At 45.1% G+C, this 60,948-nt stretch overlaps 1 protein-coding gene across 1 annotated transcript; it reads left to right on the forward strand.

Annotated features, from left to right (window-relative positions):
• The first annotated feature begins 28,522 nt into the window (after positions 1–28,522).
• On the forward strand, positions 28,523–59,569 carry CCDC80 (coiled-coil domain containing 80). Its single transcript, XM_065573704.1, has 8 exons — positions 28,523–29,243; positions 29,626–31,550; positions 38,676–38,832; positions 45,514–45,650; positions 46,285–46,433; positions 51,959–52,062; positions 57,381–57,461; positions 59,051–59,569. Exons 2-8 carry the CDS (start codon positions 29,637–29,639, stop codon positions 59,395–59,397), a joined length of 2,889 nt encoding a protein of 962 aa, XP_065429776.1. The 5' UTR covers positions 28,523–29,243; positions 29,626–29,636; the 3' UTR covers positions 59,398–59,569.
• Positions 59,570–60,948: the final 1,379 nt, after the last annotated feature.

A 60,948-nucleotide genomic window follows, 5' to 3' on the forward strand; every position in this document is an offset into this window, starting at 1 on the left:
GATAGAGGAAAGAATGAGTCTACAGCTTGTTTATTATTTGACTTCGCTTGACCCTCTACTGTGGGAAGTAAGGAAGGGTAATTGTTGAAAATAGGCTGTGATCCAAACTGTGCTGTTCAGGAACAGGAAAATGGACAGCCAGCCATATGCACAAACAGATGGCTCATTCTTCTAATTCGTTACATTGACCACACTGCTCCCAACCCCCAGCCACCCTGCTCATTTCAGACTATTGTTTGAATGACCCAACTTGTCTTCAACTCTCCCTTGATGTCCCTAAGTTTTCTCTCTCATCTCAGGGACCCAGCGCCTGATTCACCATTGCCCTGCCCCCTCTGTAGCCATTGACACCAGCAAAGAGTGGGTGTAAAACACTACTAGATCGGGGAGAAAGCCTTAGCTAGTGTAAAGCAGCTTAGCTCCATCAACTTCAACAAAGATGTGCTGATTTAGACCCGCTGAGGATCTGGTCCCAGAACTGCACCATTCCACACCCACTTTGCACTTAGTTTGTACTGGTGTGGCTACCAGCGGTGAAAGGCAATGGTGAATAGCATCCCCAGTTTCAGCTCCCTCTTCTTATCTAGCACCAACTGGCAGCCTCCTGGATGTCCCTTCATACTGTCTCACAGTTGTGATGCAAGATCCTTCTCCTCTGCAGCTCCTGCCATCTGCAGCGACCGCTGTGTATCTCTCTGCCTCATCAGATCCTTGTTTAAAATCTCTTCTGAAGTCTTTGACCATGCTTCAGCTTCTATCTCTGCTTTTATTTCACTCCATGGTAGCATCTGAAGATACAGTTTGTAGGAAAGAAAACAGGAAATGGCATGGTAGGCTTCCTTTTTGTGGTTCAGCCATCATTCTGATTCTGTCTGCACTGTATGCACGCACACCAAAAAAGCAATCAGGTCTTTCAAAAAATACCATAAGATACAGACCTGCCCTTTTGGCAACTTTTTGTTTTAAGCATTTGCAGATGGAAAACGTGGACATCCGCTGCATATTCTTTTCCCCAATCTGAAATCTTACATGAGAGAGGGATTGCAGTAGAATTTCTAGAAAAGAAGAGGCTGCTCAAAGCCTTTTATGCAAGGCGCCGAGTTGCAAGTGGTCCTAAACCCCTTGGGTTCACACATAGAACTGAGACACTGGAGAAGAAATACGGCACTGGGTAGCTGAGGTGAATTAAATGAATGATGTTGCAACGTTGTCTACTTTATCTTCAAGAAAAATAGGTTCATGTGTTAAACAGCTTTTGAATGATGTCTAAAACATGTGTGGTGATTTAGGGCAGATCAAAAGTGATTGATGATTTCAATGAGCAGCAGCAAATTACAGTTCCTACCCACACCCACCATCTTCCGCTAACGTGCCTCTGCCTGGGCCTAGAGGGACTAACTCTCTGACTGAGGGGGGATAACACTTACACACCATACAGGGCAGAGGGTGTTAGGACAGAGTGAAATGCTTTGAAATCCTCAGGTACAAGTGCTATGGAAGTGAAAAGTATTACTATAATTATTATCTCATTTGTTAATTTCCCACTCATCCCCATTTCTCCTTGGCCCACTTAGTCCTTGTCCCCTCTGGCCAATTGGTAACACTTTTGATGGTGCTGTTTGCGAGGTGGACCCCCGTCCTCCACCCATCTATACCTGCAATCTAGATCTATCTTTCTTTTTAGGTGCTGTGAAGGAGTTCCACTCACTGCAGGGGCTCCTCCTTGTGGCTGGGTCTGGGAATTAGCTTTCACCCCCTCTGGTCCCGCCTTCCATCAGTAGCTCACACTCTGGCCCTCTCTATCTCCGTGACTTGGGGTGCTCCCTCTTCATGACTCAGCCCTGGGCCAGGTCACTGTGGGTATATGCACAGTGCAATTAGACACCCATGAATGGCCTGTGCCAGCTGACGGGCTCACAGGGCCCAGCCGGTGGGGCTATTTAATCACAGTGTAGACTTCCGAGCTTGGCCTGGAGCCCGGGTTCTAGGACCCTGCAAAATGGTCTGCAGCCCTGCGCTGGAAGTCTACACTGAAATTAAGCAACCGAGCCCTAAGCAGCTGGCATGGGCAAGTCATGGGTTTTTAATTGCAGGGTAGACAAACCCAACATAGTCTCCCCTTGTGAGGTAACTAAGTCTCCCTGGACAAGCTGTCCATATGCCATCTCAGGAAGTCCTCTGTTACCGCTCCAAGTCCTGTGCCGCTTTGCCAGGCTGGCAGGGGAACCCAGGCCCTCCTGCTACTGTGGGTTCCAGCCCAGGGATCCTGTGACTAGCAAGCTAGGTCTGCTCAGTCTAAGCCCCCCTGGGCTCCTTCCTATCTACCTCTAGCACCTTGCCTATCTCTGGGCTTACCACCAGAGCCTCCACCACCCCCATGTAGCTATTTCAGCCTTCTCAAATTCCCTGGTCCAGGGCAGGAACCAGGGCTTACTCCCCACCGGATCTCCTCCTTGACTCTGAGTCTGGCCAACTCCCCTGCCCACTAGAGACTGAGTGCAGAACTCCTCCCTGCAGCCCCTTCCTACTCTCACGCCCTGGCTTTATACTCCTAGCCCAGTTCTTCCCCCAGCTGGGCTTCATCTGCAATTATTGCATAGCAGTTCCTGGTTTCCCCTCCAGGGGCAGCATCTAAGGTTAATTGGCCCCTTCTGGCCCACATTAACCTGCTCAGGGCTTGCATGGGGTGGACACTTCATCACAGGACCCTACATTATAGTACTTAAGCACCAACTGGACATTAGCAAGTGGCCTGAGATCAGTTCATTTCACACAGGTCACCAGCTGGCATCTGGTTGAAAGCTGAGCTGGGGCAGCATTGAAAGGAGGGCTTGGGAATGGGATTCAGAAGCTGAGCTATCCAATCCCCACAGAATACGTGGCAAATTTAGATGTGAGCCCAAACCAAAATCCTGGATGTGAACACACCCAACGGTTGGGAAAGTTCAGATCCAGATCCTGGGATGGTGAGTCAGGCCCGTCTCTAACTACAGTGTATGTTTTTATTCACTTACTTTCACAATCGCTTGTGGTCAGGAAGTAGGTCATATCCTGTAGGAACAGGAGGAAGAAACCCGGCTTTGTGCATGAACCGCTAAGAACGGAAGTTTAATGACAATGGCTTATGGCTCTTCCTCATTAGTTTACAAGGGTATGTTGGATAGGGCCCAGCAGGTGGTATGGTGGCCAGAAGTCTTATGCTTATGAAAAGCCTGAGGCCTTCTTCAATGGGTTTTGTCCTGGATGGTTTGGGCCCAAAGCAGCAGTAACAAAATGCTCTTCACGTGGTAATTCCAACCACATGCACATCAGCAGTTAGCTGGAAACTTTGTGAAGGAGCCTGTTCACATGAGATTTCCAGCTCAAATTTAGACCAATGAGGTTAAAAAATAAAAAAGCACTCGAACTTTGGGATACAGCCAAATGAACCTCCAGAACTTTTGAAGTTCACCTGTCACTGACTGACCATTCCCTTGCAGCCATTGAATTGACTACTCTCATGACTAGAAACAGGGCCAAGTTCTGAGGTGAGTTTAAGTGAGTCTATGCTGGTCCCATTTGCACCTCCTTCCAGACACTCACCTGGTAAATTATTCCAGTTCAGACTCAGAGGATCAGCTCCTGAAATGATGTATAAGGGAATATAAGTTACCTGTCAATAAGTGAGTGCTAATTGAAGTTGGTGTAATTTACATGCCAAGGATACAAAAGAAGGTATAAATTACACCATCTTAGACTCATTCCTACATTTGGCTCGTAGTGCTTAAATGGAGACCAAGGGGGCAAAAGCCTGCATCTCCAGGAGGAAGAAGTGAGCTTCACCCACAATGAAGTACTGCAATACAGAAATATAACAGATAGCTACAAGATACCTGCTGCTATTCCTCTACTCATATGCACCATAACAGCAGATAACCACCATCCTTTTCCATGTGGGGGCCATCATGTTCACCTTGGACTTTCTCTTCATCCACCCTTTGCTCATCTTAAAAAAAGTCATGTAAATGTCTCCCCATTCTCCTCCTGGAGCTTCCCCACCCTCTGGGCCTGAATGTTTCATCTTAGAAAAACAAGACTACGGAGTTGGAAATTACAAGTGGGAGAATAACCTGAAGAAAGGTAGTAGTAATAATAACGCTTTTCACTTCCACAGCTCTTTGCATCTGGGGCTATAAAGGTACTTTACACACCCCTACCGCCCTGGGCCCTGTATGGCAGGTATGTGTTATCCCATTTCACATGAGTCACAGAGAACTTAGGTGACTTGTCCACTGTCACACAATGAACCAATGGCATAGAAAGAAAAAAAACAGACATCTCCTGACACCCAGACTTCTGCTTTAAACCACTAGGCCATGCTACTGTCCACTAAGATGGAATCTATTGCAACCTGTGTCCCACAATTCTCCATGTAGTAAGAGGAGGCCCTGAGATATAAACCTTGGTATCAGAGGCCTGGTATGAGGCCTAAGGCCTGAACTAAAGTAATGGTCAAGACTTTGCTAACATAAAGCAAAGTTAAGCTGTGAGCCAGAGGCAGGCCCTGCTCACAGAAGCTGGCAAGGAAAGGGCTGATGCTGCAAAAAGAGACATATCTAAAAGGTACTGGACACCAGATATCAGAACATTCGCATACTTGTACATTCCACACACAACAAGGAACAGGCTGACCCATCCCAATGACAGGGCTAAAAGGGGAATATGATGGATAGTGCTGTTTTGTTCAAACCAACATGTACAAGGTGAGAGGCGGCACGTTGCTGCGTAGAGCGGTTGCACCTCAATACGTCAGGAGTGATGTATAACTTGTTTGTATCTGTTATAAGAATGCATCCCTGAGTGGATGTCTTTGTCCGGCCACGGGGGCAGTGGAAAGTCCCACCACTGAGCTGGGTCCTTGCCAAGAGGCACTTTCTTGTAGTATGCCCTGAGTTAGGCTAAGAAACCTACAGGGAACTGCAATTGTGTCCAAGGTTGCAATAAACCTAGTCGACGTGACTTTGCATCTTACTAGACTCTGTGGTTATTGGGGGTTCTCTTCGGGTCTGCTGTGTCAGCTATTTGTGCAAAGCTGGGGCAGCACACAGAGGAAACAGACGCATGCAGCCGAGTGATATCAACATAGGAGAAAGCAGAGCACCACACCGGTAGCATCTGACAACACTCCAGACTATGTGTGACTGGTGTGAGATAACCACGTGTTCCAAATAAAGGGAGGCTATTGCGATAAGGCTCATTTTCAGACAATTTCCTTAATTAGATTTTTAACATTCGTTCAATGTTAATAATTTAAGTAGTTATTTGAAACAGAGATAGGGAAGTTTACTTTTAAAAAAAGGGTATTAGAACAACAGTGTCCCAGGGAAGGTTTCAAAAGGAAAGAAAAGTGGCTTTGTGGTAAAAGCAGGGACTCAGGAGACCCATGTTCAGTCCCTGGCTCTGCCACAAACTTCCTGTGTGACCTTAGGCAAGTTGTTTAGTCTCTCTGTGCCTCAGTTCCCCATGTGGATAATGCTGCTTCCTTAGTAGGCAGCCAGTTTAAAACAAATAAAAGGAAGTATTTTTTCACACAATGCACAGTCCACCTGTGGAACTCCTTGCCAGAGGATGTTGTGAAGGCCAAGACTATAACAGGGTTCAAAAAAGAACTAGATAAGTTCATGGAGTCTAGGTCCATCAATGGCTCTTAGCCAGGATGGGCAGGGATGATGTCCCTAGCCTCTGGTTGCCAGAAGCTGGGAATGAGCGACAGGAGATGGATCACTTGATGATTACCTGTTCTGTTCATTCCCTCTGGGGCACCTGGCACTGGCCACTGTTGGAAAACAAGATACTGGGCTAGATGGACCTTTGGTCTGACCCAGTATGGCTGTTCTTATGTTCTTATGTTCATTCATCAAATTTGTTTGTTTATGGTGTTGGTCACTCATCTTTGACCACTAAACTAGATCAGACAGTTGTGCTTTCTGGTTTTCATGCACTACTACAGTGTTGGTGTCTTTGGATTTCCAGTGAGATACAGGAGAATGTTTAAATCCAAATTACTTGTAATCAAATAAATAAATCATATAAATCTGAATAAAAGAAATACAGCAACACGTACATTTCACACAACTCTGAAGAAGTGTGTCTTTTACAGCATACATACAACTACCTGATTTTGGCTAAATCCTGCAGTCTTTACTCGGGAGAAGCAGTGGGACCTACTCTTTGGAGCACAGAACTGAGAGCCAGACACATAGGGTGAGATCCTGGCCTTAGTAAGTCAGTGACAGTTTTGCCACTGACTTCAGTGGAGCCAGGAACTGTTCCAGTTCTGCCATAGTGAAATTGAGATCGCGCCATTGAAATCATTGGAGCTATGTCAATTTACATCTGCTGAGGATCTTCCATCTGCTCTGTGCCCACGGACAAGTCACTCAACCTCTCTCTTCCTGAATTTCTGCCATCTGTAAAATGGGACTACTACTACTCTGCAAAATACTTTGAGATGTACAGAAGAAAAACACTAATAAAAGTGCAAATGATGATTAATTACAATACTGAAAAGCTCACTTTGGGTTCAAGGACTCCAGGATTTGGGCCCTGATGCAATGCCCATTGAAGTCAATGGGAGTTTTTCCACTGACTTCAGTGGACTTTGGATCAGTCCCAAGATCTCTGTAGCAGAATGTGTTAGCAAGTGTTTTCCACTTATGTCACTTGCAGATCACTTAACCCCACCTGGAGTTTGATTGGCCTCACTATATCAGTGCCTTTGAGCCTCAGAATAGAGGGACTCGAACATCAGAGAAAGATGATCGATGAAAGTCTCACCAGCTGGCGGGGACCAAGAAATACAAGAATGGAGTGAGTGAGTGCCTCACTTCAGACACTTGAGTTAAGTAATGTGTTACAGCGCTACTGTAAATAGGATTCAGTGGAGGGGATGCTGGCTGGAAGCTACAATGAGGCCATAAAGCCATGATGTTGAAAAAACAACTTGTCTGGGTCATGTAAAGCAATCTGCAAAGTGATCCAACATCTGAGATTCCTAAACTTTTCACCTAGGCTAGGTATCAAACCAACAGAAAGGCTTGATCTTCTATCAGCCATCAGGCTTTACTAGATGCTTCCACTTCTTCAACAGCCATCATCCTGAAGGAGCGAAAGCGAAGAGGCTTTCAGATGTCTCCTATGCCATATCACTCATGATCTGAACTAAAGGGTGTACAGATAAGTAGGGTGGCCAGATAGAGCTGAGAAGAGAATCCAGGAGTCCTGACTCCTAGTCCAAATCCTCAAACACTAGTCCAAGAACTACTGGAATGCCAGAAATGAAAGATGCCCTTGTGGTTAAAACACTGGACTGAGACTCAGGAGATCTAACTTCAGTTCTCAGTTCTGCCAGACTCCTGTGTGATCTTGGGCAAGTCACTTACTCACATTGCTCCTCAGTTTTTTCATCTGCAAAATGGGAATAATATTTCCTTCCTCCCATTCTTGCCTGTTTAAATTGTAAACTCTTTGACTGACAGACACAGTAAGAGACTGTCCCTGACCCAATCTCTAGCTATCAGAGATCAGGAGCATGTGGGGGACAGATTATCCCACATCAGACTAATGCAGGTATCTTACACCTTCTTCTGAAGCATCTGGTGCTGGCCACTGTCAAAGACAGGATACTGGATTAGATGGATCTCAGCTCTGATCCATTATAGCAATTCCTATGTCCCTAAATTAAACCCTTTTTGTAGAAATTTTTGGATTAAAAATGCCTTATATCAATTTATCTTAAAATAACCAATTTAAAATGCTCCCCATAAGGGAGATGCATGGATTTAACTAAATCAGTTTCCCAACTCATTTAGTTAAACTGGTGCATAAAATGCATGTGGACAAGGCCTCAGTTTGACAAAAGTGTTCCCTGAAGCTGCATCCCGTGGCTTTGTGTGAAATGCTTTTTCATGCTCCTTACTGTGCCTTCACTTGGATCTGAGAAAGTATAGGGGTTCTTGTCCTGTGAAAGAATTGATAGGATCAAAGATGGAGCAATTACTTCCTCCAAGTGCATTGGATTTGCAAGAAAACCCAATTCAAAAATTGTATTAATTTTTAAGCAGTGCTTCAGACTGGGAAATATTAAGTGCAGGACAGGATCAATGATAAGGACATTCATAGCTGAACCGAAAAGCCACCTCGATCAGCACTGGTTCCGTTTTGGCAGCTTTCTTGGTATTGACATATTTTTAGGATGGAAGAGCAATGAATTAAAAAGCATGTTTACCAAGGAATGCTGCTACATTGCCAGTGATTACATGGGCATCGCTTATTAACTTTCTAACTAGGATGAACAACTTGTCTAATCATGAGCTTCATTTCCTGTAAATGCCACAACGTCTAGCAGAGAGCAGAATGTAAACTGGGAGCATTCTCAGATGTCTTCAAGTGCCCAGAATGTCTGGACAGAGAATACCACACTGACGGATACATCAGGAATTCTCATCATCCATCCACCAAAAATATTCCATTGGCCTTAACAGATAAACAAAGACTATGATAATATGGAAAAGATGAGTTAATGACAAGGTAGAACAATGTACATTCAGGCTGAGTCAAATCCATGATTGTAATTGAATAGCCAGATAAAGTATAGATATGAGTTGATCCAGGTGATTTAAATCAAGCTGTAAAATTTGAACAGTATCCAGGGAAAACTGTTGAAGTGGCAACTACATTCTCCTAAGTAAAAACATATTTGGTATCAGTTGTGGGACAAGCACTTTGGCAGGTAAAGTTAGATGAGTCAGGCTTCAAGGTAGTACTGTAGTTATTAATTATTATTTATTTGCATTGCTGTGATATCTAGGCCCCATTGTGCTATGTGCTGTACCAACACAGAACAAAAAGACAATCCCTGACCTGCCCCCAGGGAGCCTGGTTACATATTCGGCTTGCTAGCCTGTTCTAAAATCTGTACTGTCACATCTTCACTACTATTGTTACTCATGCTAGCTTGATTAAGCTGGTGCAAGTATGCCAGCCTGCTCTGCAATCAGACCTTCGCTTGAAGTGCAGACATATCCCAAGTGTGAAATGAGAGACCACTGCTAGTTATAACAATCTGTCAGGAGAGCACACGCAAACAGACAATTGGGTAATTGAAAGGTAATGAAAGGTAATGCTTGTGATACACCATTTGGAAGTTATATAGGTCAGATTCTCTACTGCCTTGTACTCTGTGTGGTTGGTGTAACATGTTACCAGATCCGAGTGGTAGTGTCTTGGACCCACCTTGCAGAAGTGTAAATAACCCTGCAAGGTGCAAGGCAGGCTTGACAGCATTGCCTGAACCTACCCTGCTGGTATAAGCATAGAAGTGGCTCTTACTAGCTTTGAAGCTTGCCCTCTGCTCTCCCCATCGCCTTCTCAGTGTGTTCTTAGTGCTTCACTCTCTTTGTTTTTCCGTTTCACATGTGGCTTCCTGCCAGTTTTGCTGAACTCTGCAAACCGTCCCTGACATCAGCTTTCCATAGTCATTGTTCCTCTGTGTAGTGCTCTCAGCTAAATGGGAGCAGGTTATTTTGGGACTGACCTTTGCTGTCTCTTCTATAAGAAATCTAGCAGCTAATGTTGTATTTATTCTGTTGGGAAGAGAGGCCTGCATGAATGGGAGGCCTAGCAATGGTTGCTCAGAAAAACACAAACTAGATGGTGGGAGACCCAGTAACAGTGGCAGAAATAATATATTTTTAGAAATAATTGTATATAAAATGGAACGAAATATGTAATTTCCTAAGGTTGACTGTTTTTATTAACTGGAGACTTTGTGCATTCGTAAACCATTCACATTAAAATTAGAAAAGAAGGAAATTATGTTATATCCTTAGGGCTGTATTTCAACAGATAGTGGTCAAGAATGCATGCAAATCCCTCTGTACATTTGCAGAATTCCTATTGAGGCTTTTTGTTGCCTTCTGCATAGCTCTTTGAAAATGCATTTTATTTTGGTTGCCAGAAGAATCATTCAAAGTGAAATCCACTTTTAAGGCTGCCGGTGTGGAATAGTGTCTGGTGGCCAGAGCACAGGAATGGGACTGGAAATCCTGGGTTCTAGTCCCACAAAGGTAATAGAAAGAGACACAGATCAAGCCACTGAATGTCTCTGTGCTCCCCTCTCTCTATTGGTAAACTACAGGTAATGGGGCTTGTCGTGAGGTATAAATTGTATTTGAGATTTCTGATGGACAATGTCATGATGTGGCTAAGTATTATCATTGCTGGGATGTGCTAGTGATGGATGAATTTATGGTTTCTTGTAGGTAAAATAGAAAAACAAGGTTTATGGTCCCAAACTGCTAATAATATAGGCCATATTCTGCCCTGAATAGAGCAGGTCAAAAAATGTCAAATTTAGAAAAATGTTGACCAAAAACCGAATACATTTTTTACAAAAATTTTCCATGAAAAAAACCCCTGTTGTTCGATCAGCTCTAGTCATGGCCACTGGGAATTTCCAAAAATCCGAACACTGCACTGAATGCACTAAACAGGGGCTGAGTCCTTTGAAGGTCCAATCCTGCAATTTACAGTGTGTGGGCAGACCCCTGCATTGGCATGTAGCCCCACTGACAGGCTCTGCATGGGCACAGCAGTTCAGTCGTTAACGGCAAAATCAGGTCCAACGCTCGCGTGTGCAAAGCTACACATGCATCCACACATCCTGTTCATAGACAGGTAAATAACTGAAGGTCCCATCCTACAGTCCTAAGTAATTCCATTGATTTCAGTGGAATACTTCAGTTAGCAAGGCCTAAGGGTTTGTGGGATCCTGGTATTAGAGTCATTTACTGTACTGATATTTTCATAGATTAGATTAATAGATGTTTAGGCCAGAAGACACCATTCTGATCATCTGACCTCTTGCACAATATAGGCCACAGAACCTCACCCAGTAATCTCTGCATCAAGCCCATCACTTCTGTTTGAGCCAGAGCACCATCTTTTAGAAAGCCGTTCTGTCTCAATATAAAGAATGCTGGTGATGGAGAATCCATCTGGTCTGAATGCGCTAACTTGTTGTGGGGGCTCCAGTCATTTGGAGTGAGAGGTTGTAGGGCACATCCTTCCCTCAGATGAGCACATGCAGCTTTTGTTGGAGTCAACCCCTTGGGTGGAGCTGATGGGAGAACATATCCCTTAATAATTATGTCCCACAGCTGAAGAACCAATTTGTGACTGGAATTTGGAAAAGCCAGGTCTGTTTCAGATTAAGGGAATGTTTTCAGCATTTATGCTTGATGCTGTCTTAAAAGAACCACAACAACAAATGTTTGCTCTGTAAAATACCCCGAGTCTTTTGGAAGGGGCAGTGGGGGATGGGATGACCACTATATCCATGCAAAATAAATCTTGTGTCCAGGATACAAAAGACAATAGAGAAGTGGGGAAATAGAGTAGAATATGCAAGGGATGGGAGTTAAGTTACAATCTTGCCGCAGGATACGAAGGGCTTTGTAGCTGTCGCTGCTCAGAAATACTACATTTTTTTCAGACATGCGGTTTTCGTTAGCTTTGTTTTAAAAAAATGTACAACTCCAGAAAAAAAAAGTGTCAGTGCTAGAAAATGAAAAGTTTAAAGAACAATAGTTCAAAACTCCCAAATATTAAAAAACCAAAAGGCCTGGTGTATCTGATTTGTGTCTGGCAGGGCAGCTAGAAATAGGAGGAGGAACAATTGGCTTTTCTGTCGGTCTACCTCACCCCCGATCCCTTTTATTCCCCAGTGGTTTATGTAACTCAGATGTTTGTTTTGCATGAGGCTTGTCAAATGGCAGCAGTATCTCTGAGCAACTGTTTAAGTAGGCCCTTATTTTAACATGGCTTTGGGTAGGGAAGGTTTTTTATTATTATTTTAAAAATGTTATAATTTTTTCAGTGGAAGCTTATTTTAATTTTACCGTAAAGGGAGAATATTGATATAATTGATACCCTAACCTTTGTTGGGGATCCAAATAGAAATATTTTCATGTTATTTTACTGTCAATGAAATACTTTTTAAAAAAATGTGAACATTCCCCTATAGTATTGAAATCTCAAACAGGGAGAGGGGTTAATCATGGAAGTCAGATATTGAAACTGCCAGGAAATGGATAAGGAAATTGACCAGCCTAATTTCACTGTAGAATCTAAGTGAAGAACAAAAAAATTGAACAAACGGCATAGATAGTATAAAGTAAATTATGGACCAAATTCTCCTCTCATGTTCATTGGTGTAACTGTCAATGCAGCTGAATCTGTGCATGTGAGAGGAGAATTTTTGTTGCATATCTGTTTGCAGTTCGATTTAATGTGATGTAATAGTTATTGGGAAGGCTTTGAAAGTTGGATTTTGATAGGCATCCACATGTGTCACTAGATGGCGTTGCAAAACAGTTATGTTTCGGTTTAATGAAAATGTAACCTTTGGTAACAAGTTACAGTTGTTATATATTATACTATGTCAAGCTTTTGTCCACCCATGTCAAGAATCGGGGTAGCCGTATTAGTCTGTATCCACAAAAACAACAAGGAGCCCGGTGGCACCTTAAAGACTAACAGATTTATTTGGGCATAAACTTTCGTGGGTAAAAAACCTCACTTCTTCAGATGCAACCACTCACGTTCACTCAAACTGGTTAGAGTTCAAGCTTTCTACCTTTTTAAAAAAAGATTATTTAACTTAAGTATAAATGGACTTGAGAGCATTTTCTGTTGAATTTGATGGAAGAAGACATGGTAGAAACTCAGCCAAAGGATAAATGAACTAGAAAGGATTATTCACAAGCTAAACAGAGTAGCTGAGAATCCTCCTATTTGTATTTGACATTATAAATATTTGGCTGGAATGTGTGCTCGGAGAATAGATGAATTCTGGAACTGGAGGATTCTATACACAAAAGGCCTGATATTCTTTTAGTCCAAGGCCACTCATAAGAACATAAGAACATAAGAACGGCCGTACCGGAACAGACCAAAGGTCCACCTAGCCCAATATTCTGTCTACCGACAGTGGCCAATGCCAGGTGCCCCAGAGGGAGTGGACCAACAGGCAATGATCAAGTGATCTCTCTCCTGCCATCCATCTCCATCCTCTGACAAACAGAGGCTAGGGACACCATTCCTTACCCATCCTGACTAATAGCCATTAATGGACTTAACCACCATGAATTTATCCAGTTCTCTTTTAAATGCTGTTATAGTCCTAGCCTTCACAACCTCCTGAGGTAAGGAGTTCCACAAGTTGACTGTGCACTGCGTGAAGAAGAACTTCCTTGTATTTGTTTTAAACCTGCTGCCTATTAATTTCATTTGGTGACCCCTAGTTCTTGTATTATGGGAATAAGTAAATAACTTTTCCTTATCCACTTTCTCCACATCACTCATGATTTTATATACCTCTATCATATCCCCCCTTAGTCTCCTCTTTTCCAAGCTGAAGAGTCCTAGCCTCTTTAATCTCTCCTCATATGGGACCCGTTCCAAACCCCTAATCATTTTAGTTGCCCTTTTCTGAACCTTTTTGAGTACCAGTATATCATTTTTTAGATGAGGAGACCACATCTGTACGCAGTATTCGAGATGTGGGCATGCCATCGATTTATATAAGGGCAATAATATATTCTCAGTCTTATTCTCTATCCCCTTTTTAATGATCCCTAACATCCTGTTTGCTTTTTTGACCGCCTCTGCACACTGCGCGGACATCTTCAGAGAACTATCCACGATGACTCCAAGATCTTTTTCCTAACTTGTTGTAGCTAAATTAGCCCCCATCATATTGTATGTATAGTTGGGGTTATTTTTTTCCAGTGTGCATTACTTTACATTTATCCACATTAAATTTCATTTGCCATTTTGTTGCCCAATCACTTAGTTTTGTGAGATCTTTTTGAAGTTCATCACAGTCTGCTTTGGTCTTAACTATCTTGAGCAGTTTAGTATCATCTGCAAACTTTGCCACCTCACGGTTTACCCCTTTCTCCAGATCATTTATAAATAAGTTGAATAGGATTGGTCCGAGCACTGACCCTTGGGGAACACCACTAGTTACCCCTCTCCATTCTGAGAATTTACCATTAATTCCTACCCTTTGTTCCCAGTCTTTTAACCAGTTCTCAATCCATGAAAGGACCTTCCCTTTTATCCCATGACAACTTAATTTACATAAGAGCCTTTGGTGAGGGACCTTGTCAAAGGCTTTCTGGAAATCTAAGTACACTATGTCCACTGGATCCCCCTTGTCCACATGTTTGTTGACCCCTTCAAAGAGCTCTAATAGATTAGTAAGTAAGACACGATTTCCCTTTACAGAAACCATGTTGACTATTGCTCAACAGTTTATATTTTTCTATGTGTCTGACAATTTTATTCTTAACTATTGTTTCGACTAATTTGCCCGGTACCGATGTTAGACTTACCGGTCTGGCAGTGTGAAATTGCATTAAGGTGGGAACCTTCATCTAAATGAGAATTGGGGAAATGTCTCGAGGTTGTATCCACACTTAGGTTTTATATTTCAGATTATGGCCGTGATTTGGCAAGGTATTCTGGCATGTGCCTAACTTATAGCACCTGATTAGTCCTGTTGGTCCCAGCTGGGGTCTATGTTAGTGCAGTTACACTCACGGTGATTTTGTAAAAACAGATCCCATGTTTATCATGTCTCAATGACTCCAGATCAAAATGTGCTCATTTTAAAAGTAAAAAGCTGTTTTTCTAACTGCCAGCCCTGCAACATCACCCTGGGATCTGAGAGTCAAGCTGGTGTCCTTCCATCTCACACAGTACCAACAACAGAACTACAGACCCTGTAGGCCAGATTTGGCTCTACCTTATAACTACCAATTGTCTTCTGAGTCTGTCTGATGCTGTGATGCCTCATGGGAAACAATGAGGTTGGCAGATAAAATGGTTTTTGGGGAGGGAGGACATTTCAAGATTGCATTAGTAGTTTAGTTAACAAATCAGTTCATGATGCATGAGTGAAAGTAGAATCCAGCTCTATCTCTTGGGGTTGTGCTAACTCTGTGGGGCAACCAGGAGGAAAGAATAATGTATTTTAGTCATGACAATCAGCAGCTCTAACTCTGATTCTTAAAGGGAGCAGATCTCTTGAGTAGAAAAGGGATCATATTTTACTTAGAGTAGAAACACACTTTCAACAGCGTGGGTCTCTCTATTTTCATTTCTTCCTTCTAAGCTCTGTAGGGAATGTCTGTATTTGATACTTCAAGGAATGAAATAAGAGAATCATGGATGTTACAGATGGAAAAGGCCTGTTAGGTCATCAAGTCCACATTCCCCCACCAATACGATATCCTCTAGTGCTCTGCCCAGTCCATTTTTAAATGATTCAGACAAAAGGAATTCCATCATTTCCCTTGGGATGCTTCTGCGCAGGTTTAATACATCTCATTCCTAGGAAAGATCTCAGAATAGTCAGCCTAAATTTATCTTTGTTCAATCTGATCCCATTACCCCTTAAAATTCCTATAAAAATTCCTCTACCTCTTTGGCTTTGAGTCTACATTTCCCTCTTAGTTGTCTTTTGCCCAAGCTAAATGTATTTAGTTCCTTTAATCTCTCTTCATAAATCATTCCCCAAGCTCCTTAATCATTTGTGTTGCTCTTCTCAAAATAAGTGAAATCCATCTCTATAAATAGCTCAGGTTGTCTTCCAACCTGCTGTTATTTTTTCCATTCCCATCAGTTCTTATCATTTTATAGCCCACTCTCTGCTGTACATGATGGTATGCAGATATTAGTCATACAAACGTTAGACATTTTTGGCCACTACTGTACCAATTAAGTAATACTTCTTTAACATCAAACTTTGAGAACTACCCTTAAAGAAAAATAAGCAATGGAGGGTTTGCTCTCTCTCTCTCTCTCTCTCTCTCTCTCTCTCTCTCTCTCCCTCATTTTATTCCTTTTTGTTGTTGACTTCTGACCAAACCTTTGTGCTTTCTCCCATGCTACCCCACACACTTGGGTGGTACTCCCTGTAAAACATCCACAAAGATACCTCATTATCCTCCTTCAAATTGCTTCTTAAAACTCTCCTTTCCAGTGATGCCCCAAAAAGCTTGTCAACATCAGGCCACTGGTGTGCTGAGACCGCTGCCTATCACATTGGCCATATTGTCTCATTGTTTCCTTGCATTCCCCTGTCTGTCTGTATCCACCTGTTGTCCCTTGTCTTATACTTCCATGCAAGCTTTTTGATTTGTGTTTGTACACCAAGCACAATGAGCTCCTCGATACCACCACAATACAATTCTTATTCTTATTATATTAAGTAAAAAATCAACCTCCATTTAAAAACACCCAGATCCTTAATAAGTAACATGAGGTTATATCAGAAATGGTGATGTACTTCCAGTGGCTGGATTTAGGGCTAGCAAAGACCAGATCAATAGACACTGAACTAGGAAGAGGCCTGAGGATATAATAGGACATGTTATCAAGAACTGACAAGAAAGAACCAGATTCATGATACAGAGACCACAATTAAGATCCATTAATGTGCATCCCTGCACCTGTGCAGCGTCCCATTGATATCAGTGAGACTCTATATGGCCACAGGTATCTGCACTAGAGATCCCAGTTCAGGATCAGAATGTAAGTTTGTTCCCCTTGTTAACATGTAATCTATGTTGTGTTTGTGTTTTCTGGATAAGGTTTTGATATTGTTGAGGGGGACAAAGAAACTGAGTGTCAGGACTCCTAAATGATGTTCCCAACTCTGTTCTAGACTTGCTGCATGGCCTGAGATAGAGCCATTTGTCCTTTATGTGACTTAGTTTCCCTATCTGTATAAAGGGTGTTTCATCTTTAGAACTTGTTTTGGAAGCTATTAAAAATAACGAAGAAAAACTGGTCACACTTTAAGGCTCCATTTATAAATGGTTGATAAACAATTAATAGCACATGCGTAAAAGACATTATAGATAGTTATAGGCTTGGTTGTAAGTAACCTAGGGAACTATTGGCCTCTATAACATGTATGAAAATTGAGTAACCATTTATTTACCCTTTATGAACTATTTATAAATGGAATCTTCACATAAAGTGTGACTGACAAATGTATATACTCTTTCAGAGAAAGAGGAAGGCTGGTTTTGTGGTTAAGGCACTAGACTATGCTATAGACCTAGCTCTGCCACAGACATCCTGTGTGATATTGGGCAAGTTGTTTAATTCTGCTGTGTCTCAGTCCTGCATCTGTAAAAAGGGAACGAGGGTATTTCATTTCTCCCACCCTTTGTCTGTCTTGTCTGTTTAGACTGTTAGTTCTTTGCAACAGCGACTTGTCTCTTGCTAGATGCATGAACAGTGCTTAGCACAATAGATGTAGCCTCTCCATGCTATTGGAATACAAATAATAATAGAATAGAGAGATTTGTAGATCATTTTCAAGGTTAACAACATACATTAACTAATGGATATGAAATTGTTAATCTGAAGTAGAAAGTCTTCAATCTATTGCAATCTATTATGAACGGATTTACACTTTTAGCTAGAAGAACTGTGTTTTCAGAGAACGGATCTTGAATTAAAACCATACTTGATAAAATATTTGATTTTATATTTGCTCCTCCAAAACAAGTGAGAAAAATGTCATATTACAAATAAATAAAAATAAACTGTGTCCTCAGCATGGGAAGCAATCTCATACCTTCAATATTTTCTTTAGCTTGATTGCAGTGGATCTGACCCTTAAGATGGTTAAAAGAAATATTTAAGATATCATTTCCTTTTTTTGCCAGATGTAGCTCATGTACCACCAGTTAGGAGGTGGAGAATGGAGTCGCTGGAAAATAAATTCAAGGAGATTGATATTTGGGCATTTGTTTTGGATCATGCAAAGTTACGATGGATTTCCAAGAGTTTTGGAAGGCGTATTTATTCTCATGCTTCAGGGTATAAACCAAACTGTGTAACTAATGGGGGTGTTTGCAAGGAACATTCCCTGTGTGCAGGTTATTCCATAACTGCCTCCTGTAGGGCTTTGTGACCCGTCCTCTGAAGGTATATATACACTGCAATAAAAGACCCATGGCCTGGCCATGGCTGGCCTGCGTCACCTGACTTGAGCTTGCAGAGTTTGGGGTGCGGAGTTATAAAATTGCAATATAGATGTTCAGGCTTGGGCCAAAACCCTAGCTCTGAGACCCTGCAAGGTGGGAGGGTCTTGGAACCCAGGCTCCAGCCAGAAGCCAAATGTCTACACTGCTATTTTTCGCTGTGCACCCCAAGCCCTGCAAGCCCGAGTCAGCTGACCCAGACTTTGAGACTCAGTGCCAGGAGTTTTTTATCATAGTGTAGACATGCCCTGAGCCATCTGATATTGGCCACTGTTAGAGATAGGATACCAAATAAGATGAACTACTAGTCTAATCCAGTTCCGATGATGGCACACATATTGGGCCAAATTGACAAGTGATGCATCTAATGGTATAAGATAGACTTCCTTAGCTTAACAACCACCATTAGACACCCACAAGACTTAACATGCCCAAATTCTGTCATTTTGCTCAATGATTATGCTCTCCCATATTCTCTGATGCTTCAGTATAACTTATTCTCTCTGGACAGAGGTCTGCAGTCCACTCTCTTTCCTTAAATATCCTATTTCGTAGTTGACTAAGTTGTACCTACCGAGGCTGGATTTGGACTCATCTCCTGTTGACTCCCTAAGAAAAGCAGCATTAACAGCTCTGGTATTTTGTGTGGTAAAAGTTCCACAGCTACTGGAAAAATCCCAGCTCACCTCCCCTTAGTGGTTGAAAGCAGAATCTTACTATAATAGTGATGAGAAAAGTAACACCATCCAGACATGAAAACTTGGATCAATTATTTCACCTGGGATCTCTTACATAATATCTTAACTCTGTCTCTCTATCTTACTTCTCTCTTTTTTTCTTCTTTCCCATTTTCTTTAATGTTTGGAAAAATATAGTCCCTCTAAAGTGTTAATCTTAATTATATAATATTATGTATACACACAAGGTGAAATCCTAATCCTAACCCTATTGACATCAATAGGACCAGGATTTCAATCTCTCTCCATATGATATGATTGTTCAACCATGAAGATAAGCGAGCAAAATCACTATTGGTAATATTCATCTTTAACATACATTTATTTGAAAAAAATCTGTCTACAAAACTTTGTAAAGTTTATGTTGCTTATTGTTATTAGAATGAATTCTCAGTGAGATTTTTATCTTTGAGGAAGTCGTGTCTTGCGGTTAAGACACAGGCTGAGATCTCAGACAATTTGAGTTCAGTTACCAGTCCTGCTACAGACTTCCTCTCACTGACACTCTGTGGGCCTCAGTTTGACCAAAAGAGCAATTTATTATCTGCATGTAATCCTATTTCCTACTCCCACTCCTCAGATCTGTAGATGATAACACTGGCTAAAGTTTCAAGCCTTAAATTGACAAGGAGATAGGGATTTGCTTAGTTCTCATTCAGCTTAGGCATCAATTCAGCAAAGCTTGTAAATATATGCTTGACTGTAAGTCAATGGAACTTGAGTGCTTTGCTGAATCAGGACGCTAAAAGGGTTTGAATGTTGTCCATGGACCAGTAGTGAATCTTGAGGCGAGCATGTGTGTGTAATATCTTTGTATACAAGTAATACTTTACATATTTCACCATCAAAGCCCTCTATGAACATTATAATGAATTCCCAGTCAAAAAAAAATTACTAACATGTAATTAAAGTGGAGGATGGGTAAATAAGGGAAGCACATTCAAAGAATGTTGTTGTTTGAAAAATTCAGACATTAGAATGCCCAAACATTAGATGTTGAGGCAAAATTTTAAAAAAATAATAGTTTGGGTACTATAGAAATTCACATATTAAAGTACCTCAACCCTCTTAGATTGTGTCCCTCATGAATAGCTTGTCTTGAGGGGCAGGGAGAAGGATGTGTGATCCTGAGACCTGCTGGTTAGACACACTGGACTTGGACTCAGGAAATCAGGGTCTGTTCTGAGCTCTGCCACTGGCCTGATGGGTGATCTTGAGCAAGTCACTTTGCCTCTTTGTGCCTCAGTTTCCCCAGTGGTAAAATAGAGATGATGATACCACCCACCTTTGTAAACCCTTTGAGCTCTCCTGGTCAAAAGCACTAGGAACTATTATTATCTCCACATGCTCCCAAAGTATTTTCCGTAGCTGATACGTACAGAAATAGCTTCAGCCATATCTGAGAGGTGGTGTGTGACAGCTGATTAACAGCTCACATCAGCACTACTCAGTCATAGCCAAACCAGCATATAGCCAAGACACTGGGGCTAATCCCCTCTATTCCTGTGAAGAATATCATGGGAGCTTTAAACAAGGGTTGGGGCCAACCTGATTTGCTGTGCCTAAATTTGAACCAAGTTTAAATAGCATAGGTCAAGCAGTTTGACTCAGATAATGTTGGGTTTGAGTTCTGTTTAGGAGAGACTGAAAAACGGAGCAGAGAGAGAAGAACCAATGGAAAAAAACCTGGGGGAAAAATAAATACAAAGAAAAAGCAGGCACTACATCTGGGGCACCTTCTCATGCCAGCCTTGCTTTGGAAGACTCTTTAGTCCCTAATACATAACACAGGCAATCCTCTATCTTGAAATACCCATTTTTTGATCAACCAAACCACGCTTTTAAAAATCCCAAACCAACATGGATTTAAATTACAGGCCAAAGAAGGTTGACAAACTGGAACTGTTGACACGAGGCCTGGTAACCCAAAATAGCTTGCAGAGTTTGCTGAATCTCAAACTCTGTGGTATCAGCATCTTTAATGAGCACAAGGGTTCATCTGCTGTGGCTTACATCTCTGGGAAAAGAAGGAACCTCCAGCAGCACTCCTGTCACCCTGGGATACATGGTGAGGCACAGAAATAGTAATCAAGATTATTGTGAGTGAGGATCAACCATTTGTGACTCAGTGGGCTAAATTTGTCTCTTATTTACCCTGGTGGAATTCCATTGAAATTGCTCGCCCAGAGTAGCTGAGAGGAGACTTTTGCCTGTTACATGAATGAGGTTTTTGTGTTGTGTTTATTTCACTTCCTAGTGTAGTAACCCATGACTTCATACACTGAGACACCACAGCCGTCAGTGGTGACCAATCCCAGGAGCTTAGCACCAAGAATTCAAGCTCCTGCCATTTGAGCTAAAAGGAATTGCTTCAGCTGTGTGCAACTGCTGTGCTCTGGCCTGGAACTTTCAGTCTAAGTCCATTTTGTATTACAAAGTGACTGGAGATGACCAGCAGAGAATTTCCCTTGTGTAAGAGAACTCTCTGCTAAGAGAAAACTGGCATGGCATAGTCACCTCCTGCATCAGTTACTGCCCCCTCGCCCTCCGCCAGAGGAAGGGGAGGGAGAGAGCATGCTGGGGAAAGGGAAGGGCATGGAGCTCCTTTGCAGCTCTGCACTGGGGCCATCAGTTAGGGTGACCAGAGAGCAAATGTGAAAAATCGGGACGGGGTGGAGGGTAATAGGCACCTATATAAGAAAAAGCCCTGAATATCGGGACTGTCCCTATAAAATCGGGACATCTGGTCACCCTACCATCAGTCAGCTGCAACTAACTCCTCCCACTGCACAAGCAGACATACTTGAGAAATCTGGCTCATTATTGTCACTGGGGTGAGCCACTTGAGGGAGACATGATCCCATTCACTCAGCCAGTGTATTACACTGCTTTAAAAAGGATACCCACCCGCATTTTATGGGTTTCGGGGACATTTCTCAGCTGTAATACCTTGAGGGATGCAAACAATAGGACTTCTCAATGAGGCTATACTTGGTGTAATTGAGATAATTTGGCCCTATATTCGTATTTGGAGTATCCTAAATGGTAAGACTAGGAAGGGCCAGATTTTTTCCTGATTGATGAATGTTATTTGTTCAGAGCTGTGTAAAGAGGAAAAAGCCATTTCCAGTGCACAACAACAACTTTTTTGGTCCAGCAAACTTAGGAACAATATTACATATTCATAAGTGCCCGTAAATGGTGATCTTTGTATTCATTAACTGTCTACATGTACTCGCATACATTCAGCTTTATCTTTTTTATAGATAATTCCAACCGCACTAGTCAATATGGGGTAGAAGTTATATCAGTGCTGGCCAGACTATGTTTTGATCTCCCTGGCTGATGACTCCATTCCAGATATTAGCCAGACCCAGAACAAGAGATGTGTCCATGTGACAGCTTCACTCTCAAGGAAGTGTTGTAAACCTGACAGGGTGAGGTGCTGAGTTCAGGGACAGCACCAACACAGGCCCAAAAAAATACCCAAACACTGAAATCTCACTGCATCCAAATTAAAGCCTGGAGCTTTTGGCTACAACATTGCCAAGACGTGGATTATTTTTTCTAAAAAAAAAGATGTTGGCATCAATGCCATCAGTTTTTATGCTAAGTTCCCCATGGACTTCAGGGGAGAGTTTGACTTAACAACTGAAGGCCCAGCACAGACCATTGTATTTATCAAAGATTCTTTTTTTGTTTTAATGTCAAACTAGCCATGCAATATTTTCTTTGTCATATCATGTTAGAATCATAGAAGATCAGGGTTGGATGAGACCTCAGGAGGTCATTTAGTCCAATCCCCTGCTCAAAGCAGGACCAAAACCAACTAAATCATCCCAGCCAGGGCTTTGTCAAGCCTGACCTTAAAAACCTCCAAGGATGGAGATTTCACCACCTCCGTAGGTAACCCCTTTCAGTGCTTCACCACCCTCCTAGTGAAATAGTGTTTCCTAACATCCAACCTAGACCTCCCCCACTGCAACTTGAGACCATTGCTCCTTGTTCTATTATCTGCCACCACTGAGAACAGCCGAGCTCCATCCTCTTTGGAACCCCCCTTCAGGTAGTTGAAGGCTGCTATCAAATCCCCTCTCACTCTTCTCTTCTGCAGACTTAACAAGCCCAGTTCCCTCAGCCTCTCCTCGTAAGTCATGTGCCCCAGCCCCCTGATCATTTTAGTTGCCCTCCGCTGGACTCTCTCCAATTTGTCCACATTCTTTCTGTAGTGGGGGGCCCAAAACTGGACACAATACTCCAGCTGTGACCTCACCAGTGCTGAATAGAGGGGAATAATCACTTCCCTTGATCTGCTGGCCATGCTCCTACTAATGCAGCCCAATATGCCATTAGCTTTCTTGGCAACAACTTGAAACCAGGGTTTTTAATTCAGGCATTTTAATTCAGGCATAAAGCATAGCAAAATTATTATTATTCTGCAACCGATCTGAACTCACCCTTTGTGGAGATGATCTGCATTTTTTGAATTTGTCAAATATTGTAAGTGTTATAGATAGGGTAATTGCATGCTGCCTTCCTAAAATTGCCCACTGTAGTTCAAGTGGATAAAGCATTAATTTCCCTGAATCTTTGTGCAGAGTTGTTGTTTAACAGCAGTGGCTGCGTTTCACTCACGGGGAAAGAGATTCCTATATAAATACATTTATACGGCCTGATTATCTCTCCAAATTTTCCCATGAATAGAGAGTGCAGAAAACCCACTATAAATGCTAGACTCCATCACAGGGAAGGTATCTGAGTCTAAGCAGCATCACTCCCCCAACTCCATACAGAAGCATTTTCACACATGAAGGGACCCATTGACAACAATACTCTACATGGCCCTACTGCTAGAGGAATGGAGCTCGGGGGGTAATGTTAAGAAGCCAGTATTTTTAGCTGCCCTGCACATTGCTCCACAGGTGGATATACTCATTCTGGGCCTGATCCAAATCCCACTGACATCAATGGAAAGATTCTCATTCACTGTGGATCAAGCTCTCAGTTCTTAGGCTCTGACCCTACAAACATTACTGAGCATAGGCTTACGGCCGTGACTATCGACTTCAAATAGTAAGTGCTTCTCTGCAGTAAGTGTTTGCCGGTCAGGCCCATAATTTGTAATCCACTTTAAGATCCTTGTGGACAAATGTGCTACAGAAACTTGAAATATTTGTATTCATTGTTATTGTATAATTTTATTTCAGTATGAATGTACTTGAAGCGTAAGAGGCTAGACACCTGCTACAGCAAAGTGGCTCTAACTCTGAAAGAGAGAACGACAAAAATGAGAAAAGGTTAGGGAAATACAACCTAGGAAGTACTGAAAAGGTAAAAGAGCCTAAGAGAACTCACCAGCGCCACAGCATCACCCTCTGTGGGTGGGGCATCCGCCTTCAGATTGTTAAGGCGGTCCATAGCCTTGGTGCACCCTGGACTCTGCGCCGCTTCTGGGTACATGAAAAGCACCATTTTCATACTATGGCTAACAAGAAGGTTATGCCCCATCCTGTTGGGGTGATCATGGTGGCTTAACCATGGTGATCCATGTGTCTGTAACCACTAGGCCGGAATGTCATTTTCTGAACCTAGCTATGAAACCGTTGACCTTAAAACTACAACTGGTTCTGAACCGTCAAGTTTATTGGCACAGCAACACAGCCCCCTGAGTGCCCATCACCCCAGTGCCCTGTCCTCTTCACCAGCTTCCTATGGAATACCAGGTCAAATTTGAAGTTTCAGTCTTCATCACCAAAGCCCTCCACAGGACTGACCCAAGTTTCCTGAGGGAATACCTCATCCTACCTGTTCTTCAACTTTTGTTACATCCTTTTCTTGTATCACAGGAAGGTTTGGTCCAGGTGAGATTTGCTCATGCCCAGTGTAACAGGGTGCACTCCCCTCCTGAGTGCCTCATAGTGGCTGGGTGAGGTACTGCACTCTTCTTCCTGCTCCTGGCACCTGTAGGTTGCTGACCTTGCTTAGCAGGCCTTCAGTGGCTCAACCTGCTGGGCAAGTCATACAGTCAGAATAAACCCCTTCCCGGGCAGCAATGAGTTCAACAAGCTGTCTGCCCTCTCCAGAGTCTTCAGCCCTGTCTCTGGGCCCTTTAAATCCAGCCCTTCGCTCAGGCTTCTAAAGGACCCTTGTCCCCTTCCTGGAGCTTAGGCCACTTTGCCAGTCACTGGTGGTGGGACCCAGGCCTGCCCACTACTTCGGTCCCAACTCAGGGACCCTATAAACTGCAGTCACATACTGCTCCCTTCAGTTAGTTGCTGCTACTTCTTTAGGCCTCTTCTCACGGGTTCCCTTTACTTCCGTCCGTTACTTTAGGGTTACAGTTCTCAGGTCCTCTCTATCTCCCTTGTCCAGTAAATGCAACCCGTCGAGCTCATCTGGCCAGAGCAAAGCTCCCTTCTCACACCTCTGGCCAGAGTAGAGCCCCCTTTCTTGCACCTCTGGCCCCATCCAGGAACTGCCCTGCTAAGGCCTTGCAGCTCCTTTTAGCTCAGCCTGGATGCTTCTGTGTAGCCTTTCTAGGCAGGCCTGAAAAACCCACCTTCACTGCTCCTTCCTGGGGCAGGATGTGATAGGACCATAGGGCCTCCAGCAGGGCCATGGACACCTCATCACACCCAGAAAGCATTCCAGTTTGGGCTCATCCTGATCACCCCTAGCAGGTTGTTCCAAAATCCACAGTGGAGGAATCCCTGCTGAGAATGTTCAGCTTCTGACTCCTAAAAATATCACTCTGGGCCTAATACTGACAGCTTCTTCAATGAGAGCAGCTGTCTCACCAGATCATGAGCAGAAGGGAGGTCTCTAGGGAAAGGCAAATTTCAGTACGTTTCAAAGGTTCTGTTCTAATGGCTGGCCTTTGATGGCAAATCTTGGCAAGAAGGGACTTTCCCAAAAGGTGTCCAGCATTTCCTGCTCCCAGCAGAGCTGAAAATACCTTAAGAGCAGCCATTTTTTGCTATAAGATGACATGTCCAGTCCTGATCACTTCCAGATAATACACGGGGCCACGTGGATGTGAAAACTACTGGACAGTGTTTAACTAAACTTTTCTGAATCTCCATCCATTTTTTTAGACGTTTTGAGGCAGCTCCTTAGTTTAGCCAAACAGTTCATCCATTCATAGATTTCAAGGCCAGAAAGGACCATTATGATCTAATCTGGCCTTCTCCATAACACAGAGCATACAACCTCACCCAAAATTTCTGCATCAGGCCCATAATATCTGTTGAGTTAGAGCATTCTTGACTTAGACTTCCAGTGATGGAGAATCCACCATCTCTCTAGGTAATTTGTTCCAATAGTTAATTACCCTCCCTGTTAAAAGTGTGCACCTTATCTCTAGTCTGAATTTGTCTAGCTCCATCTTCCAACCACTGCCTCTCATAATGCCTTTTTCTGCTAGATTAAAGAATTGTCTACTTTCAGAAATCTCTTCCTCATGGAGGTACTTATAGACTATGACCACGTCTTAAGCATCTCTTAGATAAACTAAATAGATTCAGTTGCTTTAGTTTCTCACTATAAGACATATTTTCCAGACCTCTAATCATTCTAGTAGCTATTTTCTGAACCCTTTCCAATTTTCCAACATCCTTTTTGAAGTGTGGATGCCAAAACTGGACACAGTATTCCAGTAATGGCCTCACTAATGCTGCATACAGGGGTAATATTACCTTCCTAATCATACTTGATATTCCCTTGCTTATACAGCCACAGATCACATAGGAAGCTCATGCTCATTTGGTTATCAATCATGACTGCTAAATCCTTTTCAGAGTCACTGCTTTCCAGGATACAGTCCTCCATCCTATAAATGTGTCTTACATTCTTTGTTCCTAGATGCACAACGCTGCATTTGGCTCTTTTGAAACATACACTGTTCAAATGAGTCCACCTTAACAAGTGACCCAAATCAGCCTGTTTAGCTGATCTATGCCCATCATTATTTATATCTCCACCAATATCTGTGTCATCTGCAAATTTTACAGTACTGATAAAGATATTGAAAAGGATTGGGTCAAGGACAGGTCCCTGAAGGACCCCATTAGAAACACCCCTGCTGGATGATTACTTCCCATTTACAATTACTTTTTGAGATCTATCAGTTAACCAAGTTTTGAACTGGGCTACACTGATTTTGCATAGTGCTAATTTTTTATCAGAATATTGTGGGAGTAAATCACATTCCTACAAATGTCTCAGCATATTAGTGTAATAGAATATACAGTTGGACAATCCCTAACTACTGCAGTCAATAGATCTGCCCCAACATATCTACATCATGACCCTGTGCCATACATGGTGGCTTCTCCTTGGCTGAGGAAGTCTAGACAGGCAGCTCTTCTGAGCTCATCAAAAACCCTTGACATCTCACTGTGCCAGAGTTGGGAGCTCGGTGGAGAGACACAGCCCTCCCAACTCCAGCTAGCCAGGGAACAACGCACCAGGGGCACTGGTCCAGCCACTGTTGTTTGTCTCCAACACATTGCTTTGCAATGAGCTTCTCTTATTAAGCCTGATCCTGGAGGGGGTTGGGTGTGAATGCTCTCCACTCCTATTAAGAGATTAATGGCACATTGCAGGATCCAGCCCCACATCAAGAGCAACCCATGAACCACAGAAATGTAACATTGCACCCATATGAGCGTAAAATAAAAACACCAGCAATGTTTTCCATAGCACTTGCCAACTTAAAACAAAAACAAAGCAAAGACGAGACAGAGAGAGAATGAATATGCAAATACTTTGAAACAGAGGGGGAAAGTGTAGGGTGTTACGTTTTTTTAAAAGGCCACTTAAATTTGATCAAACATTTAATCTAGGATTTGTAAATAAAACGAGGCTTTGTAAATAGGAATTATGATGATGATCATCATCATCTTTTCCAAATCAAAGAGCAATAGCAATGTTTCCATTCTAGTACTTTTAAGTGTTGTATATCAATTACCAAGATGTGATGTTTCACCACCTCTTGGGTATTAGTCAAGAGTCTGTGGACCAAATCTTCAGCTGGTATAAATCAGCTTAGTATGTCTGTTTGCAATGGAGCTATGCCAGTTTACACCAGCTGAGGATCTGCAGTCAATAGATCTACACCAATTTACACCAGCTGGAGATCTGGTCTTTGCACATCTCTGTCTGCAAGTTTGCATCTTTTTGTTTTTGACTTGCATAATGCACACTTCTGTGAATCAAAATTAATATAAATATGTATTTAAATTTTTTGATCCAGTTTTTAAAAATCAACTGACCCCTTGGTTGTTTGTAAATTAAAGACTACAGCAATTGTGTATGAGAATATAAAAGAGACATTGACTAGAAACTAAGGTGAAATTGACTGGTCTCTTTTTATTTTCCGGATTGAAATATAGAAAATAAACAAACAGTAAAAATGGGGGGAGGAAATCAGGTTTTAAGAAAAACTCTCTCAGCTTTTAACTATCTAATGTGCTGTTATTAACACAGGTAAGGAAATGAGTTTCTTAAGCATGTAATTTTTAACTTGATAGTGTCAGTTTAGTGGAATGAGAAAAGAAGACAAGGAAGGGAGGGCTAGGGGGGAAGGTCAAGCCAGTATGAGAGCTTGAGGTGCTTAAAGAGTTAAGGTCGCAGTCATCCTTTTCTAAAGTGATTTATGATGATGATGTGAAACGTTTCAACCCCCTAAGAAATTTCCTCCGCCCTCCCTCAGTGAGTTGAAGTGGGAAGGAGGCGGTGTTCTGCTGATCTGTTAAATTCTTAGTGAAGTTTCCCTCATTTCCAGTGGTGGCTGCTGTTTGAGTTTGGTTTAGAGCAGGGATGAGGTTATCCTGACATTTCTGGGATCACATCTAGCAAAAAGGAAGAAGAAGAAAAAGAAAAGATTGGGAAAAAAAGTGGGGCGATAAAGAGCAGGCTAAAGAGGGCTTCTTTTCTCAACATCGCATTCCTGTGTTTTGCTTCAGCCTGGAAAATATATTAATCCCAGGGCTTTTTCTCTCTGGAAACAAAGGAGCTAAACTAGAGTGAGGAGGAAAGGAGTGATTAGAAGGATCATGAAACTTTAAAAGAGAGAGAGAGAGATTCAGAAACAGCTGAGAGTTAACTTTTATTAGATGAAATGTGTCTCTCTGTGTGTGTGACTGATACAGAAACAAGACAGACCTGCAGGTAAATGGAGCAGCAAAGATCACAAAGGAAATTTCCTTTCGCTTCATCCCACTTGTCAAGAAGGTGAAGAAAAACAAAAAAGTAAAAGCTCCACAGTGAACCGGACATTCTCTGGAGTCTGTTTTGTTACATAAAAACCAGTGAGCTGCAGCAAAACTCCATGGCATTGCTCTCCCTCTAAAGAAAGGGCTGGGATACACGGATCTTGAACAGAAACTTTCCTGAGAGGGTAAGTTTTAAGTTAAAAACAAACTCTTGGCTTACCACCTCTGTGAGCCACGGTGTGTGTGTGTGTGTGTGTGTGTGATGTAAACATAATTATTGTATTTTTTGACTTATTTGGATAGATAGATAAATAGATTCATGTTATAGACTGATTATCTCATTTTTGGCCTAAATTAATCTACTCTGTGCTTTTCTAGAAATAGCCTCCAAAGTTTTTATAGAAATACCATGACAGGACTAAGTTGTATTTAGTACTTTATATAACTGAAACTTCACAGTGTATGTGTTGCTCTCTGGTCACTAAGAAAGTGCAAGATATATCTGTCTATGTCTATATCTAAAATTCTACTATTAACATTTAACTTTTCTCCTCATTTCTTTTGAAGTGGATCGCACAATGAACCGGACACTCATTCTGAGTTTAGCCATGCTGTGGGCAACATGGCTAGCGTGTGACTCTGAGAAGACCGTGAGGCTAGCAGACAGAGGGAGCCATGGAATTAGTTACTTGCCTCTTTCTCACAGGGCTAGCAATGGATCGCTGTCCTTCCTGAGAAGGTCGGAGGCATCCCAGAGGAGTTGGACGCCTTCAATGGGGAATCTCCAACGTCCTGTTGCCAAGAGGGATACTCCAGCATCAAAAAATGTACAACCTGACCTGCTGCGAGATGAAGTGCCGGCCCAGGCCAGGAGAGTCAGGGCCAGAGTAAGGCAGACGCAGAGACACACCACTGCGGCCAAACATCCCCAGCCTGAGATGATCAAGGATGAGGGGAAGTCTGCCGTGTCTCGGTCACGGATTGTACGTTTCCCTTCAGGGTCCAGTTCTCCCAATGTCCTGGCCAGCTTTGCCGGCAAGAACAGAGTCTGGGTCATCTCTGCCCCTCATGCCTCTGAAGGCTACTACCGGCTCATGATGAGCCTGCTTAAGAGCGATGTCTACTGCGAACTGGCCGAGAGGCACATCCAGCAGATTGTGTTGTTCCATGAGGAAGGGGAGGAAGGAGGGAAAGTCAGGAGGATAACCAGCGAAGGGAAAATCCTGGAGCAGCCTCTAGATCCCAGCCTCATCCCTAAGCTCATGAGCTTTCTGAAACTGGAGAAGGGGAAATTTGGCATGGTGCTGCTGAAGAAGACCCTACAGGTGGAGGAAAGGTACCCTTACCCTGTAAGGCTAGAGGCCATGTACGAAGTCATCGACCAGAGCCCCATCAGGAAAATCGAGAAGATGAGGCAAAAGGGTTTCATCCAGAAATGCAAAGCTGTCGGGGTGGAGGGGCAAGTGGTGGAGGAAAGTAACAATGGTGGCAGCACCAGACCTACATCAAGTGGTGGACAAGTCCAGCTGTCGGTAAGGAAGGAGGAGCCAAGGAGAAGCAATGCTCAGCCAACAAGGAGCAAAACAGTGAGGAAACTAATCACAACCACAGTGGCTCCTCCTCCCCCTACAACGAGGGGCAGCACCCTCCCTCCCACAACCACCACTACCCAGGCAACCACCCGCACAGTGATGATGCCGAGCAGACCTATCACCACAGCCACACCCCTTCCGACCACTCAGAGAACTTGGACCACAAAGTCACACACCACTTCCGACTATGATAGGCTGCCCACAGCGCCCGAGGCAACTGCCCCACGGGGAACAGCCACTGATGATTTCTACTCCCCTGTGTGGAAGGAGAACCGCAGAGACAGGCAGCATGGTCACCCGGAGAGACACCCAGTAGCCACCCGGAGACCTGGCAAAGTTGCCAGCTACGACAGCTACACAGAGGCTCCCCCGGCCGCCTCAGAGCACTACACGAGGGCAAACGCAGGTAGATTTAGAGACAACCGTACAGATCGGAAAGACTATATACCCCGGGATCCCAGTGTCACACCAGGCCAACACAAACCAGCCAAAGCCAAGCCACCTAAAAAGAGAACCCAGGAAAAGATCCTGAGCAATGAATACGAGGATAAATATGACCCAAGCAGGCCTGCTGTCCCCCACTTGGAGCAAGAGATCGCAGGAGGGAATGTCCCGCCGAAGAAAGGGAAAGAGCCAAAGAAGCACGACCGACCAGACAAGCCTGAGAAGAAGAAGAAGAAGGAAAGACCCGATAAGCTGCAGAAGAGCGAGAAGCAGGCCAAGAAGGACAAAGCTGAGAAGAAGACCAAGCAGGACAAAGACCGCAGCAAGAAGAACAAGAAGGGGAGCAGGACTGAGAACGAGGGCCACCTGAAGCCAAACACAAAGCCTTTCGTTCAGCCCTCCAGGAAATCAGTGACAAACCTCCTGGATTTTTTTGAAGGCAAACGGCGACTCATTGTAAGTAGCATGTTCCTGAGCATTATCACCTCACCCATTAAAATAATTCTCCCCATAGTGAGACTGTAGTGAATGGGAAATCTGGGGTGGGGTTATTTTTTTTAACATTATTTTTTACAATGGCGGTGAAAGGTACCAGCCTGACAGCTTTGGAGACAAAGGCCTCCAGTGGGGAAGCTTGCATCAATGCCCTCTGCACTGTGCCTGTTCTTAACCTTGCATTGGTGGGACTCTCTCTCGGGCGAAAGGGGAGTTCATCATCCATGGCCCATTCAGTCCTTGACCTTCTGCTGCAACAGCCAATAAAGGGCACCAATCATGTTGGCATCTTTGATATGGTGACTGAGAGTCCTGTGGCACCTTTAAGACTAACAGATGTATTGGAGCATAAGCTTTCATGGGTGAATACCCACTTCGTCAGACGCATGGAGCACCCACGAAAGCTTATGCTCCAATACATCTGCTAGTCTTAAAGGTGCCACAGGATTCTCTGTTGCTTTTTACAGATCCAGACTAACACGGCTACCCCTCTGATACTTGATATGGTGGACAGCAGTCTGTGAGGAATTGGACCAGAGCCTTCTCATTCGCTTTGCCTGGAGCTACCAAACAGCCATCCTGGTTTTGGCTCTGTAGGGTGATGGGCTCTATATCTGGGATGATTAATGAAATGAGGTTGCAATGTGGGTTTTGTCCATCAACCAAATTGGGATGCTTGCTGGTGTTACCACTACCCACTACATTCCAGTTCCCAGCATGCTCTGCCAGCTGACATCTGTTTCATAGCGATGCTAGTGTCTAAACTCTGGAAACAGGCCAAGTGGTTGGGCACTGCTTGTGGGCATGTGTGAGCATGTATATATGCACACATGCCTGCGCATATACATGCTGAAGGTAGAATTTTCAAAGCTGCCATTAATTTCTGATGGGAATTGGGCATTCAGGTTTCTCTGGCGAGCCCACCCTATGCTAGTTTAATTACAACAGGCTCTTCAAGTGAGGTTCCAAGGCTTAGAAACTGAGCACAGCCTGGAGCTGCTTCTCCCAGGGTTTAATAATATTGTATGTTTTTCCATTGTATGTTTCTAAAAACATTTCACCTGTGAAAGGGAACAATTTAGCCCCAGTTCAAATGATTTCTTTGGTAGGCAGCATTCGCTTTAAAGGTTCATTTTGAAAAGTAGCTCTTTGAAAAATAGCATTGTGGGAGTTCTCATTCAGTCTCACAGGTTAGCTCAGTTTACAAGGATTTTCCAGTGGCCAGTATCACCAACAGCACCAGGGCTCCAAAAATCCAGCCAGGCTCTTCTGCCCCTTATACCATCGCCTGTAACAAAGATTCTGCCATCTGCCATGGGAGTTCAGTTGACAGTTCCACTGATGATGCATGAGACAGCACAGAATCCAACTTTCTCTCCCCTAGTTGTATTAGCTCTGCAGGGCTAAAAGGAATAAATGCGCTAGAGCAGTGGTTCTCAAACTAGGGCCGCCGCTTGTTCAGGGAAAGCCCCTGGTGGACCGAGCCGGTTTGTTTACCTGCCGCATCCGCAGGTTCGGACGATCGCGGCTCCCACTGGCCACGGTTTGCTGCTCCAGGCCAATGGGGGCTGCAGGAAGGGCGGCCAGCACGTCCCTCGGCCCGCGCCACTTCCTGCAGTCCCCATTGGCCTGGAGCAGCGAACCACGGCCAGTGGGAGCCGCGATCGGCCAAACCTGCGGATGCAGCAGGTAAACAAACCGGCCCGGCCCGCCAGGGGCTTTCCCTGAACAAGCGGTGGCCCTAGTTTGGGACTCACTGCTCTAGAAAGAGAGAGAGATCCAAACCAAAACAGCAGATTTGAACAGCACTGAATTTTGGAAACAGGGAGGGGGCCGTGTGTTTGAAAAAACCTGACCCTAGGGAATCTGAATTTTGCAAATGACCCTGGTCTTAATACTTGGCCAAACGAAGACCGCAGATCAGAACTGCCCTGAAGTTTAGGGTCTTTGAAACCTGGCTTTAGTTCTGAACATTGTGGCTTCCAAAAATTAGTGTCACATCAGGCCAAAAAAAGAGACGAGTACAGAATAGAAATCACAGAAGCCGGACAGCCACTGCTTTCCTCCCTGAAGGACCCTGGTGACTCATCACTCAGTCTGGAATTTGAATCTCCCGATCTCAGATCACTTCTCAGCTGGAGCTCAGATATGAAATGAGTCATCCAGTCTCGGGTAGTCGGGCCAGAACAGGCTACAGGCAAACACTGCTACCAAGCTGCATTAGAATTTGTCACAGTCCGGTACTACCAATAGTCTCCTCCTCCTGGAAGCTAGATTCATTATGCAGTAGTCATTAATGGAGGTGATATTAAAGATACAGCACATGGCTCTGCCTTTGTTTTATGTGACACATGCACAAGGTAGATTAAAGGTAACTGAAATCTGGATCTACTGACATTTCAGGCCCCTTAAAATAAAAACCACCTTTCTTTGCACTCTTTCTTTTGCACCCTTTTCCCCAAGCAGACTTTTCTATCCAGCTCTGCTATCTCTTCCTCTTGGGTCCAATTCTCCCAGTCAATTGCCCCAGATGTACAGTTCTCTTACATTCCCGAGTCCTTGATCTTCCTCCCAAAAGAATCAGCCCAGGTCTCTCTAGTATCAGCTCTGCCTGTGCGGTTTCCCACTCCTCTGCTACACTGTTCCCTGTGGGCCACTCGGATGACGGGGCCTGGCTCCAAAAGATCCTGTCTCAATCCTCCCCCGAAATGTGAAGTTAGAGAGAGAATCGCTGCTTATGGTGGTTCAACCAGCCACTTCATAGGGGCGGGTTAAGTGCTATAACTGGCTAAACAGAGAGCTGGGCCCAAATTGCAGATTCTGATCTGAATTTCAAATGTCCAAAAGTTTGTAGGGTGTTCAGAGCAAGGGCTTTGGTTCATCCCTTAATAGATATAGGGTACTGCTGTAACATCTGTATCCACATCTTGATCTGGATTTTGAAACCCCACCCTGGTTCAGATCTGTGGTCAGAAAGTTTTGCCTGAGGGAGTTTGGTTTTTGTGTGTTATTCTGTGGTGATGAAGTGGAGACTGAGGGTTTGTATGTAGCATTTCATTCACACACACACACACACACACACACAGGACATAGGCAAGTAGCAGTTAAAATGCAACCTAAAATTAAACCAATAAGTAAATCCCTGTTTCATAGAATCATAGAATATCAGGATTGGAAGGGACCTCAGGAAGTCATCTAGTCCAACCCCCTGCTCAAAGCAGGACCAATTCCCAACTAAATCATCCCAGCCAGGGCTTTGTCAAGCCTGACCTTAAAAACCTCTAAGGAAGGAGAATCCACCACCTCCCTAGGTAACTCATTCCAGTGCTTCACCACCCTCCTCCCCCACTGCAACTTGAGACCATTACTCCTTGTTCTGTCATCTGGTACCACTGAGAACAGTCTAGATCCATCCTCTTTGGAACCCCCTTTCTGGTAGTTGAAAGCAGCTATCAAATCCCCCCTCATTCTTCTCTTCTGCAGACTAAACAATCCCAGTTCCCTCAGCCTCTCCTCTTAAGTCATGTGTTCCAGCCCCCTAATCATTTTTGTTGCCCTCCATTGGACTCTTTCCAATTTTTCCACATCCTTCTTGTAGCGTGGGGCCCAAAACTGAACACAGTACTCCAGATGAGGCCTCACCAATGTCGAATAGAGGGGAATGATCAGGTCCCTCGAACTGCTGGCAATGCCCCTACTGATACAGCCCAAAATGCCATTAGCCTTCTTGGCAACAAGGGCACACTGTTGACTCATATCCAGCTTCTCATCCACTGTAACCCCAGGTCCTTTTCTGCAGAACTGCCTCCTAGCCATTCGGTCCCTAGTCTGTAACAGTGCATGGGATTCTTCCGTCCTAAGTGCAGGACTCTGCACTTGTCCTTGTTGAACCTCATCAGGTTTCTTTTGGCCCAATCCTCTAATTTGTCTAGGTCCCTCTGTATCCTATCCCTACCGTCCAGCGTATCTACCACTCCTCCCAGTTTAGTGTCATCTGCAAACTTGCTGAGAGTGCAGTCCATGCCATCCTCCAGATCATTAATGAAGATATTGAACAAAACCGGCCCCAGGACCGACCCCTGGGGCACTCCACTTGAAACCAGCTGCCAATTAGACATGGAGCCGTTGATCACTACCCATTGAGCCCGACAATCTAGCCAGCTTTCTATCCACCTTATAGTCCATTCATCCAGCCCATACTTCTTTAACTTGCTGGCAAGAATACTGTGGGAGACCGCATCAAAAGCTTTGCTAAAGTCAAGGAATAACACATCCACTGCTTTCCCCTCATCCACAGAGTCAGTTATCTCCTCATAGAAGGCAATTAGGTTAGTCAGGAATGACTTGCCCTTGATGAAGCCATGTTGACTGTTCCTGATCACTTTCCTCGCCTCGAAGTGCTTCAGAACTGATTCCTTGAGGACCTGCTCCATGATTTTTCCAGGGACTGAGGTGAGGCTGACTGGCCTGTAGCTCCCCGGATCCTCCTTCTTCCCTTTTTTAAAGATGGGCACTACATTAGCCTTTTTCCAGTCATCCAGGACCTCCCCCGATTGCCATGAGTTTTCAAAGATAATGGCCAATGGCTCTGCAATCACATCCGCCAACTCCTTTAGCACCCTCGGATGCAGTGCATCCGGCCCCATGGACTTGTCCTCGTCCAGTTTTTCTAAATAGTCCCGAACCACTTCTTTCTCCACAGAGGGCTGATCACCTTCTCCCCATACTGTGCTGCCCAGTGCAGCAGTCTGGGAGCTGACCTTGTTCGTGAAGACAGAGGCAAAAAAATCATTGAGTACATTAGCTTTTTCCACATCCTCTGTTACTAGGTGGCCTCCCTCATTCAGTAAGGGGCCCACACTTTCCTTGACTTTCTTCTTGTTGATAACATACCTGAAGAAACCCTTCTTGTTACTCTTAATATCTCTTGCTAGCTGCAATTCCAAGTGTGATTTGGCCTTCCTGATTTCACTCCTGCATGCCTGAGCAATATTTTTATACTCCTCCCTGGTCATTTGTCCAATCTTCCACTTCTTGTAAGCTTCTTTTTTGCGTTTAAGGTCAGCAAGGATTTCACTGTTAAGCCAAGCTGGTCGCCTGTCATATTTACTGTTCTTTCTACATTGGGTTGTTTTTTTCCTGCAACCTCAATAAGGATTCTTTAAAATACAGCCAGTTTGTTTTGCAGAGAATGCCAGGCTATTTTAAAGCTATGATTTGAGGTTTGCTTTGCCTCTGAAATGCTTCCCACTTTATCTGACAAGATTTGCCAGAGTGAGACAAATTCGTTGCTCACTTATACCCATACAGTTACACTGGGCCAAATTCTGCATTCATATCCACACACTGGCTATGAAACTGGGAGCAGAACCTGGCTCGTTTTCTGGTACTTATTTGAGTTCTCAAACAATATTTAAAATACTTCTTTTTAAGCATTTTACTGCAACTTTAAAGTAACATGACTTGTGCTATAGATCAGTAATCAAATCGTCTTGTGTTCATATAACCTCTATGGGCCTGATTCTCATTTACACTAAAGCACTTTTTCATCACCAGGGTGATGTAAAGGGGCCTCAATATAAATGAGACTCAGGCCCTATAGGCCTATAGCTCGTCCTTGTAACTGAATGTACTGATAAACTGTATTTATAAAGCATGTTTCATAAAAAGTATCCCAGAAAGCCTTACACAGTTAAGACAATATTATGTCTTGTGATAAGCCTAAGCCACAAAATTTGGCTCCAGATTTCAACTCCCCCAGTGTTCAGCGGCGTTGGGATCTGGGGATTTTGGACAGAGTCTAGCTCTAGTTAGAACTATTCTGTTTCAAGTGGATGCAGGATTCTCCTCCACTTCCCATCCTAAACTGTTGTGTGGTGTTGCTGTGTAGTTAAACAGCTGCCATCTCACCTCCCACACCTGTATCTTTTGGAAAACACTTGAGGAGGCATTGGTGTGAACCTAAAAGATTTTTTTATTCTACTGTAATCATTTCCTCCTGCCCCGCCCCACACCACTTTACATATCTTTCCCCTCCCTCCTTGCTCAACAAATTAAATAAGGCCTACAAGTGGGAATTTCCAAGTGTTTTTGGCTAACTATGAGGTAGATGGTGCCCGGATCTAATGCAACCATGCAGGTTAGTAGAGGGACCACATTAGATATGCCTGGATCATGAGCACAGGGGAGAAAGAAAGGGCTGTGGCTTAGATCAGGGGTCGGCAACCTTCGGCATGCGGCCCGTCAGGGTAATCCATTGGCGGGCTGCAAGACATTTTGTTTACATTGACTGTCCACAGGCACAGCCCCCCGCAGCTCCCAGTGGCCCTGGTTCCAGGCCAATAGGAGCTGTGCGAAGCAGCAGCCAGCACGTCCCTGGAGCCCACGCCACTTCCCACAGCTCCCTTTGGCTGGGAATGGTGAACCGCGGCCACTAGGAGCTGCGGGGGGCCATGCCTGCAGATGGTCAACGTAAACAAAATGTCTCGCCGCCCATCAGTGGATTACCCTGACAGGCCATGTGCCAAAGGTTGCCGACCCCTGGCTTAGATCCTCAAAGGTATTTAGGCACATAACTCCCATTGAAATCAGTGGGAGCTAGGCACCTCAATACCTTTGATGATCTGAGGCTATGTACCCAGTGTTCTCGCCTCTATAAACAAATGGATGTGAGGGTGTGTCGGCCTACTCCCGCCTCGATGGGTTGGGCTGGAGAACTGACTGGATTCAGAAAGACAAAGATGTAAGAGGGGAGTATGTTGTTCCTTGTAAAGTCTGTAGCAACGTACTCCGCTCCTACCAGCACAACAGGGGAGCACCAGAGTGACTGTGTCTTGGAGGGGTGTCTCTGGGGCTATTCCTCTAGCTGACCTATCACCTTTTGCTCGGGGCTGGGCCTAAAGACACAATCTATCCCTAAACAAATAAATGTAAGTTCCTGAGCTGCTGGCTATTGTGTGGAAAAGAAACCTCAGGGGGCAAGCACTAAGATGCTGTTCTTCTTTGGAGAGCTGCTCCTCTGACATAGGGGCTCGCTATGGCTTTGTTCTGAAACTAATCAAACTCTTTGTCTCTGCCATCCCCTAGCTGATCACAACCCCCACGGCCGACACCACCATGTACGTGCAACAGCGAGACGAATACCTGGAGAGTTTCTGCAAGATGGCCACAAGGAAAATCTCAGTCATCACAATTTTCGGCACCATGAACAACAGCAGCATGAAGATTGACCACTTTCAACTAGGTTCATTTTTTTACATATTTATTTCTCTCCTGTCTCTTTTTTTAAGGTGGGCCGAACATGGGGGAGGGAAGGGAGAAACCCAACTGGGGTTAAAATCTAAGAGAGATCCTTTGTTGTGGCAACTTCCCCCGCCTACTGCCCGCACTTTGTATTTACATAGCTGTCTCTGGTATTTCCCATGTTTAGGTTTCCAACACTGTAAGGTGAAATGTGTGGTAGTTTCTAACGCCAGTGAAAGAGTAGAAAGCAGAAAAGTGTGACCGGGGGAGGGCAGGACGATTATTTGGTTCAGGCCTGTAGACGTCTCATGTATCCATCTCTTTGGGTAACTGAATAGTTACATTTCCGTGATATCACTGGATTTGTTTTGCAGACCATCAGCAGCAAGTGGCAGGCTACAGCCTATTATGCTTTAGGAACTGCCACAATAAATTGGCCAGTGTCATACACAGGAGTCATTTCACAACGGAGGGGGGAATTGGTTTCAATTAAATAAAAAGTTACTCACAACTCAGACCAACCCAACTCCCATTCTGAAGTTCCAAATGGTTCCCTTCCTGTTGCTGAATGTTACATTTTCTCCTCCCTTTGCACTTGGTTTGGTTGGAACAGATTTGGAAGCACCCTTCCAAAATGCCATGCAAAAGGCTTTCCTCACACACATGGGCTAAAACCAGGACAGACAGGAAACCTTACTAGACAGCTATTGTGTCAGAGTTCCTTCCCTTCTCTGAATCAGCTCTCTCCTCTCTAGCAAATGTCTGATTTTAGCATGCCCCCAGAATGAGTGTTCTCAGGCATGGTCATTGCAAGGGTGTGCTTTTCAGTATTTTCCCCTCTCTGTTAAACATGTTTTGCCTAGAGATGGCCCCCAACCAAACAGTGCAAAAACGTGGGGAAGGAAGTTTGAATCTGGTGCTGAGCACAGCTTTAGTTTACTTATTGTGGTGTGGATATTCTTTTGGCTATCTGGAGCCTTTTCATTCTCTTAGAAGGGGCTCAAGCAAATGTGCTTTCTTTACTCATAAAGCAATGTACAACCAGCCTGGCTACTTTGGGTGGCTGGTGTACAGTTGTTCAGCTCATGGTACTATGCACCACCCCAACTGTCAGTGAATGAACCCAGGGTTCTTCTAGATACTTTGTTCAGCCCATGCATTTTCCACTAAGCATCTAAACCAGCTACACACACCCTCTGCTGCCTTCTTTAAGGGGGGCATCTTCAAAGCACCAAATGAGAGCTGGGTCTCCAATTCCCTTAGGCAGCTTTGAAAATCTGAGTGTACAAGTTCAGGTCCTGATGCAAAGCCTACTGAACTCAGTGGGAGTCTTTCTGTTGACTTCAGTGGGTTTTGGAGCAGGTCCTTAGTTCCCACTCCAGCAAAGTACTTAAGCTTGTGTGTAACTTTAAATATGTGAATAGTCCCATTGATGTCAAGTAGGGCTACTCCCGGGGTGTAGTCCTGAATGGGCAAGTACTGGTAATATCAGAATGCCCCAAGCATGGGAACACCCCTGCCAGCATGGCCTCGGCACAGAGTATGCAAGGTCACGCTGTGCAGAGGATGCCATTTTGTTCTACAAAATGGTATCCTCTATAGGCCATGACCTCGGACGCATAGTGCATGCGAGGTTATGCTGTGTGTAGGATGCCATTTTGAGAACAAAATGGCATCCTCCATGCAGCAAAAGTGCCGGTATGCCATTCCGGTGCAATCCCACTACATCACAGGGTTGCTCTATGCTTCAAGTTACATATAGGTTTATGTGCTTTGCTGGATTGCAGCTTTTGAAGAGCTTGTATAGAAACTATTGCTCTTTCTCATAGCTCTGCCACATCAAACCCAGTTTCCTCTGGGAGTTTAGCTGCTTCTCCAAACTTCTTGGGTAAGGGAGACTGGCTGGAAATCTCATGAGCTCAGCTCTTTCGTGGCATTTCAGGGCTGGCAGACAGCTGGTCTGAGGTTCGGGAAGTTGTGACGGAATGCCTGCTACCACCCTGCTGCCTCAGCAGAGGATCTAGGTTCCTGTGTCTGTGAGGGTTGTGACTCCCTGGGCCCATTTATTCCATCATCAAACACAACAGGAATCACGAGCCACTCAGAGCGGGGCCCTGAGAGCAGAGTCTAGAGAGCATTTCTGTGTCTCTATAGCACACCTGGAGCAGGGAAAGCTCTTTCTAAGTAAGTCTAAGTTTACTCATGATCACCCCATGCATAGTTAGGCCCATACACATATCAGTGCCCTGATAAGGATTATATGTAGTTGCAATCTGGATAATAAAACAGAAATGCACTTTGTTTGACATACGCCATACTCCTTCAGCCTGTTCCAGGTTTAACCCAAACCCAGCAAAGTTCCAGAAACCATGCAAGTGTATGAGAGTGGAATCCTCAGATAGAAGAAAGAAACTAGGTGATGAAACACAGAAGGCTTACAGGGGTTCATCTCAGCTAGTGACACGAGAAAAACAACTTGGTTAAAATAAGAGCCCACCTGAACTTGTGCCAAACCCTGAACCTTTTATGTGTTCAGAAAATAGGAATTTATTTTCCTTTTTCCCGTTTCCTTGGTCCTGTCTGGCTTCTTGTCAGGACCAGAAGCAGCAATATCTCCCAAGGAGAGCTGTGCTTGCAATATTTATGGCCTGACCAGATGCACTAGTGTCCAGCACAATGGTGTCCCTATCTTGGATGGGGCCTTTCTGCACTACTGAAATACAAATACTAAATGATAATAATATAATAATCTCATGCAAGAATCTCTTCTCCTGAAACTTCCAGCCTAAAGACATGCTCTAGCTCAACCACAAGATATGGGCTTGAAGCAGGAATCAATGGGTGAGGATCTCTGGCCTGTGTTGTGCAGAAGGTTGAATTAGATGGTTATAATAGGCTCTTCTGGCCTTAAAATCTACGGATCTAAAGGGAAGCATAGGTTTAAATCTGTCACCAGACACGAGTGAGCACTACTGACCGAGCTCATAAAGTCTCCTTCAGAGCTGGCCTCATTCAATGCACATCTGAAAAGATACGCACATTCAGTGGCAGGGTGGTTTCAAAAGCACTGGCTAGCTCTGCTCCTATTGTATCCCATAAGAGTCTCCCAACTGACTTCCCTAGACCAGAGTTAGGCCAGTGCTAAGTGCTTTTGAAAATCCCACTCCAAGTAGCCAAATTAGCCACATGTGCATGGGCTGCACAGCCCACCTTCACTCCAAATGCTAGGACCACGTTAGCAAACTAAGCATTGGACTACAACCCACACTGCTTAGGTCCATAGCCAATGCTTAATGCACTGGGCCACTGTACTGCTCAGCCAAGCAACCCAACCTTGCTGTAACCTCATCTAAATCCTCTCCCCAAGCCCCTAAGTAGCTGGGCTGGGCACTGTGGAGATGTATGTGAGGGAGGGAGAAAAATAATTCTTTCCCCACCCCCAGTGGCAGAACTGCTCTGGGGCTGCTACTGAAGCCGTGAGGGTACCAGGGTTCCCACATTCCTGCTGTGACCCCTCCAGAAAGGGTGGAAAGAGAGCAGCTTCCATGTGGCAGTAGATCGTGTGGTCCCTCTCAATTCCTGCCCTATCTTTGCACAGCAGAATGATGCTGGTCCTGCTGCTAGAGACCATCTCTGGCCATGGAGGTTGAGGGCAGGTGGTGAATAACAGAGTGGTCTTGAAATGGACCCCTGGGTTCCCTGGCTAGTAATCTCTTCCCGGTTTGCAAAAATGTCTAGTTCTGTCTCCTGCTCCTGCCTTTAACTCCTAGTTTTACTCTCTGCCTTGAGCTATCAGTTGTGAAGAGGAGCGTTGTCAAATAGTTTGTCTTCTCTGGTCTCCCGTAACAGAGAAGCCCTAAAATGTCACCTCAGTACTGACATCTGCAATTTTAACAAAACAAATAGTGCCATGGTTATAGACACATGGTTAATGTTTATTTTACATTTATCTGGTGTCAAGTAACCTACCACCGAGCAGGCTGCAGTCACATTTCTCGGTGTTCTTTCTTGCTCTACTCTATTGAGATGGTTTGTCTTTGCTTTGCAGGGTTGTTTGCATTTATTAATAATTAGTATTAGTAATAATTATTATATGTTTTAGAAGTCACATTTTATAAGAACATAGGAATGGAAGGGACCTCTTGGGTCATTGTATCCAGTTCCCTGCTATCACAGGTAATCCCATCATATAATCCCATTCAAAAATTTATCAAGCTCTGTTTTACAACATTAGGTTTCTTGCTCCTGCTGTTCCTTTTGGAAGGCTGTTCCAGAAATTCACTCATCAGATGGCTAGAAACTTTCTTCTAGTTCCCAGCCTAAGTTTACTCCTGGCCAGTTTTACAGTTTAAGAATACATGTATAAATATTTCATATGATTTACAGCTGTTTTAATAAATGGTTAAGTGATTGTCAAAGTCCAGGGACTCAATAGGTTGCTTATAACCAAAGCTTGTAATCAACGACATCATCTTCTACCGCTGTGCCTATGACCATGTTTAGCACATATGAATCCTGTCCATAACATGCTGTTAATCATGTACTAACCCTTCATAAACTATTTGTAAATATACCCATAATAGAAATTGTGACCACTGGAATATTCAGACTGTTGAGTATTTCTATTAGAAACAGGCCCAAGCTACAAAAAGTTCAGATCCATATCTGAACTGGATCCAGGGTTTTTGTGCATCCAGTTATAGAGACAATGGGCCTGCAGCGAGCTTTGAATCCACACCCATATCCCCCATAGCATGGAGATGTTCAGAAATCCATGAAAAAGAAAAGTAATGAATAGTGAACCAAACTGTTTGCAGAGATCAAATATTCTGGTCAGTATTTACTTAGTTTATCCAACTTAGTTTGCCTCGTCTCTATTCACTATTGTCTAATGGTTAGAGCAGGGGAGTGGGACTCCTGGGTCCTATTGCAGCTCTGCCACTGCTTTTTTCTGACTTAGGCAAGTCACTTAATACCTATGTCTCAGTTTCTCCATCTGCAATTGGGGATAGCAATATATACATCTTGGGCTGTTGCGGGGAGGGCTTAATTAATGATTGCAGAGTGCTTTGAGATCCTCAGGTGGCAGGTGCTATAGAAGAGCATAGCATAGTTATGACTGTACTCTTTCACAGTTTGTTGTGCCCCACATTTCCTTTAATGTCATTTTTCATGTATTTATTTCTCTATTGCTAGACGTTAATATGATTCCTGTGCTGTGAGATTTAATATATCTTATTGTTCCTGTTTCCACCTGCATTCTTAGGGAATTGCAATAGAAGATAGTGGGGGTCCAGTATGATCTCACCCTCTGCTGCATGTACCTTTTAATATCTCTTTTGGATATTACAAACACTTTGGATTATGCACCTTTTTCTTTCGGTGCTGTGTTGTGGTAATAGCCACTTTAAAGATGACACCTGAGCCAGAGTTAATCCCATTTAACAGGTGCTTCATGTGCGATTGTGGCATCCTTTACAGAAACAAACAGAAACTATACAAAACACTGCAGGAATGCTATTGTGTAGTGGAGTGTTTTAGATCGTTGCTGTAGTACTATAGAACAGCACTATTGACACTCTGGCTGAGATTGAGATGATGATGACATTGCTGTTTCAAATCTTTTTTAAGCCACCTGGCTATACCTTTATAATGGACTGAAATTTTTTATGGTTTCTTATGGTCACTTCTTCGAAGCAATTTTTTTTATTTTTCTGGTGCGTATGTGAAAGTGTCTGCAGGATCAATTTGGTCACTTTGGTTATTCAGATGTAGGAAAACAAAAATAATGTTTTCACTTGTTAAAAATCTTTTCAGCTGTTTGAGATTTTGGTTAGTTTAGTTTTACTTTGGGGGGGCTGCATGTGGATAACTCAAAGATGCTTTCTTTTCAAAATGAAAATACTGTCTCTGTGTTTTAGCAAGCCTTTTTTAATGTCTTTGTGATCGCAGTAGAGATGAGTGTATTTACATAATCAGGCTTGACCTGCAGACCTTGCTTTTTCAATTGTTGAATGCTGGCATGGGGAAGTGTGTGTGTGTATGATCAGTAGGTGGCACTCAGTAGCAAATCAGTACCCCAACACAGCACTAAAGGACTGGACCTGCTGCCTTTCGGATGAAACAAAACAGCAGTCCTGGTCACTTGTGGTCATTAAAGATCCCATGTCAATTTTTGCAAGAATAGGGATGTTAACTCAGGAATCCTAACCAAAATCCAACTGTGTTAACTGTATTTTACAGTTTTAAATTCTCTGTGCTGTTTTATTTGGATATGTTGTTTTTCCTAGAATGTTGCGGTGCACTGTTAAATAATCACTACATACCATTCCAGAAGTGACTGCATTTCCGTAGTTGTGAAATATCTGTGAAGATCTTTGAGTTCCTTCAGGATAAACTACACATGGCCTCGATTTTCAAAAGTGACTAGCAATTTTGGATGTCCAGCTCAAGATACTTTTAAGGGGCCTGATTTTCAGAAGGTGGGGACTGAAAATCAGTCCCCTTTACGGTGCCGCAAATTGGGCAGCCAAAATCACTTCCCTTTTGAAAACTATGGCCCGTTATGACTAGCAAGAGGGAGAGTGGGTGATGTTTGGGTCCCTTTTGTGTGACTTATATGATGAAACTGATGAGTTTGCTCTGTGATTCCATGTTTATCAGCAGTTTATTTGCTTTTAAGATAATGAGAAGCCCATGAAGGTGGTAGAGGATGATGACCTAGTGGACCAGCACCTCATCAATGAGCTGAGGAAAGAATACGGGATGACCTACAATGACTTCTTCATGGTGCTGACGGATATTGACATGAGGGTCAAGGTGGGGAGTTGAGCTCTTTGAACGTAAAGGCATTGGAAAGCAGAAATATGCTGTGGACTGTTATGAGATGCACGAGAGAGGCTGGTTCAGGACCTTGCCATTACTTGGAGGGTCATAAGGGTTTCATCAGCTAGAAGGTGGACAGCATGGGAGATTGACAGCAAATGGGAAGGGTGGAGAGCATAGCCCATCTTTTCAAGATGGGGGAACTCCAGTGGGAGGTGTGTGTGTGTGCTGGGATGGTGCTCTGGCAACTCACCACAAGCATAAAACTACCTCTATCAGAGGAGCTGAATGCAGCACATGATGTCCTGAAATGCAGCCTGAGGCTGCCATGGGATATCATGACACAACACGCTGATGCGGCATCGTATATGAATGATGTTCTAGGACACAGCACGATACTGCAAGATAACCTGATTCTAGTGAGTTGTGTGCAGTGTCTTGACACACAAGTTTGTCCTACAAGGCAAACATTTAAAGCTGGAATCCTAGGAATAGTCCAGTTCCTCACAATCAGACTCTGTGAAATCAGAGACAGTTTCCACCCTCTCTATCTCTTCTGGCAGTGGCATGTTATGTGCTTAAGGACTTTGCTTGTAATTTGACCTATTCTTTACCTTTTATTTTATAGCAATATTATGAAGTGCCCATTGCAATGAAGTCAATATTTGATTTCGTTGACACCTTCCAGTCACGAATCAAAGATATGGAAAAGCAGAAGAGGGAAGGTATTGTCTGCAAAGATGACAAGAAACAGTCCCTGGAAAACTTCTTATCCAGGTATTACTTTCAGCACTGACCTGTTTCTAGCTGCTAGTGATAATTAATCATATTTAAAATATCTGGCATACTTTATTTTTAAGGAAAGAGTTTTTTTTAATAGACTTTGCAATATTGATCATTTCCAGCAAAGTAATGAGATTTAACCACAGTTAACTCTGATGCAGCTGCAGCATACTCTTGTGGAGAGTAGAGCCCTGGAAATGGGGTCTCCTGGGTTCTGTTTCCACAGGCTCACTGCATAGTCTTAGCCAAGACACTTCACTTTTCTGTGTCTGTTTCCACAGATAAAGTTAATCTGCTTCACAGGGGCAAGGGAGGATTAATTAGCTCATGTTTGTGCAATGCTTTGAACCTGTTAAGCTCTAGAATAGCATTGCAATGTTTCTGTACTTCAGTCGCTGGACGCCACACGCGACAATCTCATTATTTCAGTTGCAACTCCTTCTGAGCAGTTCAGATCACGGACTCCATTTTCCCTAACGTCCTTCTTATCATGTCTGAAATAATTCTGCCTTTCTTTGCCCAGTGTTAGTCACCAGCCAGTATAAAAGAGCTGCTAATGCCTCCTGGAAAACATCTGAAAAAACCTGCCTAGAGAGACGGCTTTGCTCATGTAGTCTGTATATTCTGTATTACTCTTCTCCCCACAAGGCAAAACCCCTGGGTGTAAAATGTGCCTGGACTTTGGAGAAATTCAGATCTGAAGCTCTGGGTGATCTGCACAAAATGAGATCTCCTGTTGTTCAGGATTTCATCTGCTGCTGCTGCATATTCCTCCCCTACCATCAACATCCTCAGTTTGTGCTCTTATGCCTGATTGCTATGAAAATAACTGAGAGGACATTGAGGATTGTGACTCCAAGGGGGAATAAGCAGCCGGGAGAGGTGAATGCATAAGTCATTGGTTCTTTTTTCTGAGGGCCACTTCCTCAGAGAGAGCGAGTGAGAGCCTTTACCAGATCCACCACATCTCCAAACTCCCCCATTCCCCTCCTGCTTGGCTCTCAGAATGACTCATTCTACACCACCAAGAAGAACCGCACTTTGGGAACAGCTGTCCTAGGCAATAAAGAGGCTGTATACTAGCAGAGAAGGAAGCCACAAAATTGTGTTTCCCTAAAAATAGTCCTAGTAATAAAAAAACAACAGGGGAAGAGAAAGGCAGAAATAGAGGATCTATAAACACAACTGTCTCCAAAGATGTTTTTGTTTTCTAGGAAGTGAGAATCAATGGGTCTTTAAAGGGTGGATAGATCGTGCCAGTCACTGAATCTGGCCTGGCCCTCAGCAGGGCTCATTTTGTTTTGTCCATAAACTACCTCTCCCTGTGAATGAAACTGCCAGAACTGAGTCACCCCTTGCTGTCTCTCATCAGGGAAGTCAATTAAACTGTAAATATCATTCTTAATTTGCGTCAATGGCATGGAAGGAAACCACTAGTCAGAGCGGTCTTTGGGAACCCTTGAAACCCACAGATGTTCGTGGGGAGTGTCCATTTGGAGCGGGGGCCAGTCCCAATTTAACACAGGATATTTGACTATGCTGTCTGAGCTCACTGACCGGACTGAGACCATTGACCTCCCTTGCAGACTAATGTAGAGAATGGAGGGTGGTTGTAGGGAAAAGAGGTTGAAGGTCTGGATACAAAGCTGCCTGGAGGCTCTCAGATTCCAAATGCCAGGCCTGCTGTTTATCAGAAATAAGGCCCTGGTGAAGAGGTATGTGGGTGCCAGTCCCTTACTAACTGTGGGAAGCACTGTATTGTCAATTATCTTCATCCTTGCACAGCTGAAGGCTCATGGTACAGGTTCCTTGGTAAAGTCCATCCCCAAACATCTACACTGGCGATGACAGCATAGGCTGAGTGAGTGATTCATTCCAGCAGAGCCAGAGGGTTGGGCTGAGTCAGGCCGGTACTTGGATGGAAGACCACGGGAAAAGGGGACTCAGTGTATCAGACATGTTTGTGCATCAGAACTGCGGCTACTCTTCCGTCTCCTGTAGAACTTCTCCCTCCGGCCTTGCTCCAATTCTGCCCCCACTGTTTTTTATGAATTAACTTTGTGAATGTTTTTCTTAAATAAACAACTCCTGCAAGAGGCTCTCATCATTTATGAGCCAAATTCCAGCCCGATTTACACCTTAGTCCATGTGGCTGCATGGGTAGGTGCCATGGCAGAATCTAATCCAAAATTTCCATCCTAAGCCCCTACTTATAGCTAGGATGGGGCTTTTCCCATGTCAAGTTTTGAAAATATCACAAAGGAGATTTTTTTTTTTTTTTTAAAAGGGTGACGTGATTTTTCCCTTTCTTTCACTCCGCCCACACACTCCCACATAGGCTTCCTCCTGCCAGCAGGGCACTCTTCAGGGCTTAAGGCTCCCTCCCAAGAATCTCTCTCTTCAGTCTTACTGGAATGAAGAAGTCAGGCCATTGATTGCCAAACCACCAGACCAGCTGGTTAGGAGCTGCCCTCGATTTCTTCACCGTGCTCCACGGGGAAACGGATCCAAAGCCCATTAAAGGCAGTGGAAAGACTACAGCTACCTGACTAGCTGGTGTGCTGATGAGGTAATGGGCCTGGGAGAGGAAGCAGGGCCATTACCTCATCAGCAGACCAGCTAGTCAGGAGCTGGCTTGCATCTCTTTGCTATGCAATATGGCTGAGGAACTCAGCCATTGCTTCATCAGCTGGCATCAATAGCCTAAAAAACAATGTAACTTGTTTTTTTACTTAAAATAAAAAAGTCACAACAGCAACTCCCTACCCCAACAAAAGTCCTGGCTTTTGTCCCAGCAGGCCATGCTGTGACACAAGCACTGGCCTACTTAGAACCTCCCCAGAAAATTACCATGCGTGTAGACCTTTCTTTTTGGACTCAGCTCAAAAATTTCAAAAAGACAATCAACTAATTCAGAGTTACCTGTGAATGGCGACACTGACAGGTTTTGAAGCTTTGGGATGTCTTACAGGCTTGTATCATACTGCTCAAAGTAAATACCGTTGTTATTATTATGTATTATAGCAACATCTGCCTCCATTTAAAAGAGCATTTCCTGGCACAAAAATATCCCTGCAGTTTTGTGAATTCTTTTAAACCTAATTAGTTTTGGATGTGGAGGCACCTTTACGGAGAAAAGTGTTGTTTTAAAATACTAAGTAACCTTTCATTTAGGTTTTTGAGACTGGTTACAAATCTTTCCCCGTCACCACCCTTCTTGGATAAGATAATGCCAGGTGGTCCTCACAGTGAAATGTTCAGTTAGAAGGAGCAGCTCTAATCCATATACAAACTGTATGACTGCAACCTGTTGGAGCTCTTCTAGCAGCATAGAACAGCTTGAAAGCTAACGTGTATTGTGAGAAATTCTATGGTGATTTTTCTGTCCCAGTCTGAAATACAATTCCCAGTGCCATTATATTAACTAGAGATGGCAATGGGTAAAGATCTTGAGATTTGGAGGGTCAAGTTGGCTGAGCATTCAAAATTCAGATGCTTAGTCAAGATGTTTGGATATGCAAAATTGAGATCAGGCTTTATCCTCTTCCACTCCTGGATAGAACTGGGAACAACATAGGTATGATAATTAGAGATGAAACTGAACTCCTAAATCCAGCACCCCCAAATATTGAGTGTGTTCAGACCTGGACCCTCAAGGTACATCTAGCCTATATTCCTCTACTGCAGAGGTTCCCAAACGCTGGTCTGTGGAACACCTGATTCTGGTCCACAGGGAGCTGGCTAGTCACATGGTGCTGGCTCCTCCTTGTTCCAACTGCTAAAATGAAGCCAAGAGTACACTCAATACTTTTCTCTCGTAGCTATATATATGGCTCCCATTACCCCACTATCTGAGCATCTCACAGTCTTTATCACATTTACTGTCCCAACACCCCTCTGAGGTAGAGCAGTGCTATTACCCACATTATACAGGATGAAGAACTGAGGCAGAGAGAGATAGAGAGAGACTAAAATAACTTACCCCAAGGTTACACAGGAAAGCCAGGGTGGAGCAGGGACCTGAACCCATGTCTCCTAAGTCAGCACGTTAAATCACTAGACCATTGTTCCTCTCATCCTCCTTTTCCATGGAAAAAAATGCTCTAGTTGCCACAGGGACATTGTACTCATATATGGGAGGGGGAGGTGGTTTGTACATTCATGAATATTGGGGGGGAGGTGATCATGGCAAACAGGAGCAGAGGAGATAAGCCCTTTATTAAGACGTGGGCCACACTATGAAATTAATGGAGAATCCCAGCTGTAAATGGGATGAACCAAAGTCCTAGATCTGAACACTACCTGAACTTTGAGACAACTCAGGTCTGGATACAAACTTTGCAGCTCAGGCTCCATCTCTAATTTGAATACAAATAACGAATGAAAACATTGACCAAACATTTGCAAACCTTCATAAACATATGGCTTGAATTTGGTTCTAGATTCAAATCTAAATTGGAGAATGGCATGTGGGGGGAGAGCTTGGGTTTATTTTTAAGATGCTTTGCCCATCCCCTGTTTCTCATTCTTCATCTCTTGCCTTCTTTCCCTGCTTCCTGTAGCACAGTGATATGCAGACCTCAGTGTTAAGGAGTCAAATTAGCAATGAACATTACCCACACCAGCCACAGTAGTGTGAATAATGGGGGAAATATTTAGTTTTTTATATATTATTCTCAGAACAAATAAGTTAATAACTTAGTGCAAGTTGATAGCTTAATAACATAGTAAAAGTATCCTGATTGGTTAATAACAGACTGGTTAACAATTAAATCACACAGTGTTTTAATATTATATGCTGCAAAGAGTTGCAGGAGACACATTAAAGAGCCACTTGTGGTTAAAAGCCGCAGTCTGAGTATCAGTGCTGTAGCACATCTCCTCTAAACTCTCAAAGTCGTCATCTGTTTTGCAGCTGGTGGTGTAATTTCCAACTTGGGTAGACATACACATGCTAGTTTTGATCAAGCTAGTGCACTAAAAATAGCCATGTAGCTGTGGCAGTGTGATGGGCTAGCCACCCAAGTATGTACCTAGGGTCTCAGATAGGACTGTAGTCGGGGCAATTAGCCCATGCTGCTGCCAGTGCCACCGCTATTTTTAAGCACACTAGCTTACCAAACCTACCTCCAGCTGCAGTATAGACATACCCCCAAATATGAACTATAGCAATAATGAAAGCTGAGTTAAGCTGTTTTTCTATAGTTCTATAACCCCCCTAAGCAAGTTAGGGGAGCACATTCAGCACCTAAGTTAACACTAACAAACCTTTTAAAAATGCTTCCCCACTAGAGATGGGTGGGAATTTTCCTTCAAAATGATGCTCCCTTAGGAGCAAGATGCATTGTGCATCATGTGAGTCACAGTAGCGTCCAATGGGCCCCCTTGGCTGCTCCATAAAGCACTTTGAAGGCTGTGAAATACCATATCTACTCTGACCCCTCAATTAAAAACAATGCGCAGGGTGCTTGAGGCAGCACAGAACAATGCTTCTCTGTTGTGTTCTCATCTCTTTCCAGATTCCGATGGAGGAGGAGGCTGCTGGTGATCTCTGCTCCCAACGACGAGGACTGGGCCTATTCCCAGCAGCTTTCTGCCCTCAGTGGACAGGCCTGTAATTTTGGTAAGTCAGACTGTATTACTCTCTTGCTCCCCATACCACATCCTTCCGGAGTGCCATTTGGGGATGGATTCCTTCACTCAGATCTAAACCCAGACAGTCTGAGGAAGTCTGTCCAACTGAAAACTTAACCGAATCCACCCAGCTAGGGATGAAAGAAGACAAACCTCTGACATGAACCGTAGTAACCGCTGCCACCTAAGCATACCGTTGGGGATGCTGATCCCTCCTCTGAAATCCCTCATTTAGGTTAGGGAAGAGTTAAGCTCCTTCAGACTCTCTCTCTGATGGGCATTTTAGCAATAGAACAGCCCTGGGCTTGTCCATCTTCTTGTCACAACTCAGCAAATTAGTGGTATAAGCACGTTGTGCTTATAGGAACCAATCATCAGCCCAGTACAGAGCCAGGATGGGCAGCAAGGAGATGCATGGAAGGATGGCGGGAGCTATGTTTTTCTTTCCTTCCTCATCCCAACTATGTAAAGCATCTTCATGGAGGCCACTTCAGCCCCTTAGCACGAAGAGCCCTCAGGGCGCCTATAGCCTTACTGGAAAGGAAGAGCTAGAGGATCCATGCAGTGGGGGCTCCCTCAGCTCTGCCTATTCCCTGTCCTACCCCTGCCAGCCATGTAAATGGAGCAAGTACACCACTGCCCAGCTTTCTGGTGCGTAGCCTCCTCCATGCATCATAGCTCCACACTGTCTGGAGTCTTCTGTGCAGCTGTAGTGACAAGAGCTAGATTTTTTCCCTGTTGAACGGCGATGTAGTGGAATGCCTACTGTAGCAGAAGTCTCCAACTGTTTCACTGAATGTCACTGGTGCCTGAATAAACAGGAATCCACACAATGTCACTTAAGGTATGTCTTCACTACCGGCCGGATCGGCGGGCAGCGATCGATCCAGCAGGGATTGATTTATCATGTCTAGTCTAGACGCAATAAATCGATCCCCGAGCGCTCTCCCGTCGACTCCTGCACTCCAGCTCGGTGAGAGGCGTAGGCGGAGTCGACGGGAGAGCGGCAGCAGTTGACTCACCGTAGTGAAGACACCACAGTAAGTCAATCTAAGTACGTCGACTTCAGCTACATTTTTCACGTAACTGAAGTTGCATAACTTAGATCGATCCTCCCATAGTGTAGATCAGGCCTTACAGAGTCACTCTCTTAATTGCAGTCTCACTGTAATACACACCCTCAGCCACTTCCATTTCCCTTGATACCAAATTAGTGTGTGATGTGGAACCTTGTCACATACTTTCTGAAGATCTGCATACAGCCACTATTCATTTAACTTTCTTCCCTTTGTTGGGGATATCCTTAAGGAATTCAAGAACGTTAATAAGGCATGACCCTCCTTTTTTCCTCATGCCATGGTTGAATATCCTAAATCAAGTTGTGCATTTCCAAGCATCCTGCCTCTGGGTCACTAGAATAGTAGCTTCCAGGACTCTTCCCAGTATAGAAAGAGGTGCCTCACTAACTGGGACCCTGGTGCGTCTCCATGATTTTTTCTCAAAGACAACATTCCAATCCTCTGTCTAAAAAAGAAAAAATGGACGCCTGATTTAATCTGATCCATGTAGTAATTTCCCACTTGAGGGCTACAGGTTATGTTACCTCCAAACAGTTTGCCACTGTACATCTTATGAATAAGCACATTATTCTCTGCATGCTGACTTTTTCATGCATTTGGTGGGGTTCTCTCTTCATTTCTTTCCACTGATTTAAAATAAAGCTCTCACTACTCTTTGGATCTCCTGAGATTTTTTGCAAACGAAGGTAACAAAATCTCATGCATCAAGGCACGAAGAGAGGGATTCACAAATATATTTAGGGACCTAACTCCCCTTGATTTCAATGGAAGATAGGTACCTGAAATACCTTTGTGAATCTCACCCCAACAACTGCTCCATGGGTCAGGAAGGAGTTTTCATCCCCATGAGCAGGGTTGCACAACTGGTCAGGAGTAATTAGAAGGGAGTGATTTTCCCTTTTTTGATACTTCTATTGCCAAAGGCAGGATACCAGACTACGATGGACCAATGGTCTGATCCAGCATGGCAGGACACTCCCCTAGAGGGCTATGAGATTAGATGGACCACTGGGTTGATCTGGTATGGCAGGGGTGTGGGGGTGGGCTACTGGACTCATGGTCTGATACAGTAACATAGTTTTGCTTTGCACCTGGTGATGGTCTCTGACCATCCTTCCAGTATTAGGAGATCAACATGACACTTCAAAGGCTGCCTGATCAGTTACCAGACCCTACAGCTTCTTCACTTGAGATTATTCACCCTGCCCCTCACAACCTAAGTTCCCTGTAAACTGCACGGCTGCGCAGCAGCACATTTAGCACCGCACAGGTGCTCAGGGAACCCGCCTATCCGGGACCAGCCGCAGTGCCCCTCCCACGGCCCCAACTCAGTCCTGGACCTGCGTGGCCGGGGCACCCCGGCCCCAGCCCAGCCCTGGCCCAGCCCTATCCCCCGGCCCCAGCCCCGGAGCTGCCGCAGCAGGGAGAGGCACTTCTCCCCCCCAGCCCAGGTGCTGCTGCAGGGTGGAGGGAGGAGCAAGCGAGAGCTGGGAGGGAGTCCTCTCTCCCCACCATAGCCCTGGAGCACCCTCCTGCACTCCAAACCCCTCATCCCTGGCCCCACCCCAGAGCCTGCACCCCCAGCCAGAGCCCTCACCCCCCGACACACCCCAGCCCTCTGCCCCAGCCTCACCCCAGAGCCCCTCCCCAAACCTCTGCCCCAGCCCTGAGCCCCTCATCCCCAGCCTGCACCCCCGCAAACACCCCAACCCTCTGCCCCATCCCTGAGCCCCTCATCTCCGGACCAACCCCAGAGCCTGCCCCCCAACCCTCTGCCCCACCCCAGAGCCCATACCCCAAGCCAGAGCCCTCACACCCCTACCCTCTGCCCCAATCCTGAGCCCGTCATTCCTGTTCCCACCCCAGAGCCCACACTCCCAGCCAGAGCCCTGACCCCCCTGCACATCAACCCTCTGCGCCAGCCCTAAGCCCCCTCCGACACTCCATACCCCTCGGCCCGACCCCCACCACATGAATTTTGTATGTGCACCTCCATATTGGTGCACATATAAAATTCATTCTGCACATGTGTGGGGAAAATTAGAGGGAACACTGCTCACAATCCATGCATTTAAAGCCAAGGGGCAGAGCGTATGCTCCCTAATTTGGGGAAATTATGAGCAATTTATAAAAGTGAGCAGTAAATTAGGGTTACCATACGTCCGGATTTTCCCGGACATGTCCGGCTTTTGGGGGCTCAAATCCCCGTCCGGGGGGAAATCCCCAAAAGCCGGGCATGTCCGGGAAAATCGGGAGGGAGGGCTGGGCTGGGGTCGCGGGGCCGGGCGCGCGGTGCCGGGCCGGGGTCCAGGGGCGCAGTGCCGGGCCGGGGCCGCGGGGTCGGGCCGCCGAGGGGGTGCGCTGGGCCACGGGGCCGGGAGCCGGGCCGCCGGGGGGGTGCGCTGGGCCGCGGGGCCGGGAGCCGGGGGGTCGGGCCGGGAGCCGGGCCGCCGGGGGGGTGCGCGGGGCCGGGGGGGTGCGCTGGGCCGGGCCGGGGCCGCCGGGGGGGTGCGCTGGGGCCGGGAGCCGGGGGGTCGGGCCGGGAGCCGGGCCGCTGGGGGGGTGCGCTGGGCTGCGGGGTCGGGCCGCCGGGGGGGTGCGCTGGGCCGCCGGGGCCGGGAGCCGGGGGGGGTGCGCTGGGCCGCCGGGAGCCGGGGGGGTGCGCTGGGCCGCCGGGGCCGGGAGCCGGGGGGGTGCGCTGGGCCGGGCCGGGAGCCGGGCCGGGGCCGCGGGGCCGGGCCGCCGGGGGGGTGCGCTGGGGCCGGGCCGCCGGGGGGGTGCGCTGGGGCCGGGCCGCCGGGGGGGTGCGCTGGGGCCGGGCCGCCGGGGGGGGTGCGCTGGGCCGCCGGGGCTGGGAGCCGGGGGGTGCGCTGGGCCGCCGGGGCCGGCCGGCAGTGCTGGGCGGGCCGGGGGTGGTCGGCCGGGGGCCAGGGCCGGCACCCCAGGGCCCGAGCCGACCCAGGCTGGAGCCGCCGGGGGGGCCAGCCTGGGCCGCACCTCCTCCCCCCACACCCTCCCTTACCTGCCCAGGCTTCCTGCGAATTAAATGTTCGCGGGAAGCAGGGGAGGGGGCGGAGACTTCGGGGGAGGGGGCGGAGTTGGGGCGGGGCTGGGGGCGGGGCCAGGGCCCCGTGGAGTGTCCTCCTTTTGGAGGCACAAAATATGGTAACCCTAAGTAAATTGCATCTGCCCAGCTTACCTGCCTTAACATGAATGCCCTAGTGGCTTTGTGCCAGGGTGAGCGGAGGTTCTAATATTTGTCTTTGTTCATATTTACTTTGTTCACAGGTTGTTGTTGTTGTTTTTAATGACTTAGAGCAAAATCCTGCAGATCTTAGTTGTTGGCAGTTTTGACTGAGTAGAGCCATGGTGGAGGCCAAAACAACATGAGAGCTGCTCTTCCCATGGCATTTCAATTCCTGGGTGGTGGAACTAATACAAGATCACCAACTCACATGTTGTTTGGACCTCATGAAAGACTCTCTGAGTCAAACAATAAACACAAGTATGGAGCTATTGTTATGTATACCTGACCAGAGATGTGCAGGAGCTATTCTGTACTCTGGTTTATGCAAGTGTAAGAACATTAGCAGAAAATTTAAGGAACAACTTAAAAGGCTGGGCCTGGGACAAGAGGGCTCCTTCGTTCAGCCTCTGAAGAAACCATCCATGTACATGCCAGGAGACTCCATGACTGCTACTGCAGTAGCATCCACCTGCCATGTGTCCCTCCTGGTGCACCTCACCCACCCCACTTCCCTCACCCGCAAACCCACCTCCCATTGTGTGGGAAAAGGAAGTTATGCACACAGAGTTGGCCTATGCAATTCCCCAGTGTGCCGGTCCCCTCTGTGGTTGCCTTCCCATGCAGCAGAACCACATTGGATGCTCCTGTGTGTCTGCTTTCACAACGTAAGTTTCACACTGCCTGTATGGATTAGTTTAGCCCCAAATTCCAACCCCTGATTAAGCCCACCATGCCACAGAATTATTTCAGGGAAATTCTACGGCCTGTGTTACGCAGGAGGTCAGACTAGACTATCAGAATGGTTGCTTCAGTCTATGGCTCACGTGCAGCACTCCGATTGAAATCAGTGACAGTCCCTGCACAGAAGGGTGGGATTGGACCCCAACAAACAAGCATAGATCTGGACAGTTAAAATAACATCTGTCCATGACTGAGTGGAAAGATCTGGTGTCACCCAAAGCCTCTCTCGTTCCTTTGCAGGTCTGCGCCACATAACTATCCTCAAGCTGCTAGGACTCGGGGAAGAGATCGGTGGTGTCTTAGAACTGTATCCCATCAATGGTGAGAAATGGTTTCCCAGTCTTTAATGACTGCTCATGAAGGGCACATACACAGCACTGTGTGTTTTTAAGGGGCAGCTGGGACCTTTGCTTGAAAGGGTGGTAAGAGGCACAGCTATGACTAGAATTAAAGCACATTTTCTAACTTTCATAACATTCCTGTTTAAGAGACGCTGCCAGGATAAAAATGATGAGCCTGAGCCTGAAAGGTGCAGCCAGGGCCATCCTTAAGCATACGCAGAATACGCAGCTGCGTAGGGCACCATGAAATTTGGGGCACCAAATTGCCCCAAATTTCATGATGCCCTATGCAGCTGCGTGCTTCGATGCGGCAGCGCCGGCAGCCAGCCCCATACCCCAGCTGGCCCCACTGTGCGTTCCTAGGGGGGTGCGGGGCCCAGGACAACTCCCTCTGCCCCTGCGCCGCCCCTACCCCAACCCTTCTCCCAAGCCCCCTCCCCCAGCGACGGACGCGGCCCAAGGGATTAGCGGGGGGACCTGGCGCTGGCAGCACAGGTCAGGCCTACCCCTGCATTCACCGGCAGTGGCGGGAAGCAGAGCGCCCCAGCCCGCTCCACTCCGCTTCCTGCCGCCGGTGAGTGCGCGGGGGGGTGGGGGTGGGGGGTGGACTTTTCCCCAAGCCTCTTCCCCCGAGCAACACAGCTGGGGCAGGGGGAGCAGAGCAGGCTGGGGATGGGTCGTTCCGCTTCCTGATGCTGGCACCAGGCCCCCCACTAATCCCCCGGGCCGCTCTGGGCCTGTGGGGGCCCCCAAAGCAGCCCCCACACCTCCTGCTTCCGCAGCCCCGCCGGCCTTGAGCGCAGCCTAGACCCTCTGCCCGGGAGGGGGGCGCTCGGGCTGTATAGGGACGGAGCTGGGTGCAGCATGTCTGTAGCTCCCACTGAAGTCAAAATAGAGTGGGTCAAATGCACTCTTCTCCTCGCCCCCTCCCGCGCCAAAGGGGTGTCCATACCATTACCTCCTATAAGGCTTAAGGAGAAGCTAATAAAGCACAGTCACAGCTACTTCTCATGTGTAGGCCTCTGGCTTCATTCAAGGTTCCTTTCATCATCAAGTCCTTGCTTCCTTCAGTGCCACAAGGCCCACACGGGGTTAGCCTTGCACTAGAGATCTCACTACCACAGCACATGTTGGAGGCAGGGAGCTTTTCAGCTACGTACCCCTATTAAGTACATCCACCAAAGGAGAGGTGAAAACAGGGAGGAACCTCACCACCTTTGCTCTCTTTTGGAGTATATAACCACTGCCCCAAATTGCATAGAATATCAGACATGTGCGTGAGTGTGTGATTATATCGCCCTCTGTTGGCTACAGCCTGCAGAACAAATAAAACCCTACTGAAACAAATAAATTCTTCTTCTGCTCACATGACAGTGACCTGTGTTTTTGGAAACAGGAGGTCCTGAAGTCAATCTCTGCTGAGGAGGGTTGTGAGATCCTTACATTGACCAGGATCTTTTACAGAGGGCAGTAAAATAGGAAGAAAAGGCCACAGGGCATACTTTCCAAATTATCATTTAGCTGGGCAACCAAAACACCAGCATTGTTCCTGATTCTGTCCTTTTCTAGGAAGCTCCAATGTGGAGCGAGAAGATGTCCCTGCTAACCTGGTGAAAGACATCCGCAATTATTTCCAAATCAGCCCTGAATATTTCTCCATGCTTCTGGTTGGGAAAGATGGAAACGTCAAATCCTGGTACCCTTCCCCAATGTGGTCCATGGTGATCGTGTATGATTTGATCGATTCCATGCAGCTCCGGCGACAGGAAATGGCAATTCAGCAATCACTTGGCATGCGATGCCCAGAAGATGAGTATGGTGGGTATGGTTACCATAGCTATCACCAGGGATACCAGGAAGGTTACCAAGATGACTACCGTCACCATGAAAGTTACCACCATGGATACCCATACTAAAAAGAGCAACTTAACCTTTGACTGCTGTCTCTTGCCTGCATCCTAATAGCTGTTCAAGCCGCAAGTGGCCAGACATGGAAATTCTTCTCAGGCCACCTAAATGCCCATGCCTCTTTGTTTCAGTATTCAGTCAAGGGCCAAAATAAACATTGTATTTGCCGTTTTGAAAATCCACAAGCCTTTAAGTGAAATATTTCAAACCAGTAGCACTGATGCTTTTAAGCAGTAAAGACTCCTTTATATTTTTTAACCCCTGTAATCAGAGGGCATCGCCAGTTGCAGTTTGTTTGCATTAAACAAAAAACAAAATCTTTCCCCCGCCCTTTCAGCCACGGACCTCATACTGTAGCCAGGACACAAACTGTACAATAGACATTGTAACACTTTATATATTTTTTTCCAAGGAGAAAAACAAGGCATATTTATTGGAAAGTGAGAATTTTGTGTCATGCTGATGAACAGACAGAGGATCACACCACAGGACTTTCCCGAGAAAGGAGATTTTAGGAAAGAAGTGTGGGGCAGGTTCACTTTTATAATATTTTTTTAAAAAACCTTTTGAAATGCCTTGTCTAAAAAGACTGCATCTCTTTTATAACAGATCAGCTTTGTACTTAGCTGAGTTTCATCCATAACCTACCAAAATGTAACCTTAAGGGTTGCTAAAGGATTTGATACAATACAGCAGAAAAAGCTCTGAACAAGAAATCTTGCTGCATGTCACTATTTCTTTAGCTGGGGTTCTTGCTCCATGAGATAATTAAATCCATCCTAGCTACAGCTCTGCTTAAGCCAGAGCTGTAAGCTAGCAGGGTTCGAATTCTAGGTGGTTGAAAAAAATTGAATTTTGGCAGAAAAGGAAGAAATTTCTCAAAAATATTTGTGAACATTTTTACTTGCTTTTCAACCAGCAATTTCTAATAACATTTTGGTGAAAATTCCATCTCCGGAGCCAGTTAGATATTTTTACAAAAATTTTCATCTTTCAAATTCCTTCTCCACCCTCCCGCACCCCTCCCAAAAGGACAATTATTTTTTACAAAAATGTTTATGAAAATGTGGACCTGCTTATTCAGCTAGCTCTGCTTCTGCTATGGTTTCTGTAACTAGCATGCTCACTGGGGTTTTTTTTTTTTTTTTTTTTTTTTTGAGGCCTGTACTAGTCACACTATGCCATAGGCAATAACTCCTGGGTACCAATCTTCTATCCTATTGTTTTGTAACATACAGTCTAAAAATATGAACTCCACCTACGGTGACCAGATGTCCCGATTTTATAGGGACAGTCCTGATTTGGGGGACTTTTTCTTATATAGGCTCCTATGACCCCCCACCCCCGTCCCAATTTTTTACCCTTGCTGCCTGGTCACCCTAACTCCACCCTAGTCAAGGAAACTGTGTTAGAATATAGGGGCTTGGAAAAATTAATTCCTAGAGAGCTCTAACCAACTCCCATTCAAATCAATGGGAAGGAGTCTATCTACTCTTTTAATGAGAGTTGAATCAGGCCTTTAACCCTTAAGGGCCCTACAGCAAGATTCAGGAATATCC

This window comes from Chrysemys picta, chromosome 1, assembly GCF_011386835.1.
Source record: "Chrysemys picta bellii isolate R12L10 chromosome 1, ASM1138683v2, whole genome shotgun sequence".
NCBI classification, from domain to species: domain Eukaryota; kingdom Metazoa; phylum Chordata; order Testudines; family Emydidae; genus Chrysemys; species Chrysemys picta.

Coding starts and splice junctions, on each gene's coding strand:
- CCDC80 (XM_065573704.1), top strand. CDS start 29,637: ATGAACCGGACACTCATTCTGAGTTTAGCCATGCTGTGGGCAACATGG. Junction 52,063..57,380: donor TGGACAGGCCTGTAATTTTG/GTAAGTCAGACT, acceptor GTTCCTTTGCAG/GTCTGCGCCACATAACTATC. Junction 57,462..59,050: donor AGAACTGTATCCCATCAATG/GTGAGAAATGGT, acceptor GTCCTTTTCTAG/GAAGCTCCAATGTGGAGCGA.